Source organism: Triticum urartu, chromosome 1, assembly GCF_003073215.2.
Source record: "Triticum urartu cultivar G1812 chromosome 1, Tu2.1, whole genome shotgun sequence".
Lineage (NCBI taxonomy): Eukaryota > Viridiplantae > Streptophyta > Magnoliopsida > Poales > Poaceae > Triticum > Triticum urartu.
In genome coordinates, this window is record NC_053022.1 from 249,954,314 (window position 1) to 250,026,402 (window position 72,089).

Here is a 72,089-nt window from a genome sequence, read left to right on the forward strand (position 1 = left end):
AGGCACACACGTGCGCCGTCACATGATTGCGAGCGCTTCAACCGTTCGACGAGGTACTGTCGGCGTTGCGCGCTTTGTGACGCACGGCGAGGCGGGCGTGCTCCGGGCGTCGGCCATGCATCTATGCCGTGCCATACTGCCGGGGTCGTCGCCGTACCCGCTGTTGTAACTGCGCCACGGCCCTCCCAGTGTCCACGACCCCGATGTCGGCAGGTGAGCGACGAAGTGGTCGTGGTGGTTGCGTGCCATGGGGCTGTGGTACGACGACTTATGGGCGGCGCCGTAGGCCCATGGCCTACCAGCGTGCTCAGCTTGTCGATGGCCGTGGGGGAGGTGACGCATATTGGTGCCGCATTCACCAGATTGCAGCGAGTATTTGTAACGCCCCGGATACAACTTGCCATATTTGTAACTCCGACTCTTTCCATTTTCGGCTTTAAATTACGATATTCCCTTCGTGGTTGGGTTTTGTCTTTGTTTTTCTTTTTGTTCATGTCATGCATTTCATATCATTTCATCATGTGCATCGCATTTGCATTCGTGTTCGTCTCATGCATCCGAGCATTTTCCCCATTGTCCGTTTCGCAACCCAACACTCCCACGTGCACCGGCGCACCCCTCTTGTCTCTTTTCATGAGCGGGTGTTAAACGTTCTCGTAATGGACCAATATTTGCCAAGTGGCCTTGGTACACCACCGGTAGACCGCCTATCAAATTTCGTTCCATTTGGAGGCCGTTTGATGCTCCAACGGTTAACCGGATAACCGCAAAAGCCTCTTTGTGTTGCAGCCCAACACCCCTCCAAAACGGCCCAATAACCCATCTAAACCTTCTCCATGTCCTCCATCATCGGATCACGATCGTGTGGGCGAAAACTACACCTCATTTGGACATTCCTACCTCCCTCTACCTATATATATGTGATCCCCTCTGAATTTTTCGCGCAGTCCAAACCCTAGCACCGCTCCCCTCGCGCCGCCGGACGTTTCTTCCTCCGCCGCCGGACATGTCCGCCCTCCACATCGCTCCAGCCAATCCCGTCGTGCCACCTCAGCTCCGCCGTCTCCCGCGGCCAACCCAGAGGCACCACGTGTTGCCGCCGTCCCCCCCCCCCACCGCGCGAGCCCGCGAGCCCGGAGCAGGCCCGCCGGGCCCGGTCGTCGCCGCCCGCACCGCCCGGCTCCCCGAAGCCTTCGCGCCGCCCGAGCGCGCCTCGCTCCTCCCGCCGACGAACCTCCCGCTGCGCCCCCGCATCGCCCAGCCAGCCGTCGTCCGCCTCGCCGGCCCCTCCGCCTCGCCATATCCGGTCTCCTCCCCTCGCCGGAGCGGCTCTCCGTCGCCGGAACCGCCATGGCCGCCGGCTGCCCAGCCGTCGGGAGTCCTCCGTCCCTGGACGTCGTCGTTCCCCGATCCAAACGGTGTCGCCCGCGTCCGGGATCCCGCTATCCCGCTCGGCTCCGTCCAGTTTTTCGTCCACGGGGTATGATTTTCCACTGTCTTTTCCAGTCCCTAATATTTTTATGCCTCCTTCATCGCATCATATCTCGGTGTCCGTGGGTCCAAATCATGCATATGATATGTCAAATTGTTTATCACATTGAGCTCTTCATGTTAGAAGCATTTACATGCATGTTACTGTCTGTTATGATGCCATTTTCATTGATGAAAGAGTGCTATAAAATGTTAGCTGCTGGTGATTACCAGACCATGAGGTTTTGTCATTTTTGTTGCATTTGATGTGTGCATCGTATGAGTATGAGGTCTACATGTGCTTTGAACTACATCATGCCATCTTTACAGAGGTGCTTGTCTTGTATTTTTGTGATCAATATGGTGACTAGCACAAGCATGCAAACTAGGCTTCATGATGTTGCTGTTTTCAGGGACTTAGCATTTTGCTAAGTATTTTTCCTGTTGTTATTTTTTATGCCATGTAAACTTGATGCGACATAGTGATCCATGCTTATTTTGGGATACTTAAGTAAGGGTGTTTTGAACATGTGGTTATGCTCTATCCATCAATGCCCCTGTTTACAATTATGGAGTGCTCTAGCATGTCTTGTTCTTGCTCTACTTTTGCTATAAAATGTTCCAGGCAGAATGTTAACGTGTTAATCAATTTTGCCATGGTTGTTGTTAGTGATCCATGCATCCCATTAACTTGATCTTGCCATGGTTAGCTTCATGAACATGTCATCTTGCTATTGGTATGCTTATATTGTCATGCAATACTTTGTGGTGAGTGACATGAGCTCGCAAAGTTGCCTTCACAAATCTGTTTATGCCATGCTCTGTTTTTCTGCCAAGTCTGAAACTGTTAATAAAACTTGCTATGTTTACATGGGTGCCAACATATCTTCTGTGCCTTTTTGGCTCACGATCAGTAAGGGAAGTTTGATCTATGCATTTAGTACAATCATGCCATGCCTTGTTTTGCTATGATATGTTCCTGTAGCATTTTGTTTGCTTGCTCTAAACTTTGCTTCCTGATGTTATTTTGACATGTTAGTATTTTCACTAAGTTTGTGAAGCTGATATCTTTTGCACTTTTGTCATGCTTGTTTGAACCTGTTCTGGTGTGTTTTAGCCATAGCTCAATGTTCATGTTTTGTCAAGCATCTCTTGTGCATCACTGCCATATGCTTTGTTGCTATGTTGGAGTGTAGTAGCTTAGTTTCTTGTTGCATTCTAGGTGGCATCGTGCTGTTAATCACAGTTTTGCGTCATCCTTGTTTTGCTTGCCATTTGCAAACCGTGCATCCGCTTCCGGTGATCTCTATATCGATTTCGACCGAAATCACCTCATCTTTTCAGCGGCATACTTGGTTTTCCAAGTTAATGTATTGATCATTCTTTCCCTTCCGAAGCACGCATATGCATTGCATATCACATCTCGCATATCATGCCATGTATTGCATCATGTTGCTTGTGCATTGCACCGTGATTGATTATTGTTCCATTGATTGTGTTCTTGCCTTGGGTAGATCCGGGAGACGAGTACGTGAACGAGGAACCTGTTGAGTACGCTTTCGAGGATCAAGCTTTCGACAACTCTGAGTACATTGCAGGCAAGATGACCATACCCTCGAAATCACTTCTATCTTTGCTTTGCTAGTTGTTCGCTCTATTGCTATATCGCACTACCTACCACTTGCTATCATGCCTCCCATATTGCCAAGTCAAGCCTCTAACCCACATTTTCTAGCAAACCGTTGTTTGGCTATGTTACCGCTTTTGCTCGGCCCCTTTTATAGCGTTGCTAGTTGCAGGTGAAGCCGAAGTTTGTTCCATGTTGGAACATGGATATTGTTGGGATATCATTATTATCTCTTATTTAATTAATGCATCTATATACTTGGTAAAGGGTGGAAGGCTCGGCCTTATGCCTGGTGGTTTGTTCCACTCTTGCCGCCCTAGTTTCCGTCATACCGGTCTTATGTTTATTGATTTTGCGTTCCTTACGCGGTTGGGTGTTATGGGAACCCCTTGACAGTTCGCTTTGAATAAAACTCCTCCAGCAAGGCCCAACCTTGGTTTTACCATTTGCCTCACCACCACCTACTTTTCCCTTGGGAGTCGCGCTCCCGAGGGTCATCTTTATTTTAACCCCCTAGGCCAGTGCTTCTCTAAGTGTTGGTCCAACCTGGGCGGCGCCCCCTGGGCAACCAGGGTCTATGCCAACCCGACGTCTTGCGCATCCGGTGTGCCCTGAGAACAAGATATGTGCAGCTCCTATCGGGATTTGTCGGCACATTCAGGCGGTTTTGCTGGTCTTGTTTTACCATTTTCGAAATGTCTTGTAACTGGGATTCCGAGACTGATTGGGTCTTCCCGGGAGAAGGAATATCCTTCGTTGACCGTGAGAGCTTGTGATGGGCTAAGTTGGGACACCCCTGCGGGGTTTGAACTTTCAAAAGTTATGCCCGCGGTTATGTGGCAGATGAGAATTTGTTAATGTCCGGTTGTAGAGAACTTGACACTTAACTTAATTAAAATGAATCAACCACATTTGTAGCCGTGATGGTCTCTTCTCGGCGGAGTCCGGGAAGTGAACACGGTTCTTGTGTTATGCTTGAACGTAAGTAGTTTCAGGATCACTTCTAGTTCACGACCGTTGCGTTGCTTCTTTTCTCGCTCTTATTTGCGTAAGTTAGCCACCATATATGCTTAGTGCTTGCTGCAACTCCACCTCACTATCCTTCCCTACCCATAAGCTTAAATAGTCTTGATCTCGCGTGTGTAAGATTGCTGAGTCCTCGTGACTCACAGATACTTCCAAACAGTTGCAGGTGCCGATGATACCAGTGCAGGTGACGCAACCGAGCTCAAGTGGGAGCTCGATGAAGATCTTGGCCGTTGTTATGTGTCTTTTCCGGATGATCAGTAGTGGTGCCTAGTTGGGACGATCGGGGATCTAGCTTTTGGGGTTGTCTTCTTTTATTTTGGTTCCGTAGTCGGACCTTTGATTATACCTTGGCTGATGTATGGATTATTTTATGTATTGTGTGAAGTGGCGATTGTAAGCCAACTCTTTATCCCTTTCTTATTCAGTACATGGGATGTGGGAAGATTACCCCTCTTGCGACAAGCCTACCATGCGGCTATGCCTCTAAGTCGTGCCGCGACACGTGGGAGATATAGCCGCATTGTGGGTGTTACAGTATTGCTGAGCACCACCTCTCTTCTCGGTCTTCTACTGCTAGCCCCAGTGTCTCCCGCTCTAAGTTAGAGCGGAGGGGGGGGGGGGGGGAAGACGAATGTGAGGTGGACAATGATGTGGCGAGGTCAACTGTCAAATCCATGCCACATTAGCTCAAAACCACCAAAGTAATCTAAGGAACGAAAAATATTCGGTTTCAACAATTGAGAGATTAGGTTTTACTGGTTTTGAAGTTGAGGGACTATTTCAAAACTATCGATAAAGTTAAGGGACAAAAAATGTACTTCTCCCTAAGAATAATATGCGTGTATCTAACCAGCTGATTTCAGCAAATATAAGCACTGACAGCAGTAGCAGCATCTAAAGCACTGCACCTGTTTAATACTAAAGCACTGCACATGCCAATTTTCCTACGACTTGCAGAACAAAGGAGGATTGCATTCTCTTATTCATGTACTGCTGTGAAGAGAAGCAGGGAAACTTTTTTACCAAACGAAAACGAAAACGGAAGCATGTGCCAAAAATCCTCTCTAAAACTCTTTAGTCCCACTCGTCGCCGACGATGATGTCTTCCTCGTCTTTGGGTGGCCGGACGACGGTCACCACCTCCGCGGCGGCCTGGCTAATGCCTTCCTCCAACAACTTCTTGCCCCTCTCCACCACCAGCTTCCCTCCCTTCTCCAGCACGTATATCCCCTCGTCCACCACCTCCTTCCGTTTCCGGTCGGCCACCACCAGCACTCTCTCGTTCTCCGCCGACCGCCACGGCAGCACCCGCCCGTCCGCCAACTCGATCACCACCGCCTCGTCGGCCACCGCCATGACTGGGGCCCAGCCCGGCAGCACCGCCCAGCGCGCCCACCCCTTGTCCACCTCCACGATGCCGAGGTCCGCGTCCGTCTGGCTCCTCCTCGGCGCGAGGTCCACGGCCTTGACGCCGTCTGTTTCTTTTACAACCGGCAGCAGCAGCACGATGGACGCCTCGGAGATCTCGCCGTACATGAGCCGCACCACCGGCACCGCGGGCCGTGCGTCGATTTCGGCCTCGAGCTCCTCCACCTCCTCTCCGGCGGCCTTCTTGATGGCCCTCTCAATCTCGAGCTCCACCCGCGCCCTGGCCGACTCGGTCTCGACCACGTCGAGCGAGCGCTCCAGCTCGGGGATGCGGTCCTCGTTGGCGATGGCCTCCCGCGACAGCCGGAAGCGCGCGTACGCGAGGCAGTCGCCGGCGGAGTGCCTGTCGAAGGCGTCCCATCCTTCGTCGCCGCGGCGCTGCGGGAAGTCCTTCATAGAGCGCGCGAGCTCGCGCACGCCCTTGGACTCGAGGCGCCTCTCGATGGTGTGCTTGGTGGCGACGATGCGCTGGCGGGCGTTGAGGAAGCGGAGCTCGTACAGGAGGTCGGGCCCGCCGTAGGAGTCGAAGTAGTGTAGGAGATCGTCGGGGAAGTCGTCGGAGATGAGGGAGTCGCGGACCTGGGAGGCGACGACGAGGCGGTTTTGCTCGACGCCGGACATGCCGGTGGCCTCCTCGATGGAGGCCGGGGTGAAGCCCTCGCGGGAGAGGGAGGAGATGAGGGGCGCGTACTCGTACCAGCGGCCCATGCGGTCGCGGAGCACGGCGAGGCGCTCAGTGAGGTCGAGGTTGCGGTAAGTCTCGGGCAGGGGGTTAGGCGGCGGGTGGAAGGGCTGGTACAGCTGGCCCGGCGGGGCCGTCGGTGGCGGGGTGCGGGGGAGCATTCCACCGCCGCCTCCCCCTCCGCGGCCCCCGCCGCCTCCGCCGCTGCCGGGGAGGATGAGCTTGCCGCCGTTCGGGGGGCTGCCCCGGGGTCCACCGCCTCCGGGGAGGATGAGTGCGGCGATGGTGTAGGTGCATCGACGCCGGCGGTGGTGGGCGGTGGAGAGGGGCTTGCGGTGGCGCGGGCCGGTAGAGGCCGCCGGGTGGGGGTGGGAGACGGAGAGCATGGTGGTGATAAGGTGAAGGGAGGAGCGCAGAGGAAGCAGGGGAGCTTATCTCATCTGCTCTCGTCTCGGGGAGGGAATGGCAGAGGAACGGGGTTCGGTTAAGTGTTGATTCGAGTGAATTGCAAAAAACCATCATATTTGAAGTTGAAACATCCAATTGCCATCATATTTGTTGCGCGTCCCAAAAATCCATCACTTGACTTGTAAATTTTCTCAATAAAAACAAATGACCGGTTTGCCGCAGTTAACACGATTTCTGACTAGGCTGGCCCACCCGTCAGGTGCCACGTGGGCGAGGCCAGACGGCGAGTGGGTTGACGGCCGTTAGGGCACGCGGTACAAAACAGAGCCCCCACTCCCCGCCGCTCACACTCCACTCCACTCGCACACTCTCTCACTCTCACCCCTCTGCTCTGTCCCCTGTTGCCGCCGCCGGAGGCACGGTTCCCTCCCCGCCGTAGAAGATGTCGTCGTGGAAGGATGGAGAGGAGAGCAGCGATGAGGAGGAGCTGCTCGGCATGGATCTGGAGCAGCACTGGGTAAGATATCTGCTTTGCACCTAGGGTTGGGGTTAGGGTTCAAGTGTTCTTCGATTTAAGACCATGTTTGGAGCAGTTCCTATCTTTTCTGTGGTTCACTAGTGTGCTACAATGCAGGCGAACCCTGGCACCACTATAGATGCATCCTTCTGTGGTAGAGTTGCAGATGCAAGCATCACATGTAGACTGCACTTGGCCCCATGCATGAAATATGTTGCATTTGAAGGAAGGGACACTGGGAGGAGGTTCTATGGATGTGTTGTTCCTCAGGTCAGTAAATTCAGTGGTAGTTAGTCTGCAGATTCAGTTAATTGTGTTAATGGTAGTTAGTCTGCAGTAAATTCAGTTAATTTGGACTATCTGCAGTTGCAACAATCAAATGTTAGTTTGTATGCAGTAAATTTGCACTGTTTGCAGTAAATTTGGTAGTTAGTATGTAGTAAATTTGGACTGTCTGTAGTTGCTGTCAGTAAATTCAGTTAATTGTGTTAGTGGTAGTTAGTCTGCAGTAAATTCAGTAAATTCAGTCATTTTGGACTGTCTCTAGTTGATGAAACATGTTTTTAACAGTGATTTTGCAAGCATCAGTTTGTGTCAGTAAATTGAGTAAATGAAACATGTTTAGGACATTGATTTGAACTTGAAGTTTCCTGAATGTCTATTGTATCTGCAAGTATGACTGAATCACTGGATATCTCATCTATTTTATTTTTGAAGTTAGCATCTTTGTTTTCTAATACTTGATGCAGGATGGTATTGACTGTGGAGTTGCTCAGTGGGTTGATGCCCCATGGCCTTCTATTCTGCAAAGATGTTTGGAGAAGATATGGGAGATGTTTCATGAGGAGAATTATGGCAGAGTGATTGACCATGCTAAGTATAAGAAAGAGTTGGACAAGGTGAACAAGCAGTTGGATACACTTGGGGATCAGTACAGTCAGCTGGTTGAGGAAGTCACCAAGATGTTTGATTGGGCAGATCAGAACAACAGGGTCATGAGTGATGAAGAGTTCAAGCAGAAGCAGATGGATGTGGACAAGGACATGGAGAAGCTAGCTATCAGCAAGGAGAAGTATAGTGCTGACTTTGGCAAGATGAAGCAGATGGAGAAGCTGGCTCAGGAGCTGAAGGAGATGAAGTGCATTCTTAGGTCTCAGGGGAAGATCATTAGGAACACAAGGAAGGAGAGGGATGAGATGAAGAAAGAGAGGGACTGGCTGATAGAGGAGAAGAAGAAGCTGGAGTTTCTGGTGGGTGATCTTATGAAAGCTGGTCATGGCAACAAGGACAAGCTTGCCAAGATCAAGTCAATCCTTGATGAGTGAACAATGTTGTTCATCACCTCAGTTATGTTAAGCTAATATGTGGCCTTGGAACAATATAGCTGGCCTTGAGGTTGTATATTTTGGGAATCCCCTAGTTATGTAATGACTGTGATGTTTATCTGCAAAACTACCTCCAGTTAATTTATGTAATGTATGTAATGACTAGCTGCAAAACTACCCCAGTTATGTAATGTTGTTAGCTTTCTATAGTAAGAGCTATGCTATTATGAATCTGCTTCTTTGGACTACATGGTGAATGGTCAAGACCAACTGGGCATGGCCATTGGGCAAATGCTTACATGATGTAAATTGTTGATCACATAAAGCACAAAGATATGCATTTAACCTATAGGGTACAGAATCCTAATAATCCAAAAATATGCATAGTGCACTCACCATCTAGGATTTATTACATTGCACTCATCAACTGATTTGATACATAGATAGATAGCAAGATAGATCTAGGAGCAGTGAAACTTAACATATCATTCATCTAGGTACAGAATCCTACTCCACCTCATCCTAGTAACCTGAAAAGGATGGAAATTGGCCCTCCTCCTTGCCCAGTAGATGATATCATCATCAGTAGGGTTGGAGCCAACTGGGAATGCCTCCACGAACTGCTCCATGTCTTTGCGGTTGCGTGCTGCAAGGATCCGCTGAGCTAGTTGCCTTCTCTCCCTCCTTCTTGCCTCTCTACGCCTGGCCCTGGGCACCTGTTCTTCTTCATCGACAACCTCTCCAAGATCCATCTCTCAAAGGGTTTGCTCTGGCGGCTGGGGGGAGGAGAAGTGATTGTGTTTGGGTTTGAATGTTGTGTGTGGCAATTGGGGGGTGCCTTATATAGTAGAAATGGTGGCTGGTAGGTAGGAAATAGATTAATGGTGTTAGGTAGGCTTTTAATTGGCTAAGAAACCAAGTCCAACTTTCCTTGTCCTCCTTAATTGGCTCTGAATTTTAACTAAACTGAATTTTAACCCAAGCCAACTAAAACAATCATTTAGGCTTTAGGGTGGCTTGGGCTCGACAAAGCCACCCTAAACCTATCATTTAGGTTGTATGGTGGCTTGGGCTCGACAAAACCACCCAAACCACCATTAAATCTTCAAGGTGGCTTGGGCTCGACAAAAACACCCTAAACCTATCATTTAGGCTCATTTAGGCTTTAGGGTGGCTTGGGCTCGACAAAGCCACCCTAAACCTATCATTCAGGCTTTAGGGTGGCTCGGGCTCGACAAAACCACCCTAAACCTATCATTTAGGCTTTAGAGTGCCTTGGGCTCGACAAAACCACCCTAAACCACCGAAACCACCATTTAGTCTTCAAGGTGGCTTTGGCTCGACAAAGACACTCAACCTTGCATTTAGGCTTTAGGGTGGCTCGGACTCGACAAAACCACCACTCCAAACTAACCATCAAATGCCAAAATCTCATAGAATAGCAAAAAGCATAAAATCAAAAAAGTAAATTGTTGATGAAACAAACATGTTCTCAACCATAAGAGTTATCATCCATACAAGTTCTCAAACTTAGCATGGTAACACAAACAAGTTCTCAAGCATAGTTCATACATAGCAGTTCTCAGGCTAAATACTGATTACACATAGCAGTTCACACATAGCAGTTCTCAGGCATAGTTTCTGAAATTTAGAAATACTTAAGGCAGGTGGTTCAAAAGACAACAGCCAAATTATGCACTGACTAGTTGCCACTGGCATAAAAGTAACCCCTCATCCTGGTGCTCTGGAACCTCTTCCTTTTGAGACCCTACTGTTGCTCCCTCTATTGTAGTTGCAGCCCTAGGTGCCATGTAGGGCCTTCCACCTCTCCTGCTGGCTGCATTGCTTGAACCTGAAGCTCTTGTGGCAGCCTGGGAAGGAGTAGTAGAAGCATCACTGGTGATGCTTGCCCTTCTAGAAGCAGCAGTTGTTCTTCTTGGCCTTGTAGAAGCAGCAGGCTGGGCAGGACCAGTAGAAGCAGCAGTTGATTTTCTTCCCCTGGTAGATGTAGCAGGCTGGGAATGACCAGTGGCAGTTGATTTTCTTCCCCTGGTAGATGTAGCAGGCTGGGAATGACCAGTAGCAGTTGTTCTTCTAACCCTAGTAGATGCAGCAGGTGGTGCACTGGTTGCATGCTGTGCAGTAGCAGTAGAACTTCCCCCAGCTCCATGGTAGTGAGTTCTGGTTGTCTAAGAAAGCACACATCATAGCCCAACAATTAGGATGAATCAAATGATTAAAACAATGACAATAGTGTGCATATTCCATACCTTGTGCTTGTCCTTTCTTGCCTGAAGATGAGGCTTCAGGTGCTAAGGGCAGTAGGTGTACCTATGTTTCTGCATATTGCAGTTGCTGCAGGTGATAGTTGCCATCCTTGATGTATCCTTCTTTGTTGGGACCTCAAATTGCCCCTTCCTCCTAGCTGTTTGCTTCCTGCCCTTCTTCTCTTTGAACACTGGTGGATCTATGTCAACAGTTGGTGTCCTAAGCCAACAGTCAGGCCCTGGTACAGGGTAGATGATGTGCTTGTATGTTTCCTTATACAATGGTTTTTTGAAAAACTCATGCACATAGTCTTCTGGCTGTCCCTTCACTCTTGTAATGGCAGAAACTGCATGGTTACATGGCCAACCACATAGGTCCCATTTCTTGCAGTCACAGGTCCACTTATCAAGGTTCACACAGTAGGTAGACTCCCCACTAGTGACTTGCCAAATACCAGGACCTGCCATGTATGCAGTGCATTGCCTTGAGTACTTTTTTGACTCCTCCAACTTCTCCATATAAGTGGGTGTTATCTCCCACTTACTCTTCTCTGTCTTCTCTCTAACTGCTTGGTACTTAACCATCAACTTAGTTCTGAATCCATCTACACAGCTCCTTATTGGCTTGTTCCTCACATCTAGTATCATCTTGTTAAATACTTCACTAAGATTGTTGACTACTAGGTCTGTCTTGCATGTGTGATCCATAGCATGCCTTGCCCAAGTCTCTTTAGGGATATCACAAAGCCACTTCCAAGCATCTTTATCCCCCTTTCTCAGTTCATTCATTGCAACCTCAAAACCATTCTTGGTGTATGAATATGCAGCATTGTCCATATGCTTCTTCAACTCCTCACTTCTGAAGCCAGCTGACTGGAAATTTGCATAGATATGTCTAAGACAATATCTTTGAGGTGAGTGTGGGAACACAGCTTGAATTGCATTCAACAGCCCCTATTTAAGTCATTATATAGATTATTAATCATATAACTTCATAATTGCAGCAAGTATTACAAATTATTAATCATATTACTTCACAATTGCAGCAAGTATAACAAATTATTATTTCTAGAAATTGCTTATTCAATTGTGAAATGAAAAATATACCTTCTGTCTATCAGAGATGATTGTGTATGTGCCCCACTTGTTCCCCTCTCCAATGCAAGCTCTTAATTGGCTAAGAAACCAAGTCCAACTTTCCTTGTCCTCCTTATCAACAATACCAATTGCAATAGGGAATATGTTGTTATTCCCATCCCTACCAGTGGCTGCAAGTATCTGTTGCCCAGTAGAAAGCTTGATAAAGCAACCATCTAAACCTGTATTGAAGCATTGGGTAGTGAAATCATTGCATTATTAAGTACAATATATGGGCAATGAATTGGAGTAATTTGGAATACATATAATACCTATAAAGGGCCTACACCCATTCAAGAAACCTTCTTTTGAAGCATTCAGACAGTAGAACATGTAGTGGAACCTAGGATTTGGGCTAGGATGGAGCTCAAGCTCTCTGGTAGTCACAATGCATCTGCTCCCAGGGTTGGTATCAAGCACAGCTTGAAGATAATCCCTAAACCTTGTGTATTGTCCCTTCATGTCACCTTCCACCACTTCAATGGCCAATGACCTTGCCCTGTAGGCCTTGGTCTTTGGCACTTCCAGCCCATACTTAGTCTTTGTTCTTTTAAAATTGCATCAACACCAGCCCTTGGATTATCTCTCAGTTGCTACTCACATGTTCTAGCCATCCAGTCAACTGTCACTTTGGTTTTTTCTCCATGTGCACCACAAGTGTGCAACAACTGCATCTTCTTGATGCAGAATGTCTTCTCATGAGCAATTGTGAATGCAGTCATGAAAAAAGGACACCCATTGTCCCTTTCTGTGCAATGCACAATGATCCTATCCTTGCAGTTCCTATGGTACTAGAAATTTCTAAGGATTATGATATGAAAATTCCTAAGTGCTCTTCTAAACTGATACACATCAGTGAAGCACATACTCAAGCAAAGTTGGTCATGAGCATCTGGCTTGCTCTCATCATACCAGATCCTAATCCTGGCCCTCTTGGCTTGACTCTTCCTTCCACAAGGGAGTGGTAGACCTGACTCATCATCTGAATCACTAATGCCATAGTCCCCAGGGAAACAAGCAGAAGCATCAGATGGAATGAAATCAGGAATTACCTCAATGTCAGCTTCATGGTGTGATCTTGTAGTGGGGCCTGCTTTGCCTACTTTCTTGAATGTTTGAGGAAGAGGTGTCTCAGGTTCTGTGTCTGAGTCCTCTGCCTCTGGACACATCTCTTCCACTTCTGTGTCTCCTTCAAAGTGATGCATGGGATCCTCTCTTTGTTTCCTTTTCTGCTTCAGCTTCTCAATGATTTCATCTTCCTCCTCATTACCTATGTCATGCTCTTCCTCCTCAATGATTTCATCTTCCTCCTCACAGCAGTTCAAATCAACAAACACTTCATCATCAGAGGGGCCAACATCTTCCTGTACTTTCTCTTTGCCCTTTGCTTTCTTCAAATTCATGCTCTGTTGTGTGTTAATATATGCAGACTCTTGACCTGGCTCTACAACAGCAATAGGCACAGCATACAACTCTTCAATTGTGTCTTCAACAGCAATAGGGAACAATACTCCTGCCTCATCTATAGAAATAATGTTGGAATCCCCCACATTACTTATAGGCACTTGTTCCTCCACAATATTTGACCTATAAAACTCTCCTGGATTAGGCTCATTAGCCTTAATTACAGTTATGTTGAGCACCTTCTCCTCAGCATAATAGTCTAACATCTCTTCCACACTATCTTCACTGTCAATAACCTGCATTCCTGCTGCCCCCTTTCCTTCTTCTTTCATATAGAACATGTAGTCAGCTTCAGTATATCCCTCTTCAGTCTCTAGCAGTGCTAACATGTTCATAAAAGTAATTTCTGACAAAGAAATGGTCCTCTCCAAGTTGTCTCTCCCTTGAAAATGGTACCTTATTTCCCATATCTCATCATCCAAACTACATAAAATTGAGGAGAATTAGTGCTTGATTGATTCTGTTTTAATAATGTAACATGTTATTCAGACAAGATATTAGCACTATCTTCACTGTCAATAAGGAGTAAACAAAACATTCATGCATAAACCTATAAACCCAGAGCTATATTTCCTACTGAAACATGTTATACAGAAAAGATATTAACTATATCAGCTGCAACACTTGAGTAAACAAACAATAATCTTCAGTAAACAAAGCCCTAAAATCAAACTGCTCTAAAATCTCCTAAAATCTAACAACCCTAAAATTTCCTAAAATCTAACAGCCCTACTGTAACATGATAGGTTTATATGCAATCTAACAACCCTAAAATTTCCAGTGAATCCAATGAAAAGAGGGGTGGAGGGGGAAGAAATCTTACCACACGCCACCGAACCCTGAAGCCCACTGATGGCCTTCTCCAACGCCTGAAGCCCTGATCTTGCGTGCTAGGGCCGCCGCCGCACGACGCTCAATGTCCCACTCCGGTGGCGAGGGGGGCGAAGGGGATCGCTCCGGTGAAGGAGCCCGCTGCGTCGGCAAGCTACTGCTTCCGAACCAGTTGTCCATCTCCGAGAACCCATCGCCATCGCCTCCAGTCCCTCCGTCGCCTGCTGACTCGCCGCCGCCGCTAGGTTTAGCCGCCGCCGCCATCGCATGACAGAGAGAGTGACGAGGGAAAGAGGGGAGAATGGGCCAAGCAGTCAGAGCCGCGAGCGCTTTGACCACGCGCGTGCCCTAACGGCCGTCAACCCACTCGCCGTCTGGCCTCGCCCACGTGGCACCTGACGGGTGGGCCAGCCTAGTCAGAAATCGTGTTAACTGCGACAAATCGGTCATTTGTTTTTATTGAGAAAATTTACAAGTCAAATGATGGATTTTTGGGACGCGCAACAAACGTGATGGCAATTGAATGCTTCAACTTTAAATGTGGTGGTTTTTTGCAATTCACTCCGTTGATTCGGGCCTGAACCCGCCAAATTCAACCGCGGACCATCGCACGGCTCTGACCACTAACCACCAGAACGGAGCCGATTACCGCCATAACACCGGGTTTTGGGGGTCACCAACATCCGCCTAGGGAGTAGATCCGTATAAACTAGCGCGACCAAGACTAGTGCTGTGTGCCACTGCTCGCCGTCGCTTTCCCCCCGCCTCCTTTTCCCCACGCGGTAGCGGTACAAGAAGAATAAAGGCCTTGTGGAAAAAAATACTAGACACTGAAAGCCCAACCCTCTCCTCCTCTCATCTCTTCTTCCTCCAGTCCCCCGATCTCCGCCGCAGTCGCGAGGGTTTAGAGCTCGTAGGGTTCAAGCCTTGCGTTGTGCACTGTGCTGTGGTGCCAGGTAAGTTGTGGACTTGGCGGGTCTGGTCGCGTGCAGTGCGCCGTCCCACTCCCATGGCGGCGCCGTGGTGGGCGGCGGCGCTGGTGACGCTGGGCGTCGTGGGGTTGGCGGCGGGTCCCCGGGGTTGCGCCGCGCAGCCGGTGGTGCTGACCAGCTACGGCCAGCCCAAGCTCTCGCTCAGGCCCTACGACTGGACCTACCTCCGCGGTGAGAGATCGAGTCGCTGCTGCTGCCTGCTTGGGTTTAAGTTATTTTTACTATACTACTAGTATATTTACTGTATTAAAATAGTGTGACCGATCTGTGTCGCGGCCTCTCTTCTTCGTTTTATCTTCTCCGGAGATTAAATGCTCGTTTGATACCAGATTCTATGTGGTTTACCATTTCCTCGCGCCCCGATCCTTGGGCTGGGAGAATTTTCATTTGCCACCAGATGTTGTGGATTCTTTCTGAACGTGCCCCGTGTTTGGGTTACTTGAATTTCGAAATCCAATGCCTATGCCTCTGGTTTTACTTTGCCTTCTCCACTGAGTGTTTGCTTGTTAAATATGTATTTCTTTCCCATTGAGGAACAATTGACGCATATAATTTGTATTTGTTTTGACTCATGTATCTAGTAACTATACCTGAATTTGTCCCACGTGGTTTGAGTTTTTTATCTTTGCTTTCCTTACTAGCAGTTGACTTGCCGGCATCATTTTCTTCTATCACCATGAACTTTGCAACCGACAGAGATATTGTAAGTGAAAGACTCTGGTCTTCTTCTGTGAGTTATATTACTGTACTTGCTTTTCTCACAAAAATAGTACTGTAATTTGTTTATGTGGGGGTGAGCTATGCTGGCTTGTCTTCTCAGAGCGGAGTGGCAATGTTGGTGACTTAAAAAGTGCTTCATCACTAGCAGACAGCAATACTAGCTGAACAATCAAGACATTATGTTCTTTTCATGCTCGTCCTAGTTTACGTTATACATACGTATTTCAAGATGTTGAGACCGCTTATGTATAAAGGCCTTTGGAATGCAGAGAAATGAATAACATAGGATTGAGATATAATGGCTTGTTTGTCTAAAAGAAGAAGAAGATATAATGGCTTGTTGAATGCTGCAGAAACGCAAACACATAAATTTACAAATATGCTAGACGTAAAATTCTTTCCATGAGGTCTATGTTCGAGTTAAAATCATGGATTGAGCCATTCTGTAGGTATTTCACTGGATTCCTGCATGCTCATTCCTTTGTTCTAAATTAAAATTTCCTACACCATTCCAACCCTCCAAAATTTCTATAATCAAAAGATGCCTTAAGTGTCCATCTACAATTTGTACATAGTCCAATTTTTTTTATATCATGCTCTCAAGACAATGAGATGATGGAAGGGTGATCGATATGTTTTTTACAGCCCCCCCCCTCCCTGTATGGCATCGTAAATATTTTGTACACCATTAAATATTTATACACCGCCGGAGTCTTCCATACTTGCCTGTCTGGAATGGACGTAATATTTGTGTGGGCATCGGTATTTAGTTCAAATTTGTACGAAATACCAATGGACACACAAATATTACATCAATTTCAGATAGGTCCTACAGTTTTCCATAAAATAATTACTGGTTTGGTTTAGTTTTACATTTGATAGTTAGTAGAACCTGAATGGTAGAAAAACACTGTAGCTGGATGTTTTGTATTTGCGGTGGTGATCGAATGAAACAAAAACACTTATATGCTTCAAATAAAGCTAGGTAGTGATGCATTCATGCATGACATTGTGAGCTGAAAGATTCTGTTTTTTGAACCTTTTAAATTTTAACAGCATTACTTGTTTATTCCCTATTTTTGAGCATAGGTGCAAACCGACTTATGCACAGCTTATGCAATGTTTCTTTAAATAATGCAGCCCAGGGAGCACTTAAAAGATCTTCCGAAAAGTGATCTTGCTATCATCTGTTTGATGATTGCCAACCCTCCTATTCCTGATACATCTGATTATTATTTGGACAATTTATGTGAGTGCCATATACATTTTCTCATGTGATGACATACTTTACTACTTTATCTATTTTAACAATCTTGTATACCTACACAATTGCGGTGAACTAGTTAAAGATGTGCTATATACGGTTCATGACCATAGTCTTCAAACTGAAAGAGATCTAACTTGTACTAAACTATTGTGAAGCCAATCATATTTTGATGCTATTATTTTGCTTGAAAGTCCATCACGAATTTATTGCAATGAGTGAGAAAATTAAAACAATGATGTAACAGATAGATAAAAATTTCAAGATACTGCAGTTATGAAAGGCGAAGGCTGAAGTAGCTAAGATGCTAATAAAGTGGTGTGTATTTTTCTTCCATCTGGATAGCTATATCCTGTGCTGCCATTTTTCTCGGGGAAAAAGAATAAGAGGAGCATATTTGTGCTGCCATCTAGTCTGTAGCTTTTCTGAAACAGTAGCATGCCACTTGTTTCTTCTAGATGAGGAGTATATTTGTCAAAAAGACACTGATTTGTAAGCATTCTTCTAGCAAGTTAGCTTTATATGTTCTTTGATCCTAGCATAATATTTCGTGTTTACTTAACTTTCTGATTAAACTAATTTTGACAGGAAGGTTCTTTATTGCAGTATCAAACTTTCTTGCTGTTGGATCTTTTGGCAATACGAATAACCAATCAAATCTGGCTCAGTGCATACCATTTCAGAAGAACACAACGATAGTGTTAACGAATGGCCAGGTTAATTATCCTGATGCTCTGACAGTCTGACTTGCAAAGCAATATGTTGTAGGCCCTTGTTTGTAGTAGCACAACAACTGCAGCAATGCTACCATTAGCATTGTATGAAAAATTCTCAAAATTGCTTTATTTTCTAGAAATATTTACCTCCTAGACACACTGGTAGTCTGTTGGGGAACTAGAACTGAGTCTAGTATGATTACTCAATGTAGAACATAATCTTAAATAGGAATGTAGATAGTTTCTTGCACGCTTCCATTTGTTGAAGATAGAAACCAAAACAGATTAAAGCTTTTTACCTGCTTGGTGCATCTGGCTCATTATGACATATGACATATTAGAACCATTAGGTCCTCTGACTTTGAGACCTAGTTTGTGCAAATTTAAGATCATAAATTGCAGCCCCCGTCAAGTCCACAGCATAGGCATGTGGAGCCTCCACCTGAGGGGGGATGTCGAAGTATGCTCACCTTTCCCTAATGGCTTAAGCTTTTGACTGAACTGCTTGGTGCATGAAGCTTAATACCATGGACCGGTAATCTGTAATCTCGTGTAACACTGCAGGGTCCAAATACACCTTAACTTTTGGTTTCTATCCTTGCTTTGCCCAAAAGGTTTAACCTTAGCATGGGTTGCTCCTTTGGCGTTACTTGCACATTATTCAGCAACAGGCTTAAGTTGGTGTAGCACCGAGTATCCTAATCTTAAGTGCAAGGGATTTACGTTATCTTCTGATGTATTAGCTATACACCAAGAAATTATGTGGACTTCTAATGTACTGGCCTTCGGTATGTGCAGATATCGCCAGGGATTTGGTACATTGGTTACTTTAATGGCCTTGGACCTGCTCGCACACAATCAAAGATGGTACGCTCAGTCCAGATTAGGGCATGCCCTGTGCTGCATAATTATTAACTTTATAATTCCGCCATGTGGCATAATTACGTAATACACAACTTGAATCTTGATAATTATACCTTTTCAGATTAGCCGAGGGAGAGCACTATCAGTGAGCACTAGCATTACGGTAGAAGGATGTCCTACTTCAGCACTATGGGGACCCTACTGCAACCAAACTATTGAAACTATTGGTTGTTCTCAGTTTTCAAGATATAACAACTCAAGAGATCTTCTAGGTCTGACTATCAACACCCGGAAAATATTGAAAACTAAAGAAAATACTAGACGTACCAGCTTCTTATCAAGGTCGAACCATCCAATAGGACATCAACTCGAGTCCAATGGTACTAGCGTAGTGGGAGTGGAGAATTTGATCACTTGTGCCATTTCAAATGACTCACTATGCCTCAGGCAAGGCGATATAAAGTTTTACTTCTTGGATATAGTCAACCAAGCACTGCAATTTGAAATTACAGCTGCAAATTTTAGATTATCCCAAAGTGCATCCTTAATCTGTTATCTGCGCTGCAACGCCTTACCTCAGAGAGATTTGCACGATTATTCAGGTGATATTAGCAGTGCTCCCTTGGTTATAAAGCTGCCAAATATTGGACGATGGTATATCGCAATTGAGATTCTGAACAAAACACAGATGAGAAATACAACCGCACCTATGCTGGATACAATTTGTTTCTCATTTGATTGGCAAGTAACTGGATGTCTGAATGGAAAAACTGGAACCGACTGCTCATGGGAAGCATATGTGCTACAGGTAGGTTGAGTAATTGACAGAGATGCATTCTGTATGATTTTTAGTGCATACACTTCCATCTTTTAACTGGATGTCTGAAGGGGAGCCTTGGCGCAGCGGTAAAGCTGTTGCCTTGTGACCATGAGGTCATGGGTTTGAGTCCTGGAAACAGCCTCTTGCAGAAATGTAGGGAAAGGCTGCATGACGTGAACCGGGCTGCCCTTTTAGCCTTGTACCTAACTATCAAGAAAGATAAACATAACCGTGGCAAAGACTGGGTTGATCTTTGTGTTGGCCAGTTAACGGTGTAGTGGCAGCTAAATAATGGTGCCTACCTTCTTTAAAAGTGTAGTGGGTTTACCTCTTTCTCTTCTGTTACAGCATCTTTGAAATAAATGAAATTTTTAGTTTGCCTAGGATCTGTTTAATTACTGCCGTGAAGGCTGATGTGTTACTTTCATGGTAATTCCTGTCTTTTGGTCATGAAAATTATGCAATAAATGAATCAAGGCAGAATGATTAGTGCGAGAAGCTAAATAAGAGCAAAGTAGTTACTTATCACCAACATTTGTGGGATTAGCCAATGTTATGAATCTCACTGCTATTGTCAGGGTTCTAATATTTTTCTCTAATGCTGTGCAATCTTGCAAATATCAGATAATGTTGAATTCGAAAATGTCATATATTTTTTAATGCAAGGAGTACTGGATATTCATCCTGGACGTTATCCAATAATCTCATGTGCTTGCATTTATTTTTTGCAAAGTAGATTTTATTTATTATGGTGCTGCAATTCTGAACGTCTCCTGTTGAGATAAAGCCAGCATGTTGCCACCCAAGGTGGGACACTAGATTGATCTCTTAATTTTAGTTATTACTGCAATTTAAGACTTTTGAGAGTGGTATGTGCACTCTTTGTTTCTATGAACTTCACTTCTTAGTAGGTGTCTTTATTAATTACATATTGTTTACGTGCAGAGAGTTCCTAAAAGAAATCCTTCTGTTCCTTTTGAGTCATATTATGTTCCTACTGATGAGGGGGCATTGCTGGAATATAGTCACTTCTCGCTCGAAAAGTTCTTAACCAACTCATCCTTTGAGCAATTTGCATGGACTTATTTCTTTTTGGATGTTCCCCAAGGTTCAGCAGGTGCACTTATTCATGTCCAGCTAAAGTCAGATAAAGAATTGAATTATGAGCTGTACTCAAAATATGGTGGTCTACCATCAAATGATAGTTGGGATTATTACGCAAGCAGGACAAGCAGCAGTAACGGTTCAGTATTCTATTCGCTACAGAATTCCACGGATTCAGACATGGATCTATCTATTTTCTATGCCAAGGAAGGAACTTGGTGCTTCGGAGTCAAGCATCCAAATTATACTTCAAATTCTCAGACATATATGTCTATATCTCTTCAGGGATGCCATAGAAATTGTAATCAGAAAGGTGTTTGTCATGCTTCAGTTGATGAAAGCGGGTTAACATTCTACAGGTAAATAATCCTCAAGGTTTCCCCTGCTATTTGGATGCATTTGCATTTGTATGCCCTGTATATGATGTTTGATACAGTACTCAACAAAAAAAAGTATTTGTTTCTAGCTACTGTGATAATTCTTAAAGATTTGTTTCTTCTCATTCAACAGCTTCTGCACTTGTGATCGTGATCATGGTGGGTTCGATTGCAGTGATGAATTAGTTTCACCTAATGGTAAGTCTCGTGTTTAGTTTTGAAATTTCAGTGTGCCAGTGATTTTACAGTAGAAGATTCTTCTCCATATAAATGATGAGCAATACTTCAATCAGCTACTACTGTTAGTAGTCAATTATTGATGTAGTCTTTTGACTCATTTCCTCGGCAGTGCACTTTATATTTATCAAGAGAAACGTTGCAAATGTTCGTATGAAATTCTTCGATCATTTAAACATTAACATGTGCTATGTTTGGGCACTCTTAAGGTAACTGATTCTTAGGAAGTTTGCATTCAATAAAATAACATGTACAAGTAAGCAAGTAGCCATATAGTAACATTAGTAGTGTAATGTTACTGAAATAACATGTACATGTAAGCAAGTAGGCCAAATGTTTCCTACCATCCAGTGGCAGTTACCTTCATGTGAGTTTTGTATATTGTATGTAGAATCTGTCAAACCAGAGTATGTACGTGTGGTATGTAGTATGTAAGAATGTTTTGGTAGTATATATACCACTTTTTAGGTAGTATTTATATTATTTTATACATCAAATCTGAAGGTATTTTTGAAATATTAGTAAAAACTATGGATTAACATGCAGTATTTTCATATAGCTCGCTATGAAAAATCTTAGATATAGTATATGAACATACCTAGAATGATAAGTATATAGTACCACATGATAGTATATGAGACGTGAGGGTAACTACCACTGGGTGGTAGGATATATAGGGGCTGTTTGGATTGCGCTACAGCCAGCCCTGCCAATCTATGGGCAAGCCAAATAATCAGTGGAGTAATCCTCCGCTCACGACGCGCCAACGATTTGGAAAAAAATGAACTGGAGGGAGTGAGGTGGGCTAGACATACCAAATAATTGGTGCCCAACCAAACGCGCAGCGATGTCTGGTCAACGACCAATATTTTGGAAGGGCAGCTCATGGCTCCCATCCAGACAGCCCCATAATATATCATCCAATGAAGAAACGGTTGATGTAACGAGTAGATTCTTATTATGTGCCTCACTCTAGTTCCGAACGCTGTCCACAGAATACTCATAAGTTGATGGCAACAAAATGAAAATTGCCAGATGTAAAGTTTTTTTTTTCTCGAGCACACAAATGTCTTGAGTTTCATTTTGTAGAAGAAGGCGTCAAAATGACGCAAGGTTTACAAATTGAAACCAAAAGCAAAACGCAAAAAGGCAACCTAGGCGAAGCAAAAGAAAGAAGTAAACCCAAAACCTCTAAACTGTTAAAACCAGACTTGAGGTAGAGAGGGTGAGCTGAACACGGGAGAGTTGGTTTAGCTCCAGCGAGCATCCACAGCTTGGCTTCACACAGGATCGAGTCAACTAAAGCTGAGCAATCAGGTGTGGCGCCATTGACGACGCAGTCATTGCGCAAGGTCCAGTTGTATAGCTGACTGATGTAGGGTGGAAACCCTAGGGCCGATCTTTCACGATTGGAGTGGATCCTATGGAGAACACGAGGGAAAACACGAGGGGAAACACGAGAGAAAACACTCAAACCAGCAAGATTCGATTACACATGTGCTAGATCCTCGAAACACAAAGAGATACACAATCCACGATCAACAAAGGACGATACAAGTAGCAAGTTCTTCTCCGTGAGGAGGTCTTGAGGGGTCTTCCCGTGAGGGGTCTTGAATCCACTTGGGGGATCTTCTCCGTAGAGGTCGTGAACTCCGATGGAGAAGGGATCAAGTGGAGAGCAAAGCTCTATCTCAAATGAGCTACTACTTTGCTAACCCTAATACGGAGCTAGGGGACGAGTATTTATAGTCCAAGGGGTAAGTTGGGGATACATGGGGCGAAACCCCTTTCGCTGCGCACAGGCAGGGCGGTAGTACCGGTCATGGGGGCGGTTGTACCGCTTGGAGCTCTTGTACTGGATCCTGGAGGTATTTCCGGAGGTGCTTAGCGGTTTTACCGGTGTTTGGAGCGGTTGTACCGGTCTGATGGCTGTTACGGGGATAAACCGGTGCTGTACCAGCCTTGCACCGCTCGATCACAGAAGCTGGACTGGTAGTTGGGCGGTAGTCGAGCGGTTGTACCGCCCGGGCGGTAGTTGGGTGGTTGTACCGGGGTTTCTGGACTGGGCAGATTTTCTTCATGCTCTTGATGTCCATCTTGCACCATAACTTCTCCTTGGTTGCTTTCTTGGTACCTAAGCACGCAAAGCATCTCCGTTTGAGGTAGTAGCCATGTCTCAAGTGGGCCAAAGGGGAGTTCAACAAGGAGAGTTAACCTCGTTCTCGGTAGCCCTTGCACGAGCTCGTGTCATCGGTCTGCGTGATGTCTTGGGAGACGAAGGTAGGTCCATGGGGATGGTCGTAGGATGCTCCGCATCACTGACTATTCAGACTGTAATTATCTTGGCCAGTAAGTCTAATCCATTTTCTTTTATCTGATTCTACAATGGACTCGCATGTTGATAAACTGTGTTAAGTAAACTTCATTTGAGGATCAAAATGCAAGAAATAATGAACCAGCATGTGCCTAGTTGCCGGCATAATGAACCAGCAGTTGGAAATTCTTAACATATCAATGCAGGCTGCAGGTTATTTTCAAGGAGAATGTGTTACCTTATGCAATGAATATCACCCTTTTGACAAGTTGTGATGCATCATTTTACATCTATGCAATAAATTATTAAATTATAATATTGGTTATATCTGAATGCAGGGCACATCAGGCAGTCTGTCTTTCTAATCGCATCAAATGCTGCAGCAATTTTACCTGCCTTCTGGGCCCTCCGGCAAAAGGTATACTTGTGCTTCTACTAGCATGATGGACTGAAAAAAAACCCTCAATAAGTATGATATTTTGCCTACTGGTCCACGGTTCTTCCCTTTCTTCAGTGAGGGGGGATTAGCCAACAAAAAATGTGCCTTTTTGGAAAATAGGGAAAAACTTCTGGACATTCGTTAAACCATTTACTTAAATTTGATGACCTAGATATCTACTTTGCAATTTTATGGATCCTCAATGCAATTTGCTATTTTATTTACATCTATCAGCTGGTGTAAGGAAACTGTCTTATCATTTGGGGATTATTTGTAGTTCATTAGTCATTACACAGAAGTGCTATCTCTGGTTGAACATAAAATTGTTGAAAGACCTGTCAGATTTGAATGAAGGCCTTTGTGCGGTCAGTTGTCTTCATCTCATTTTCAAAACAAGCATCTTATATGATCCAATAGGAATATATACACGACTACACGAGTAAAGTATAAAGTTTCATGTTGAACTATGAGGCAAAACATTCTGCAAGTTATGGAGTTAGGGAGAATAACATGATTGTTAACTCAAATAGATCCTATCGGTATGGCAGGTGTTGAGTTCGGAGGGATGAAACATGTAGGTCCCAAATGAGAAATGACTGATAAGCTGCTAGATTGTCTTATTGCAAAACCATGCCTAAACTAGTTCCATATTATTATATCTTGATATTTTTAAAATATTCTCCACATTCAAAAAGCTAAATTTGAGTTTTCTTTTTATATAAACGGAGTAAATTTGCTCAGTAACATGGTAACCTTTTTCCCATTGCCACCTAGGCGTTTGCCGAATGGATTCTTTACACGTCTAGTGGAATTTCTAGTGCTTTGTACCATTCATGTGATGTGGGCACCTGGTGCATACTATCTTTTCGTGTATTACAGGTAAGATGCTCATCACATACTGCTAGTTTACATATCATTGACATTTATTGGACCAAGTATCATGGCCATGTGTATTATTATTCTAATACGAGGTAGACCACCTTGCACCTTCTGGTTGACAGTCAACTTCAGTTTAGGAAAAGGCCCAAGAGGAACACGAGCATAATTTACAAGTTTACATGTAGTTGCATCCAATGAATATATATTTTTAGCATGCAGGCCCTCGGTGCATGAACTCGTGCAATCATGTATACCTAATTAGTTTACATAATAACATTGATGTATCCTAACGTATAGGCTTCTACTGTATCATAATAACATCGATACAACAAAAACAACAAAGCCTTCGGTCCCAAACAAGTTGGGGTAGGCTAGAGGTGAAACCCATAAGATCTCGCAACCAACTCATGGTTCTGGCACATGGATAGCAAGTTCCCACGCACCCCTGTCCATGGCTAGTTCTTTGGTGATACTCCAGTCCTTACGGACTCCTCCCATGTCAAGTTCGGTCTACCCCGACCTCCCTTGGCATTATCAACACGCTTTAGTCGTCCGTTATGCACTGGAGCTTCTGGAGGCCTACGCTGAATATGCCCAAACCATTTAAGACGATGTTGGACAAGCTTCTCTTCAAACGGTGCTATCCCTATCTCGTATTTTTCATTCTGGACCCAGTCCGTCCTTGTGTGGCCACACATCCATCTTGACATGCGCATCTCCGCGACATCTAACTGTTGAACTTGTCTCCTTTTAGTCGGCCAACACTCAACGCCATACAACATTGCGGGTTGAATCTCCATTCTGTAGAACCTGCCTTTTAGCTTTTGTGGCACTCTCATGTCACAGAGAACGCTAGAAGCTTGGCGCCACTTCATCCATCCGGCTTTGATTCGATGGTTCATATCTTCATTGTTATCTCCATCCTTCTGCAGCATTGACCCCAAGTATCGAAAGGTGTCCTTCTGAGGCACCACCTGCCCATCAAGGCTAACCTTCTCCTCTTCGTGCCTAGTAGTACTAAAACCGCACCTCATGTACTCGGTTTTAGCTCTACTAAGTCTAAAACCTTTTGATACGCAATTTTTATATTTAATGCAATCCTAATAAATTGAAAGCTGATGGATGAAGTTGGAAGTAAGGAACATGATGGCAGTTCCGTCGTGACAAATAGAAGTGACGCAGCATTATTTTTCCTGGTTGATGCTAGTAAGCACCCTTTTTCATGGCGATTAATTGGTTTAACATCGAGGACAAGCATTTTATAGTGAGGTACTGTTATGGACCTTGGTCCAAAACAGGGAGATTTGAGAAGAATTAAGGTCCAACTACCAAGCATAGGGCACTTGCCCTAAAGATGTATGTGGACCTGTTTTCTTGCCCGCTTTCGGACGCACACATCGCCGCGGTGTTGGCCATGTTCGGTTGGGAGTCGCCGGCTGTGCCTCTGGAGGGGGCGGAAGTGTGCTAACGGCCACACCGGCGGCATGGTAGGAGTTTGCAATGAATACGCAACCCTTGAGGATGATGGTGTGGAATGTTCGCGGGCTAAATGCGCCTGCCCGTCGGAACGCTGTTTACCAGGTGGTGACTGCGGCCAGTCCGGCCATAGTGTGTCTCCAAGAAACCAAATTACATGATGTATCGCTAAATGTTATACGACAATGCCTCGGTGCTAAGTTTGGGAAGTTCTTCTACTTGCCTGCGCTGGGAACGCGCGGTGGGATCTTGGTGGCTTGGGATGCCACAATAACTCGACTTTCAAACCCGCATTATACCAACCATATGCTAACGGCGCTAGTCAAGTGCCCCGATGATGAACAACCTTGGTGGCTCACGTGTGTGTATGGGCCACAAGAGGAGAGTGAGAAGGTGGAGTTTCTGCAAGACTTGGTGGATATTCGAGATCTCCACGTGGGGCCTTGGCTTGTGGCCGGGGACTTCAATCTCATTGCTTGTGAGGAGGACAAGAACAATGTCATGATTAACCGCAGGATGCTGGGGAGGTTTCGCGCAAAACTAAACTTCCTAGAGCTAAAGGAGATATATTTAAATGGAAGAAGGTACACGTGGTCAAATGAAAGGAGAGTCGACACTTTGGAAAAGATCGACCACGTGTTTGTTTCTAATGAATGGGATGTGGCGTACCCAGCAAGCTTTCTTTCGGCCTTGGGTACGGCGGTCTCGGATCATTGTCCGTTGGTGCTGGATATGAATGTATGCATCAACACGAAGAGTCGATTCAAATTTAAATCCTTTTGGATTAGAGCAGAAGGATTTATGGATGTGGTGAAGCTGGCTTGGAGCTCAACACCTGCTGCCTCAAACGACTATCTTACGCTGCAAAACAAGCTAAGAGCCACTGCGGTGAGTCTCCAAAGGTGGAGTGACCATTGGATCGGGAATGTGAAGCTGCAAATAGCTATTGCTCTTGAAGTTATAAAGCAACTTGACACCGCCATGGAGGGAAGAGCTCTAACTGATGCCGAGAGGGAGCTAAGGAAATGCCTGAAAAAGAAGCTCATTGGTTTGAGTTCCCTGGAGAGGACGATAATGAGGCAAAGGTCAAGGCTGCTGCAATTGCGTGAGGGGGGGCGGTAACACTTGGCTTTTCCACCAGCAGACCAGCCAGATGCAAAGAAAGAATGTTATAAGATCTGTGAAGCACAATGGGAACCTATATGCTGGGCAGGACGAGGTTGCGTCGGCAGTGGATGCCTACTTTGGTGCGGCATTTGGTACCTCGGATGCTAGGAACCATACTCTCAATTTGGATATGCTAGGCCTGCCGCACCTGGACTTAACACATCTCAAGCACCCGTTTACGGCTGACGAAGTGGAGAAGGTAATCAAGAGCATGCCACTAGATAAAGCTCCGGGACCAGACGGGTTTACCGGGAGGTTTTATGCAACATGTTGGAACATCATCAAGGAGGGCTTCATGAAGGCAATGGACTGTTTCTACAAAGGAGATATGAGAGGTTTAGCCGCAATCAATAAGTCTTTAGTCTCGCTTTTGCCCAAGAAGGAGGGAGCACTGAAGGTGGGCGATTTCCGACCAATAAACCTTGTTCACGGGGCCATCAAGATATTTGAGAATGTGCTTGCTTGTCGGTTGGTGGAGGATCTACCTAAGCTAGTTGGCAACCATCAAAGTGCGATTGTAAAGGGCAGATCATTGCATGGTAACTTCATGCTTGTGCAGAGCATGGCACGACGGTTGCACGCCTTGAAGAATTCAACCGTTCTGCTCAAGCTTTACATATCAAAAGCCTTTGACTCAGTACAATGGCCTTTTCTAATTGAGGTTTTGCAACAGATGGGCTTCGGGCCGAGGTGGAGATCTTGGATATGCAGGATCCTTGCAACATCGACCACCAAGATCATGGTTAATGGTGATCTGGGTGACACGATCTACAACTGTAAAGGGTTGCGGCAGGGTGACCCCATCTCCCCCATGCTTTTCATCCTAACTATGGACCCCTTGTAAAGGATGTTCGAGGTTGCTATGAGTAGAGGAGTGCTGTCACCTCTGGCGCGGGTAGGCATGAGGAAGCGCCTATCCATCTTTGCAGACGATATAGTACTGTTTGTCAAGCCTAATCCGATGGATCTTGAGGTCTGCAAGTGCATTTTCGAGCTGTTTGGGGAGGCGGCAGGGCTGAGAATCAACATGCGCAAATCAGCGGCCCTACCTATCAGATGCTCTGAGGAGAAGATAGCTATGGCATGCAACGAGCTTCAGTGTCCCTTGGGATCGTTCCCAATCAAATGCCTTGGGCTACCACTATCGTTAAGGAAGCAATTAGCGACTCAGTTGCGGTACTTGGTTGATCATATGGCAAATAGATTGCCAAAGTGGAAGGCAACACTTATGCCAAAGAGTGGCCGACTAACTCTGGTGCAGTCCGTCCATGCCAATCCATGCTATGATGGCACTTGATCTCCCTATGAAAACTATCGCGGCAATGAACAAGATTTGCCGAGGCTTCTTATGATGTAGAAGAGCTGAAGCGGATGGCGGCAACTGTGCGGTTGCATGGGACATGGCGTGTACGCCGAAGTGGGCAGGTGGTTTGGGGCTGGCAAACCTAAGATGGATGAATGTCGCCATGCAGGCCCGTTGGCCGTGGCTTAAAAGGACCGATGAGTCAAGGCCGTGGAATGAGTTCCGAATCAAAGTCGCGGACGAAGCAAAATGCTGTGCCAGGCAGCTATGAAGAGTACAGCGCGGTCGGGCCGCACAACACTTTTTTGGGAGGACAGATGGTTACATGGCCAAAGAATTCAGGAGATTGCACTGCGTGTGTATGACCTAGTTCCACCCCGAACACGGAGGATGAGATTGGTCAGTACAGCTATGGAGAGCGGATCTTGGGCGATGGACTGCAACCCCAACTTTGGGCCGGGCACCCTACATGAATTTCTCTCACTTTGGCAGGTGGTTAATGCTTGGGATGCATCTGATGATGCGCCGGATGAGATAACATGGTCGTGGGAGGCAAATGGGCGGTTCTATGTGAGCTCAGCGTATGCGGCTAGGTTTTGGGGACGGGAGGTAATCCCAACGGCCGACTTGACATGGAAGTCGGATGCTCCTATGCAATGCAGATTCTTCACCTGGCTGGCCATGAAAGACAGATGCTGGACCTCAGACCGTCTTGTGCGAAGAGGTCTACCTCACCAGGCTGCATGCCCTTTCTGTGATCAAGAGGAGGAAACAATCAACCATATAATGCTCACGTGTGTGTTTGCTAGAACAATTTGGGCGGCAATTTGTGCTGCGTTGGGTTCACCAGATTGGACCCCCTCTCCCCAAGACTCACTGGTGGAGTGGGCAATCGACAAGCGAAGATCGAACAGTGTGAGTATGAAGGATCTGCGCACCATCTTCGCACTTACTTGGTGGGAATTGTGGAAGCATAGGAATGCCATTGTCTTTGAGGGAGCGCAGCCTTCGATCGCGCAGTTGCTACAAAAGGTGAGTTATGAGGGTTTGGTTTGGTCCTCCGCTGGACTACTGAAAGGGAATGTAACTCCCTTCTTTAGTAGGGTAGAGAGGTGGGTGAGTGATGAAGATTAGCATGTACTAAAACCCTGTAAACTATGGTGGAGGCACTCTTTGCCTTTCTTCTTTAATATATGATATGCACACTCGTGCATATTTGAGAACAAAAAAGTTAAGAGGATCAACAAATTGAAGGAGAGAGAAAAAGACAGAAATTGCCGAACCAAACCATCCATTGACACATACACAAACAAAATTAGAGTTCATTGACATATTTAACAACATTTGGCACCATGAAAACAACATTTGCGGGGCTGCATGCATGATGCATCACTCTGATGCAGAGGCCAGGGGTGATCCTCCTTTTCTAAAAAAAATGAAAACAACATTTGCAAGAGAGGCGTCTGCCATTGAATAAACTGAGGCAAATAAGGTATAGTATATATGTGTATTCTTTTCTTTTAGTTTGAAAAAACAATTCAAGAAACATTAGACTAAACCAAATTTAAGGATCCAGATTAGCACTTTCCATTTTATATGTATGTTCCCTGTGAAGACACAAGGCTAAATCCAAAAAGCTCAGAACAAAAACATAAGTAGAAAATATATGCAGCATCTGAGATGAAAAATATATGATCTTTTACAAAAAGAACAAAAAAAACCAAGATTTGCCACAACTGCGACATCTGAGAACACAACTGTTGAAATCTCCTTTCATTAGATAATTAAGTAATTAAGCACACGAAGAACTGCATGCTGTTAATTAACATGGAAATGATATACAGGCTGCAGCACAGCAGTCAACACTCGTCCGAATATCATAACCAGGAGAACAAATTTTAGAAATTCAATCAGATGTACAAATTCTTACTAACAATTTTCACTGTCATTGTGTCTTCCATTTTGCATTTTTTTAGAACTTCCCATTTTGCAGCTAGGACAATAATTTGTTTGGAGTTGTATTTTACGCCCAGTTTGGTCCCAATACCGGACTTCCAAACGGAGCTTAAGAGATACAGATGCTCCGCTCCCACCCCCGCCTAGCTCCCTCCCACCTCTAGCCCCGCTGCCGTCGAATCCCCGCCGGCGGCCCTCCTCCCAACCGCGCGCCCCCTCCAGCCCCTCCCCCGCGGCCCCCGCCATGACTTCCTCCGGCGCTGACCCTGCTGGGCGCCGAGCGACCCTTTCCGACGGCGACCGCGTGTCCTCTGGTGGCTGCGAGTTTGACTCGAAGAGCGAGTCCTCGTTGCGTTCCTACAACGACGTCGTCCGGACTCCGCCGGCTCCTGCCCCGACGCCTCCGGCACTGCCTACCCCGGCGCCCCCCCTGACAGCCCGCCGCAACCCGCCTCGGCCCCCGCTCCGAAGTGCACCGCGTCTTCGGCGGGGTTCAGGTCGACGCCGACGGCTTCCAGCAGCCGCGGCGCAGGCACCGCGGCAACCGCCCGCGCTCTCCGGCCGGGCCAAGTCCCCCGTCGCCGGAGGAGGTCGCGGGGCCCTGCTTCCGCTGCCTCGACCATCGCCATTGTGTCCGAGACTGCACCAATGACATCCGCTACCGTCGATGCCTCGAGTCTTGCCACGACTCGCGCTCCTGCGACAACAGGCGCCGCGAGGCCGCCGGGTGTACCCGCACCACCAACGACCACGTCGGCCCCTCTGTCGTGGATGCTGCCACGCGCCAGGCCACTCCCCCGCCGCCACCCCAGCCGTGCCGGGCCGTGCCTCCGTCGTCGCCCCAGTCGCTGGCGGCCGCCCTGGTCGTGGCGCCTCCCCCTGCACGCCGGAGCCCGAGCCTGTGCGAGTCATCATGGCCCACTCCGTCAAGATGGAGGAGGCGGAGGACGTCCTCAGCCGCGCCATGGTCGCCTCCATCACCGGCAACCGACCACGTGTGTCCGGCGCTGAGGTCTCCGCTGTGCTCATCAACACGTTTGAGTTGGCCGACGGCGACTTCACCGTGCATGAGCACCACCCCGAGGACTTCTTGATCTTCTTCGGCTCCCACACCACCAAGCGCCGCCTCGACGGAGAGCACTTCATCAACTCGCCGCGATTCTCGCTCTCCCTCAGGCCATGGAGCAAACTAGCCCACGCCGGCTCCGGCGAGCTCGAGTACTGCGTCGAACTGGAACTCCGCGGCGTTCCGGCGCAGGCTTGGCACCTGTCCACCGCCGAGCACGTCCTGGGCATGAGCTGCTGGATCGAGCGCCTTCACCCGAGGACGCGTTCCAGGGCCAATCTGGCGACGTTCAAGCTGGCCGCGCGCACTCACCACCCCGACAGCATCCGCTGCGCCGCCGTCCTGGATATTGTTGAGCAGATCCCTGCGCGCCTGAGCCCCGACAAGCCCACCATCAGGACCCTCACTTACCCCATCGCCATTGCTATGGCCCGCGTCGAGCCAACTAGTGCTCCAGTCCTCCGCGCTCAGCATGGCACGGGACAGGGTGGGGATGGTGCGCACGACGGCGCCCACGACAACCGCAACCGCGCACCAGGACCCGGCCAAGGCAGGGCGCGCCGCCGGGGCCGCAAGCGCCGGTGTACGGACGCTCCGCCGCCCGGCCGCGCTGATGGCATGGCCATGGACGACGCGCTGTGGCGGGCACAGAACCGGCCCGGGCGTGTGGACGGACTTGCCATGTCGCATGCTTGGCCTGCTCCCGCCGGCGAGGGCGCGCCGCCGTCCGTACTGGGCCAGGAGCTTTGCATGGCATCGTGGCCTGGTCAGCAGGGGACCCACCCCCCTCGTCGACGTGCCAGAAAAGGAAGAGGCAGAGGATCACAAAGGGGCGCTTTGCAGGCGGGCCCTGTGGATAAGACTGTCGGGGACGCAGCTGTCCCCGCGACCATGACGACCGCGCCAGTTGCCAGCGCCACTTTGGCTGTCGCGGCCCCGATGGTGGGCGTGGTGGCAGGCCAGGCCCCAGATGGCGATCTCTCGTTGGCCGCGAACTCACCAGAACCAGCGCAAGATTTGAACCCGGCTGGGAACGGCGCGCTCGAGGACGATCGCGTGGGGGCCACGTCCGGCTTGTTCGATCCCATGCACTGTCGGGATCTGGACGCCGTCAGCGAGGTTCCTGATACGCCGCCAGCGCTTGCAGGCCATTTTGCGGCTCGGTCGGGGCAAAGCAGCAACCCCCCCCCCCCCCCCCCCCCCCCCCCACACACACACGCTAGCGACTGGGGAGATGGGCCCTAGTGGCGGCGACTACCTGCCCCTCGGACCCCACGCGGAGGCCAGCGCGCTGTCCCCGACAGACTCGCAACCACCCAATCCACTACCCCTGACGCCTGAGTCGCGGCTGGACAGGCCCCAAGCCCAGCCCACTATGCAGGAGGCCGCCGCGGGCCTCGTTGTCGCCCATCCCATGCAGACGGGAGCCTAGCATGGCTCCCCACGCCCGACACCGGGGAGGTTCGCGTCGCCGCCAATCACGCTACGCCGATCTCGCGCACGCCCTTGCAAGCCGAAGACTTGGACCCTGGGAGAGTTCCTCGCGGCCGCAACGAAACACATCACCGTGGCTTTGCCAACTCCAGGGAAGAGACCGCGCCGCCCGCTGAACTTCACGCCTAGATGTGGTCGATTGGCCACCATCGCCGTCTCGTCGGCTGCGCCGCCCACTGCTGAGCGCCGCGCGCAAGTTCAGCTCCTCCGCACGCTCGGAATTGTCGGGACCAACCAGAGGATCACTGCCGCCGAGATGAAGGCGTACGATGACATGTTTGCGGTGCCCATCCCGCTCTCGGTGCTCACGGCCATCGCTGCCCTGGTAGACCGAGAGCTACCCGCGGACTTCTCTACCGCGGCTGCTGCGACGGCCACCGCTCGGATGGCCGGCTCGCCATAGGGCTATCGTGATGTCCGTCCCTGTCGATCATGTCCACCCATGGATCACGATATCAAGATAGCTATATGGAATGTGCGCGGCCTTAACGCGCGTGCCCGGCGCTATGCCGCTAGATCGTTGCTTAACACCACCGGAGCCTCTATTGTATGCCTACAAGAAACTAAAATGGCTTTGATCTGCTCGTCCGTTGTCCTCGATGCCCTCGGTTCGGAGTTTGACGACTACACGTACCTCCCAGCGAATGGTACGAGGGGAGGCATCCTGCTCGCGTGGAAGAGCAGGGTCGTGTCCATCACTGCCCCCCTGTTCACCACAAACGCCGTCACGACAAGAGTGGCCACGGCTAGTGGCACGCCGTGGTGGATGTCCGTCGTTTACGGCCCCCAAGAGGACGAGGAAAAGATCGCCTTCCTGCAGGAGATCCGCGATATACGCGCGGACTGCCCCGGGCCGTGGATGCTCTGCGGTGACTTTAACTTGATCTTACGCGATGAAGACAAGAATAACGGCAAATCGCCGCATGATGGGAAGATTCCGCCGCCTCGTCAACGACCTCGCGCTCAAGGAGGTATACCTCAATGGAAGACGATTCACGTGGTCCAACGAGCAAACTCCGCCCACCCTGGTGCACCTGGACCGCGTGTTTTGCACCATGGACTGGGAGGACGCGCATGGTGACTGCCACTTGAGATGCCTCGCCTCCGTCGTGTCCGACCATTGCCCGCTCCTCCTCGATTGCGCGCCCACACATGTAGCGCCCCGGAGGTTCCACTTCGAGGATTTCTGGTTGCGGCTCGACGGATTTCACGACACGGTTGCCGCGGCTTGGGGATCGGTGCACGACCCGGACCCTTTCCGGCGTCTTATGCCGCGCCTTCAGAGCACTGCCCGCACACTGACGAGTTGGAGCGCCAAGTCCAAGGGTTGCATTCGTGACAAGATGGCCATCTCCCGCGAGCTCATATCGCGTTTTGACAAAGCCCAGGAAGACCGCACGCTCTCCCCCGCGGAAGATTGGCTGCGAAAACAGCTCAAGATCTCATACTTGGGGCTGGCTTCTCTCGAGCGCACGATCGCGAGGCAGCGAGCGCGGATCCCCATGCTCAAGGACGGCGATGCTAATACAGCCTTCTTCCACCGGCAATGTTCATTCCGCCGACAGAAGAATCACATATTCAGCCTTGTGGTCGAAGGACAAGCGATCACTGATCAGGAGGGAATGGCCCAAGCGGCCTTCACGTACTTTGACGATCTACTTGGCTCCTCCGCCGCCCGCAACCACATGCTGGATCTATCGCAGATCATCGAACCCCATGACCTAACTGACCTCGAGGCACCATTCAGCCCGGAGGAGATTTGGGACGCCGTCAAGCGCCTCCCGGCCCGCAAAGCGCCGGGGCCGGACGGATTTACCGCGGAATTCTTGCGGGCCTGTTGGAGCATCATCAAGCAGGACTTCTTCGACGTCTTCCAGCAGCTCTTTGAGGGTCGTGGATTCAGCAAGCTCAACCAGGCCCTCTTGACATTACTCCCAAAGCGAGCAGATGCGTGCCAACTCCGTGACTACCGGCCAATATGCCTCATTCACCTTGTGGCGAAGATATTCGCGAAGGTGCTATCGCTCCGCCTAGCGCCCAGATTAGGAGACATGGTTAGCCGCAACCAGAACGCTTTCATCCCGGGACGGAGCCTGCACGACAATTTTGTCCTCGTCAAGCAATCGATGAAGCTGCTGCACCAACTTGGGGCTCCGAGAGTGATGCTCAAGCTAGACCTAACGCGCGCCTTCGACTCCCTATCCTGGCCCTTCCTTTTCGAGGCCCTTGGCCAATACGGATTCGGACCTCGCTTCAGGGAGTGGCTCGCGATCTTGCTATCATCTTCGAGCACTCGGATCATGATCAATGGTGAGCTGGGACCGCTAGTTTGGCATCGCTGCGGGCTGCGCCAGGGCGACCCCGTATCCCCGCAGCTCTTCGTGCTCGCCGTGGACATCCTTGGGCGCCTGATCAGCCGCGCCCACGATGCCGGCATCTTGCAGCGGCTGCACCCCCGACAAGACATTCCGGCCATATCCCTGTACGCCGATGACGTGATGCTATTCTGCCACGCCACGCACAGCGACGTGGAGGCCGTCCGCGCGATCCTGGCCCTATTCAGTGAAGCAAGCGGCCTCCGCGTGACCCTCAATGGCGACCCCGAGGCGGATGCAACAATTGATCAGATGGGATGTGCGAAAGCGGGGCTGCCCATTACTTATCTTGGCATCCCGCTCACGCTACGCCGCCCCTCAGCTGCCCAACTACAACCCCTCGTCGACTCGGTGGCTGCTCGGCTCCCCGCATGGAAAGCATGGCTCATGAACAAAACCGGGCGGCTGGCTTTGGTCAAATCGGTGCTCACCGCGATTCCGATACATCAACTGCTCGTGTTCGCGCCGCCCAAGAAGACCTTGAGACAGCTCGAAAAGGTCCAGCGCGGCACTTTGTGGGCTGGGCGCGCTGTTGCTAATGGCGGACACTGCCACGTCAACTGGCGACGTGTGTGCCGCCCGCTCGAGTACGGCGGCCTCAGGGTCCAGGACCTGGAGCGTGCTGGCCTCGCACTGCGCCTGCGCTGGATGTGGTTCTCCCACACGGACGACGAGCGCGCATGGCGAGGCCTCGACCTCCAGTTTTCCCGCGAGGAGCGCGCATTGTTCCTCGCATCGACGACAATGGAGCTTGGCGATGGACTGACGGCACTGTTTTGGGATGACCGATGGCTCAACGGTCAGTCCATGCGTGAACTCGCACCGGCACTCTACCAATGCATCCCCAAACGGCGACGCAAGTCAAGAACGGTGGCCGCAGGCCTAGCGGGCAACGCTTGGGCTCGTGACATTCAAGGAGTGATAGGGATCCATGAGATTGGCCAATATCTCAGACTTTGGCAAGCCGTGCAGCACATCAGCCTATCAAACCGGCCTGACCGAATGCTCTGGAGATGGGCGGCTAGTGGCACCTATTCGGCACGGTCTTGCTACGCTGCAACCTTCCACGGGTCCATGAAATGCCCCTCCTGGAAGCTTACTTGGAAGAGCTGGGCACCGCGCCGCGTCCATTTCTTTCACTGGTTGGCTAGCCGGGACCGGTGTTGGATGGCGGATCGACTCGCCCGTCGCGGCCTGCAGCACCATCCACGATGCCTCCTCTGTGATCAGGCCCCAGAGTTGATGTGGCACCTGCTCCTAGAATGCCCGTTTACGCGGCAAACCTGGCACGACGTGCTGGCTTGGGCGAGGATACCTTCACAACCGCCAAGCAATGAGCCCACCCTCACGGACTGGTGGCAATGAACGAAAGGGCAGACCCCACATGCGTTACGGAAAGGCCTGCAATCCATCGCCATGCTCGTCCCTTGGATGATCTGGAAACAGCGCAATGAGTGCGTCTTCGAGAATGCGCGCCCCTCGGTTACCACACTCGTAGATAGGATTAAGGCCGAAGCCAAATGTTGGGCACAAGCTGGCGCATTGGGTCTCAGGGTAGTCCTTCCCACTAACTGGGATGTTCACTGATAGGGTGCTAACCCATGTAACCACCACCTCCTAGGAGGATTGTATCTTCTCATCTTTCCAATGAAATGAAATGCAAAGAGTCCTTTGCGTTATCTCGAAAAAAAAAGATACAGCTGTATCCAAGTAGTTAATAAACCACAGAAATGCTTAAAAACTGACCCCAGATTCTTAAGATTTCCCAGCGAACGCCCAGAATTGCCATGCGAAAACAGATAAAATTGCCATGATGTTGCAAGGGATTTGCCATGCTCTAAAGCAAAAATTACCATGTACTCCCTCTGTAAACTAATATAAGAACGTTTAGATCACTAGTTTAGTATTCTAAACGCTCTTATATTAGTTTACGGAGGGAGTAGTACAAAAAATAGAAAAACTGCCATGCTGCGCAGTGTAATTGACATGCGTTCAATCTGTATCTGCGGGTCCTAAGGGCGGTCGCTGGGATTGCTTAGAAAACTGACGTTCGCTGGTTAGTGGTGTCCATAAACTAACTCATCTCTATCACACGCCATCCTTAATGGGCATAAATGTTCTTCCAACCGGCCACAGGGCCCATGCCCATCTGACCTTAACATGCCGAAAGTCCAGTACAAACCTACTTACGAGTGGTTGAGAAAGTTCTCACCAGAGAACAATTATATGCGACCTCATGTGCTCCATCTATTGAGTTAACCTTTATAGTACCCTTTGGGAATCTTGATGTCATGATTGATATATTCATAAAGCATAACTTACGCAGTTCTCTAACAGGCCGTGTATTCTAGTAAAGATGGGTTAAGTAGATTTAGAGTAGAGGAAAACTGGGAATGCAATGTCTTGGTTGGATGGTATTTGTTTCCAGTCTGGACTTTGGCCTGTGAAATCATGTCCTTTGGCTGTTTTTCTGTTCAGCCCGTACACTGTAAAATCTCCCTGGCCCACCCTCCATGACCTCTTAATAGTGTTTACGGCCATCACAATTGTGGGCCTTATCAGCAAAATCACGTTCTTGCGATGTTTGAGCTAAAGCCGAAAAAATGTGTGTCGCATAACAAGTTTTTCCTGTTTGAAATACTTCTAATACATCGTTGGCCATGACCACTGGACTGTCTTGCTTCAGTTTTTGGACTTCTGGCTTTCATTCATGGCTGTTGTTGGTACATTCATATATATGGCTACAATTAAAGAAGCTTCAAAGCGAGCAATGCATACTGCTGTGTTTATTCTGACAGCTATTTTAGCTGCAACTGGTGCCACCAGGTATGGAAGTCACTGCTTAGTTTTCTTTGATCAAGTATCATGGACACTGGGTGCATCAATGTATGATAGTTACCATCTCAGATCTGCCAATATTGGTATAGTCGTTGCTATTGGTTCATTTGGCCTGCTTATTGGATGGATATTGGAATTCTCTACCGCACGAAGATTTGTATGCTGCTCGTGGCGAATTAACCTCAATGTGCCCCATAGGTGTGCTTGCATGCATAGTTTCATGAATATATGTCAGAAGCTAATTTGTGTATCCTCTGTATCTTAATTTCACATGCACACATCACGCTAACACTGTTGTGTTTAGGTTATAGCAATCACGTCTTCATTATTTCCTTTGGTTGGCTGATGCATTTTTCCTATTGCTGTTCTTTCTTACAGATGGCCAAACCTCGCGGCTTTGTTCTGGAATACTCTGGAGATGCTGAACAAGCGGTTCCGTTGGCTGTATTTACTTTTTGGTTTCATCACATTATCTTTTGCAGCTTTAAGCTGGAAGCTAGAATCAAATAGTAGCTATTGGATTTGGCACAGGTATGGAATCATTTCTTCAGTATTGAAAATGCTACATCATGTATTTTTTGTACAAGTTGTACTAAAGCTGCGACGAGTAATATGGATTGGTGGGAGTACTAAGTTTTGCAAGAGCACATTTTGTAGCATGATGTATATCATCTTGAAGCACAAAAAATACATTTTGAATATAGAGCGAACGCACTCAGTTGAAGAAAGTCTGCTTTTGTACCAGCACATTTGATGTATATTCTTATCCTTACTATGAACGAACTAAGGTGAAAATTGTTTTCTCTGCAGTATGTGGCACATAACTATCTACACATCTTCATTCTTCTTCTTATGTTCAATGCGTGTCAACACTACGAATCATAGTCCGGAGACAACCTATGAGTTGACAAGGCAAGATACCTTGCCAACGACAGAGTCAAGTCAGACCTAAGGAATATCGGGAGAACTGTACTCCATACCTTCTGGTGGTAAACTAGAGATCCATGGACAAAGGTCTTATCTTACTACAGCGAAGAGCTTGATACCAGATTCTTTCTGGCAGGATATATATGGCTCCCTTGCAATTTGGGATGTAACGCACAGTTATTTGAGGGATATTGGGACTACACATGTAAATTGGTTGTCACCTGCATCACATAATAATTGTAGATAGCATGGTGCAGGGAAAACATTGATTAGGAACTAGGCAGATCACTCGATTGGGTGTCACAGCTAGTCGGATGATATAGGTGGAAAACAAGTAGGCAAGGTTACCCAGGTTCATGCACTCTCGGTGGATGTAAAACTCTACTTCATGCTTGATTGTATTGATAGATGGGGTGTACAAAGTACAGGGATGATCTTGGGGTGTGTTTGATTGGCGAACCAAATGCATTGTAATGAAATGGTTCCATTCCAGTGGAACGGGTCAGTTTCATTCTAGTGTTTGGTAGTAGGCAAAAAGTACAATGGGTTGGTTTCGCTCCTGTATTTGGTTAAAGAGTTGTAATGAAAAGTAGAAAGCATAAAATTTGAATTTTTGTTTGTATTTTCAAGACAAGTAATGTAATGTTAGCTCGTCCCAAATTAATTGTCTTGGATTTGTGTAGATATGGATGTATCTAACACTATTTGTATTTAGACAAATCTAAGACAATTAATTCGGGACAAAGGGAATATATACGTTGACAAGCATGACACATTCAACACATTATGGGAATGTTGCATGAAAAACAAACAAAAAATCCTATGGAACACCTAAGATTTGATCTATGAAGATGCTAGTGTCACGTTCAATATGCAATCCTATCCGAGAGGAACTCGAAGGTCCTATCAAGGATAGAGCCACATGCAATCCTATCTGAGAGGAACTCGAAGGTCCTATCAAGGATAGAGCCACATATTGAACCGCTTTTGCAAGGTGGATATCATTACATCGTGCCATTATATAATAGTTGGGGATATATACAAGGCATACATACGTCACATGAATACATCAAAAACTCATACATGAGAATTGAGAAGAACATTCAACTATGGATGAAATACAAACAAAAACTCAAACGACATCCATCTTGCTAGCCTAAGCTAAAGCTGCCGACCAGGAATCTAACCCAAGACCGATGAAGAAGAAGAACTCCAAAACAAGTAAACATTGCTCTCATGTCATGATCATCGCATTACCTGTACCTGCAACTGTTGTTGTAGTAATGTGTGAGTCATGAGGACTCAGCAATCCCATTACCATGGGTGTCAAGACTAGCAAAACTTAATGGGTATGGAATGGATAAGTGGCGAGGTTGCAGGAGCGCTACGCATTGTTTGGTGGCTAACTTACGAATACAAGAGTAAGATGAGAAAGTACGCAAACGGTCGCAAACTAGTAATGATCAAGAAGTGATCTTGAACTACTTACGTTCAAATATAACCCCATCGTGTTCTCTTCTCGAACTCACTTGAAAAGAAACGATCGCGGTTACGCACGTGGTTGGTGTACTTTAATTGAGTTTAGTTCAAGTCCACTACAACCAGATATTAAAAATTCCCATTTGCCACATAATCGTGGGCACGACCCTCGAAAGTTTAAACCCTGCAGGGGTGTCCCAACTTAGCCCATGACAAGCTCACGATCCGCGGAGACAACCCTCCATCTCGGGACCCTCCGATCAGACTCGGAATCCCGGTGCACAAGACATTTTGACAATGGTAAAACAAATCCAGCAAGACCTCCCGGTGTGCCGACACCCTGATAGTAGCCGCACGTATCTCGTCTCAAGCCATGACCGGATGAACACTACGTACGGCAGCCGAAAACCCCAGGTGAAGGGGTGGCACCGCAAGTGGCTCTGTTTTGGGACCAACACCATCAGCACCGCCCCCTTGTATTATGTGGAATTAAGAATCCTCATGTTGATGATGCCCTATGCCAGTTAATTATTTAATTCAATATTATTATGTTGGCAAATGTTAAAACCGATGTTGGGCCTTGCCGGAAGAGTTTTATTCAAAGCAAACTGTCAAGAGGGGCTCATAAACCCTCGCCGTGTTAGGGACGCAAAATCAAGGAACATAACACCGGTATAACGGAAACTAGGGCGGCAAGAGTGGAACAAAACACCAGGCAAAAGGACGAGTCTTCCATCCTTTATCAAGTATATAGATGCATTAATTAAATAAGAGATATTGTGATATCCCATGATATCCATGTCTCAACATGGAACAACCTGCAACTAGCAACGCTATAAGAGGGGTTGAGAAAAGTGGTAACATAGCCAAACAACGGTTTACTGGGGCGGTGGAAAAGGTTAGAGGTTGTTTCATGGCATATAGGGAGGCTTGTTAACAAGTGGTAGGTAGCGTGACATAGCGGTAGCATCAAGACAACTAGCATAGGAAAGATAGTAGTGAGATCCAGGGTAACGATCATCTTACCTGAAATCCCGCTAGGAAGAAGATCGCGTCCATGAAGAAGACGAACCCACGTAGTCGAACGAATCCTCACGATCGCAACAAAACAGGAACTATCGAGAAGAATCACAACCGGAAAGAAGCAAACAACATGGTAAACACACAACACAAAACATGACAAGATGCTCAACCAAGTATGATGCATGACAAGGCTATATGATGCTACTCATGGCAAGAAATGATGCATACAAGAACAACACATCAAAGTAAGTTTAAATGAGGCCGGAATCAACATGTAACACTTTCGGAAACTCCCCATATGCAAATTTTGAGATTGGTCCAGGTCTGAATAACACATAATGTTGAAGTTGTTAAACAACAAGTTAAAGTGCACCATGATGATCTACGCGTCTTTCTAGTCAAGTTACATGCAAAGTTCATTTAATTTGGAGCTACGGCCTAGAAGATATGAGCAAAACAAGTTAAACATGGCATTGATGCAAATGCAAGCAAAACACAATCACAAACACTCTAAAACATGGATGCAACATGGCATGATGAGACTACATGCAAAACCAAGAAAGTTACGTATAGAGCATGCTCCAAACGGAGCCACAGTTCAACACAAACACACGAAACAAGCTTAAAGGACAAGCTGTCCAAAACAGCAACTAGGCATCTTACAAGCATCATAACAACATGCTACAAGAACAAGATAGGCACAAACATGATATGCACTTAAAGTACAGATTACATGCTTCAATTATCATCAAGGTTCAGGTTCATAGGCATCAAGATTAATCCAACATGATCAATGCAACAAGCCACTTTATAACACAAATTATGACTTGGTGAAAAACTGGACTTACGTGTGAGCAGGAATAACATGTTGACATGTTGGAGGCATGAAACGATGAGGCTACAGTGCAAGAACATAACAAGAAAAAGCATGGCATTAAATTAAAGGTTAAACCTGGCAAAAAATGATTACTAAGCATCTCCGTATAACCTCTAGATCAATGACATTCATCAAGACAAGATTGCAAGTTATAACAGATTCTCAAACTTGGTGAAAAACAGAGTAAGGCTAAAAACAGATTCACGATGCACACTTTGAGACAACAAAAGTATATGCTACAGGAACATTTTATGGCATCAAAGAGCATGAAAAGCATGTACATGTCAAGCACTACAAAACATGAACAATGAGATATTGCTAGAAAACACTAGAACATGATCAAAACATCATGGCAAGATTGCAAATGATAACAGTTTCATAGACTTGGTGGAATTTACTGGACATGGCAGAAACAGCGATAAGTAGGAACTCGTTTACAAGATTGTGCAACTCACCACAAAGCATATCATGGCATATGAATGTAACCAATAGCAAGAATACATAATTATGCAGCTACTCATGGCAAGAGCATGGTCATAGGATGCACATATCACTAGCCATTCACATGAAAAAAATGAACTTACTGTTAACAGACTGACAACAACATTATTTAGCAAATTGAGAGCATAGTAATGACAAGCTACAATACCCCATAATTGCAAACAAGGGCATTTATGGATAAAGCATAACAAAATCTACAAAACATCCTTACTGAGCATCTCCAGATTATGCATGGATTCACTAGTAGCATCAAGTTAACATGGCAACATAATATAGCAGGTTCAGACTTGGCAGAAATCATCGTCGCTGAAATCAGTAACAACAAGTGCCCTACTTTGCAAGCTTGTGCTAGTCACCACAGGGCACATCAAAATACATGGATTGCACCACTGTAAATATGGCATGAATGTGCTCTTAAAACATGTTGACATGGTGCTCAAAAGAAAATCACACAAAATGATATGGAAAAGACAAATAGGCAAGTTACAACAATCTTTAGGAGGTTATATCATTTAGCACTTTTGCAACAAGGATTAAGGCATGAATATAAATAGTAAAATGCATGCAGACAACACCATCATCTAGAGCGTTCAAAGATGAACATTTGTACATATTATGCACGCAAAAACGGAGCAACATGCACAAAGTTACAAGCAATCAAAGATGCACACATAATGTTGAGAATCAGGGGCTTGGAAGAATTTCGACCTCGCGGAAAAGTGGACGAGGAGGTGTGGGACGAGGAGATCCGGGACGGAGACGACCATTTGGATCGGGAACCGGTGGATCTGGTCCACCTGACTAGATCTCGCCGGAGATGACGACGTGGCGGCGGCCGACGACGAGGGCACGGCGGGCGGCGGCGGTGAGCCGAGGCGGCGGCTGCGAGCGGCGGCGGGGCGGCTGGCGCGGGCGCAGGCGGCGGAGGGCGCGCGGACCAGGAGGGCCGCGGATGGGCTTGCGGGCCCACACGGTGCAGCGCGGTGGAGACGGCGGCGGGGGTGACGTGGCGGCGGTTGTACGTGTCCGGTTGCCCGACAGACGTGTCTGGTGGCGCGAGGAGGAGGGAGGCTTGGGTTTGCCCGTGATTTGAGGAGGGGGAGGCTAATTTATAGGTAGAGGGAGCTAGGAGAGGGCTATTGAGGTGCGGTTTTCGCCCACATGATCGTGGTCCAACGACGAAGAGCATGGATGGGGTTTAGATGGGATAGTGGGCTATTGTGGAGGGGTGCTAGGCTGCAAAGAGAAAGGGATCCGGCGGTTAACGCGGTTAACCGTTGGGGCATAAACGACCTCCAAATGGGACGAAATTTGACATGCGGTCTACCGGTGATATACCAAGACCACACGTCAACTCTCGGCCCATTCCAAGAACGTTTTTATCCCGCTCATGAAACAAGACCTGGGAGGTGCAGCGGGTGCGTGTGAGAGTGTGGTTGGGCTTAGAACGGACAACGGAGGGAACTGGGAGACCCGAACAGATGCAAGTTTTGGAAAACATGCAGATGAAATGCAGATGATGACATGGAAAAGTGCAACACGCAAACAAATGACATGGCAATGATGACGAATAACTGGAAGACATCTGGCGCATCGGTCTCGGGGCTTTACAGCTAGCAATGAGAGGGAAAGTGAAAGTGCAACTAATCCCGAGATGGTTTTGGTAATTAATAATAACATATATGTCATTGATCTAATGAACATTGATGGTAGATTTCCTTAAAAATAAATGATTGGCATGACATGGACTAATTGTGGACCCCTCAAAATGTGAAGAACAAGATGTGGATACCCAAGACTCTATATTTTTGGTTTAGTGATCCAAGATCACATTGAGTCCCTTAGGAAAGTCAATACTATTAAAAGGGGATGAGGTATTGTTGATGAGGTTGTTGCTCAAAGTGTTCAGTGATATTGCCCCGAAAATACTCAATCACTTTCCCACAATCACATCTGTCCAGATCCTAAGTCATCATTTCGGTCCCACCGATACTATCTACCCGGACTCATCGAGATGATCATTCTACTGCCACAGCCAAAACCCTAACGTTTCGGTCTGACCGAATTGGTTCTCGGTCTCATCGAGAAGGCCTTGCCAAGTTTCTGTGATGAAGTCGCTTAATTTCGGAATCATCGAGGCAAAACGATCAGAATTACCGAAGCGCGGCTCTATCCTAGCCATTGCACTTCGGTCTCACCGAGATGGTTTAATCGGTCTCACCGAAAACGCTAACGGTCAAGTCTTTTGCACTAGTCGGTCTCACTGATATTTTCATATCGGTGTCACCTAGTTAAAGGTCAAAGACTTGTAACCGTTGGATTTTTGGTGTTGCCTATTTATACCCCTCCACCACCACTCACTCTCAAGAGAGAGCCACCAGAGCGAAAACACAACTTCCACCATTCATTTTCTGAGAGAGAACCACCTGCTCATCTGTTGAAATCAAGAGATTCCATTCCTACCATTTGAACCTTGATTTCTAGCCTCTCCAAGTTGCTTTCCACTCCAATCCTTCTCCTACCCAAGCCAAGTCTATGTGAGAGAGATTGAGTGTTGAGGAGACTATCATTTGAAGCGCAAGAGCAAGGAGTTCATCACCAACACAACATCTATTACCTTTTGGACAATGGTGTCTCCTAGATTTGTTAAGTGTCGCTTGGGAGCCTCCGACATGATGTGGAGTTGAACCAAGAAGTTTGTAAGGGCAAGGAGATCGCCTACTTCATGAAGATCTACCCGAGTGAGGCTAGTCCTTCGTGGACGGAAGCCATGGTGGAATATGCAAGGTTGCTCCTCCGTCGACCCTTCGTGGATGGAGCCCTTCGTGGACTTGCGCAACCGTTACCCTTCGCGGGTTGAAGTCTCCATCAACGTGGACGTATGATAGCACCACCTATCGAAACCACGCCAAAAATCATTGTGTCTTCATTGCGTTTGAAATCTCCAAACCCCTCCTTTACTTACATGTGCAATGTTTTACTTTCCATTGCTACACTCTTAGAATTGCATGTTTAGGGTGATACTTGACTTGCTAGAATTGCTAAAATCTGCCTACAACTAAAATTGGGAAAATGTTAGGTTTTATTTGGTCAAGTAGTCTAATCACCCCCTCTAGACATACTTTCGATCCTACAAGTGGTATTAGAGCTTGGTCTCCATTGCATTGGTTTCACAACCTAGGAGAGTATGGCGTCTAGTGAGGGAAACTACCACCATAGAGGTCCATATTTTGATGGTACAAACTTTGCTAGTTGGAAGCATAAGATGAAAATACATATTATTGGTCATAACCTCGCCATTTGGGATGTTGTTCATATTGGCTTGCAAGGTGAATTCTTTGAGGATGGTAAAGAACCAGATCATGAAGCAACCGCGAAAGAATTGAAGATGTTGCAATACAATGCTCAAGCTTGTGACATTCTCTTCAATGGTTTGTACTCCGATGAGTTCAACAAGATTAGCCGCCTCGAGAATGCAAAGGAAATTTGGGATACTTTGGTTGATATGCACGAAGGTACCGAGACCATCAAAGAATCCAAGTTGGATGTGCTTCAAAGCCAACTTGACAAGTTCAATATGAAGGATGGTGAAGGAGTCGCCGAAATGTACTCTAGGCTTGGTCTCATCACAAATGAGATTGCAGGCTTAGGAAGTGAAGAGATGACCAACAAATTCATCATCAAGAAGATCCTTAGAGCCTTGGAGGGAAAATATGATACCGTGCGCACATTGATCCAAGTGATGCCCAATTACAAAGATCTCAAGCCTATGAAAGTCATTGGAAGAATTGTTGCTCATGAGATGTCACTCAAGGACAAGGAGGAGATCCACAACAAGTCAAGTAGTGCATACAAAGCTTCAAGTGAAGCTCCTGCAACTTTAAGTAAGAGAGAGAAGGAGTAGAGATGATCATTATGAACGAAGAACTTCTCGAAGAAACAAGGAATCGAAAGGGAAATACAAGTCAATCAAGAGCTACTCTAGAAGAAGACATCAAGCTCATGTTGGTGAATGGGTTTCTGGCTCCGACTCCGACAACCACTCCGAGAGAAGTTATCACTCAGACTCCGACTATAGTCAAGATGAAGGTGTTGCTGGACTTGCTCTAGTATCATCCAACTCCCATGACTTATTTGATTCACCATATGAAGGAATTGGAAGATGCTTAATGGCTAAAGGCCCCAAGGTATCACATCCTGAGTATCTTGATTTCAATAGTGATGAGGATGATTTGCTTGGTGATGATGATTTGCTTGTTGATAAAACTAGTGATGTGAGCTATAATGTACGTACTTGGTAGTATTCATGATAGTCAAGATGAAATGAATGACAATGCTAAGAAGGAGATTGAGCGTCTAACTAAAGAACTAAACAGTCTTAAGTAATCTCATAAAACAACTCAAGAAGATCACATAGAGCTTCTAAGAACTCATAAGACGCTTCGAGAAGCTAAATTTAGAGCAAGAACATGAGCTTCTTAAAGCAATCAATGATGATCTTCGAAAGAAGAGTTCTTCTTACATTGCCAAACGTCTCCTCTTGTCTACTTTTATCCCACAAGTTAAAACTACTCAAGCTAGTAACAAGAGTATGAAAGGTTCTTCATATAGTAGTAACAATAACGATGCTAAATCCAATATTGTTACTTCTAGTATTTCTCTTGATTCCACTAATGATTCTCTTAGCCAAGTTACACTTGAGAAAGAAAATAGTTTATTGAAGGGAATTATAGAGAAATGTGTTTACAAGAGTCTTGCCGGGAGTAAGCAATTTGAGGAAATTGTACGCAAGCAAGGAAGACATCGGAAGAACCAAGGTATTGGTTTTGAACGAAAGTTCAATGCCAATGGAGTTGAATGGGAAGAAGATCAATATCCTAGGACGACGTTTGTTCGTCAACAAGAGAAGTATGATCACACTTCTTTTGAGGGAACACAAGCTCAAAATGATCTTCCATCACAAGACCACAAGCCAAAAGGCAAGGACAAGCTTCAAGAAGAGATTGGCTCATTTGAAGAAGAACCTCAAGCCATGGTCAAGTGGGTTCCCAAGACTTCATCAAGTTCAACCACAACTCCAAGGATTCTCATCAAATTGATGCGGGTCCCAAAGAAGAAGAACTAGAGAGTTCTTGAGGGTGACTCCGCCAACAAACTTCACTCACATTCTTTTTGTCAAGAACTTGTGCAAACAACTTCAACATCTTGCACTAGTTCATGGAGTCACAAACCCTCTTGTTGGTAAGACAAGGGACATGGTATTCAATGTATTCATGGACATCATTATATGTGCACTCCACTCTATGTCTATGGATATCCTTGTATGTTCCTTGTGGGACTAACCCATGTAGGTATTGAAAGTGCCCAAATCCAAAGGATCGCTCCCAACTCTTGATGATCCTCATCAACATTATGGATCCACATCTTCAACATCTACATGAAGTCATCGTCGACAAAACAAAAGGTTAGTTCATCCCTCCTTGGGGGGATATCACATCTAGGGGGGATTTGCTCTAAGATTTGAGCTAAAGCAACTCTAATGGTGTGAACACATTAATGATTTATGTAAAAGTGGTAACCCCAGTTGTGCTTAAACGATGAGTATGACCTATGATCAAATGTTCTAATTTGGCTCCTAAGTCAATATACTCATATATAGATGACTATGTCATCGCCCATTGCTTGATAGTTGCTAGAATTGGTTGTGCATGTTTGACACATATTTCATTTGCTATATTATTGTGTGAGCATGTTGGTATGCATGTTTTCTTCATTCAAGGACATCCATTTGTTGTTTTGTTTGTCTTGGTTTTTTTGGCCAAGTGGATGTACAAGAATGCCTAAGCACCTTCTCTAGATATCTATCACAACTCATCTAAATTCATTCATGCGATATCACAAAAACTTGAACAAGTCTCTTTTGGACCCTCTGACTAAGGAGCACTCGGAGCCACCGATCTAACTAGGGCTGACCTTCAAAACCTTCTAAGTGCTTTTCGGTTAGACCAAATCACAACCATTTGGTCCCACCGAAATCACTTGGATAGATTTATTCTTTTCATCTCGGAGAGACCGATTTGAAATGCTCGGTGTCAAAGAGTTGCAGGGCTCATAGCAGTTACTCATCTCGGTGGCACCGATCTGTTTCGCTCGATCTCACCAACAGCTCATGGCTATATATACTCGGGCAGACCATACATTGAAATTTCTCAACAGTTACGTCTCCCGCACCCAGTTACTGCCGTCGCCCATGGTCTCCGGATCGTATTCACATCTCCAGCGCCCTCACCGCCAGACTCCATCGCTGTCAACGGCATTCTCCTCTACCATTGCCACCGTAGAGGATCTGCACCGAGTTAGGGTGAGATTCAATCCCCTAGTGCTTCAACTTTTGATTCAATGCACTAGAGTGTTTTGCGCCCACAAATTTCCCATAGATTGAAAGTTCTATTCCAACAAAATCCGTAGAATTAGATTCGAGTCGAAAATTTTAGGGTTAGGTTTGCGCAGAAATTATCTTGCAATGACCGAACGGAAAGAATCAGAATCACCGATTTGGCCTCTGGCCATTGCACACTGTATGTCTCGGTGCCACCGAGTGGTATAGATCTGTGAGTCCAAGTCTAAAGTTTTTGTAGAACCCTAGCTTGCCAGAGAGACCGAAACACATTTTGGCCTCGCCGAGACTGTGTGGCCTAGTCTCTGTAACAGCTTCGGTGTTACCTAAATTATCTGCTCGGTGACTCCGAAATCATTTATGTGAAAACCTAAAACTGGAGTTTTTACTCAATTTTTTTGGAAAAATGATGTGTTTTTGTGATGCCTATCCATTCCAATCTACCCCATCTACTTCACAGGTGCAGTGTCAGCAATTTCAGATGCAAGTGACAACCAGAACATGTCAGAGGAGCAGAGTGTTGACTTGAGTGCAGGTTCAAGTCCCAAGGACAGTTTCTATGAGGGAGAGAAGCTCTCCAGACTTGCCAAAGGCAGCCACCAGATCCAAGAAGAAGAAAACTTCCGATGATGAAGATGAGGATTTTGTTGGAGGAGAGGCAACATCAAAGAAGAAGAAAGTGGTTCTTGCAAAAGAGTATGGGACAGCTGCAAACACCAAGCCATCTGCTAGCTCCAAGGATAGAACAACAGTGATGAAGGTTCCTGTGTCCAAGAAGGATCCAGCCAAGGAAAAGAGGGTGAGGAAGGAGTCAATTCAGGTGACCTTCAAACCCACCTCCATGAGGAGAGATGACATGGCCGAGGAAGATGAAGAGCCTGCTGCAAACCTGATAACCCACAAGTATAGGGGATCGCAACAGTTTTCGATAAGTAAGAGTGTCGAACCCAACGAGGAGCTAAAGGTAGAACAAATATTTCCTCAAGTTCTATCGACCACCGATACAACTCTACGCACGCTTGACGTTTGCTTTACCTAGAACAAGTATGAAACTATAAGTACTTTGTAGGTGTTGTTGGGTAGGTTTGCAAGATAATAAAGAGTACGTAAATAAAAAGTAGGGGCTGTTTAGATAAAGAAACAAAGTGGTGGTAGGAGTTGCAAAATTGTCCCTTAAGCAATTGACTACTTTACTAGACCGATAGCAAGTATTAAGTGGGAGAGGCCACTGCTAGCATGTCATCCCTGACTTGGAATTCTATGCACTTATGATTGGAAGTATTAGCAAGCATCCACAACTACTAATGTTCATTAAGGTAAAACCCAACCATAGCATTAAGATATATCGGTCCCCCTTCAATCCCGTATGCATCAATTTCTATGCTAGGTTGAAGCTTCTGTCACTCTTGCCCTCCAATACATAGTCCTATCAACATACAACTAACCCTAGGGTGTGATCCACGCGCGCAATCATATGATGGGAACTAAAGGATAGCAACATAACCACAAGCAAATTAAATCAATCATAACAATTCATCAACCACCGATAGGACAACGAAAATCTACTCAGACATCATAGGATGGCAACACATCATTGGATAATAATATGAAGCATAAAGCACCATGTTCAAGTAGAGGGTACAGCGGGTTGCGGCAGAGTGGACCGTGGTAGATAGAGGGGGGAAGGTGATGGAGATTTTGGTGAAGATTGAGGAGGTGTTGGTGTAGATCGCGGTGATGATGATGGCCCCCGGTGGCACTCTGGTGCCACCGGAAGCGAGGGGGAGAGAGCCCCCTCCTTCTTCTTCTTCCTTGACCTCCTCCCTAGATGGGAGAAGGGTTTCCCCTATGGTCCATGGCCTCCATGGCACGGGAGGGGTGAGAGCCCCTCCCAGATTGGATCTGTCTCTTTGTCTCTCTCTGTGTTTCTGCGTTCCCAGATTCTTCCCTTTCACCGTTTCTTATATTTCCGGAGATCCGTAACTCCGATTGGGCTGAAATTTTGACACGATCTCTATCCGGATATCAGCTTTCTTGCAGCGAAAGAAGGGCACCAACCGCCTTACGGGTGGCCCACGAGGGTCAGGGGCGCGCCCCCCTGCCTCGTGGCCACCTCGGGGACCGTCTCGCGTGGATTTTTCTTCCCAAAAATCATATATATTCCAAAAAAATCTCCTTCAGTTTTTATCCCGTTTGGACTCCGTTTGATATGGATATTCTACAAAACAAAAAACATGCAACAAACAGGAACTCGCACTGGGCACTAGATCAATATGTTAGTCCCAAAAAATAGTATAAAAAGTTGCCAAAAGTATATGAAAGTTGAATAATATTGGCATGGAACAATCAAAAATTATGGATACAACGGAGACGTATCAGCATCCCCAAGCTTAATTCCTGCTCGTCCTCGAGTAGGTAAATGATAAAAAGATAATTTTTGATGTGGAATGCTACCTAGCATAATCTTGATCACATATCTAATCATGGCATGAATATTAAGATACGAGTGATTCAAAGCAATAGTCTATCATTTGACATAAAACAATAATACTTCAAGCCTACTAATAAAGCAATCATGTCTTTTCAAAATAACATGGCCAAAGAAAGTTATCCCTACAAAATCATATAGTTTGGCTATGCTTCATCTTCACCACACAAAATATTCACATCATGCACAACCCCGATGATAAGCCAAGCAATTGTTTCATACTTTTGACGTTCTCAAACCTCAACTTTCACGCAATACATGAGCGTGAGCCATGGACATAGCACTATAGGTGGAATAGAATATGATGGTGGAGAAGACAAAAAGGAGAAGATAGTCTCACATCAACTAGGCATATCAACGGGCTATGGAGATGCCCATCAATAGATATCAATGTGAGTGAGTAGGGATTGCCATGCAACAGATGCACTAGAGCTACAAGTGTATGAAAGCTCTAACTGAAACTAAGTGGGTGTGCATCCAACTTGCTTGCTCATGAAGACCTCGGGCATTTGAGGAAGCCCATCATCGGAATATACAAGCCAAGTTCTATAATGTAAATTCCCACTAGTATATGAAAGTGATAACTCAAGAGACTCTCTATATGAAGAACATGGTCTTACTTTGAAGCACAAGTGTGGAAAAAGGATAGTAGCACTGCCCCTTCTCTCTTTTTCTCTCATTTTTTTTTATTTTTTTTATTTTTTTGGTGGGATTCTTTGGCCTCTTTTTGTTTATTTGGGCTTCTTTGGCCTCTTTTATTTTTTTGTAAAGTCCGGAGTCTCATCCCGACTTATGGGGGAATCATAGTCTCCATCATCCTTTCCACACTGGGGCAATGCTCTAATAATGATGATCATCACACTTTTATTTACTTACAACTCAATATTACAACTCAATGTCTAGAACAAAGTATGACTCTGTATGGATGCCTCCGGCGGTGTACCGGGATGTGCAATGATCTAGTGTAGCGATGACATCAAAAAACAGAAAAGCCATGAAAACATCATGCTAGCTATCTTACGATCTTGCAAAGCAATATGACAATGAATGCTCAAGTCATGTATATGATGATGATGGAAGTTGCATGGCAATATATCTTGGAATGTCTATGGAAATGCCATAATAGGTAGGTATGGTGGCTGTTTTGAGGAAGGTATATGGTGGGTTTATGGTACCGACGAAAGTTGCGCGGTACTAGAAAGGCTAGCAATGATGGAAGGGTGAGAGTGCGTATAATCCATGGACTCAACATTAGTCATAAAGAACTCACATACTTATTGCGAAAATCTATTAGTCATCGAAACAAAGAACTACGCGCATGCTCCTAGGGGGATAAATTGGTAGGAAAATACCATCGCTCGTCCCCGACCGCCACTCATAAGGAAGACAATCAATAAATACCTCATGCTCCAACTTTGTTACATAACAGTTCACCATACGTGCATGCTACGGGAATCACAAACCTCAACACAAGTATTTCTACAATCCACAACTACCCACTAGCATGACTCTAATATTACCATCTTTATATCGCAAAACTATTGCAAGGAATCAAACATATCATATTCATCGATCTACAAGTTTTATGTAGGATTTTATGACTAACCATGTGAATGACCAGTTCCTATCATCTCTCCAAATAGATATAAGTGAAGCAAGAGAGTTTAATTATTTCTACAAAAGATATGCCCGTGCTCTAACAAATCTAAGTGAAGCAAAAGAGCATTCTACAAATGGCGGTAGTCTATGTAAAGAGAAACAGGCAATCCAAACTTCAAATGATATAAGTGAAGCACATGAAGCATTCTATAAGTCCATACTCAAAAGATATAAGTGAAGTGCAATGAGAATTCTATAAATCAACCAAGGACTATCTCATACCAGCATGGTGCATAAAAGGAAAATGAAAACTAAATGCAAAAGACGCTCCAAGATTGCACATATCACATGAACGAAACGAATCCGAAAACATACCGATACTTGTTGAAGAAAGAGGGGATGCCTTCCGGGGCATCCCCAAGCTTAGACGCTTGAGTCTCCTTGAATATTTACTTGGGGTGCCTCGGGCATCCCCAAGCTTGAGCTCTTTCCTCTCTTCCTTCTTCTCACATCAAGACCTTCTCGATCATCGAACACTTCCTCAACACAAAACTTCAACAGAAAACTCGGTAAGATCCGTTAGTATAATAAAGCAAATCACTACTCTAAGTACTATTGCAAACCAATTCATATTTTGTTTTTGCATTGTGTCTACTGTAATATAACTTTTTCATGGCTTAATCCACTAATATAAATTGATAGTTTCATCAAAACGAGCAAACTATGCATCAAAAAATAGAATCTGTCTAAAACAGAACAGTCTGTAACAATGTAACGCCCCAAGACCGGAGCTTCAGTTGCCTTCCAGGGTTTCCGGGTTTCGTGTGTGTTTTGTTTGGTCCGCTGCATTTCATCTTTGCATCATGTGCATTGCATCATGTCATTTCTTTTCTTAACTCAACTAAATAAACCGTATGGATCATCGATCCATTTAAACCGAGGGAATTCACATGGTGATTCTCTTTACAACTTATCCTCTCGATATTTAGAGAGCTATAGTAATTATTCCAATTATGTGGAATTACCTTAACACACTTGCAAAAATCCCAATGCATTTTATTATTTCAACTCTTGGCCTCTAACTTTGCCACATGTCCTTTCATCATTTTCCGGAGCTCCACCTAATTTCTCAACATTTTTGGGCACTTCGAAAAACCTATCCTAGTTCAAACCTTTTGAATTAAATTCAAAGGAATTTGAATTTAATCTTTCAAACTTGACCTTTTTCTATTTTCCCGGACCGTGCTCATTTTTCTGAGTCCGTGAAAATTATCCCCGTGCCCAAATTCTTCCTCTAACCTTCTCTTCTCTCTTTTACTTTCTCCTATTTTATTGTCTCTGTTTTTGTTAAGAGTAGAATCAAGAGAGGGAGAGAAGGGAGCCCAGCAGGCCATTTGGGCCCAGCTGCATCTAACCTAGCCCAGGCCGGCTCATCCTTCCCCACAGCCCACCTAAACCTACTTCCTAACCCTAGGCCCAACGAACCTCCCTCCCTCTCCTCATGATCTCCTCTTCCCTCGCGCCGCCAGAGAGACCCGCAGCCCGATCCCCATCTCCCTCGCGCGTGCTCCTCTTCTCGCTCGCTGGCCGCAGCCACTCCTCCCTCGATCCCTCTCCTCCTCTCGCTAGTCTTTTGCCGCCGCCACACCCTCTCGCTCGCGCCCGATCCCCCCGCGGCAGCCACGTCCAGCGCCGACCCTGCCGCCGAGCGACGCCCGCTCTTCGGTCCGGCGTCCCGCACTGTCCCCATCGCCATCGTCCATCCTGTCACCGAAGCCCGACGCCTCTACCTCGCCTCTGCTCCCGCATGCTTCGCCTCCCCATGCTCCAGTTGCACCGACGTCCGGGGCTCCAAGTCCTCCACCTCCGTTGTTCGACCCAAGGTCCGGCGAGGTCACGGCCGGACCCAACTCCGGTGCCCCGTCCCCATTGGTGCTGACCTCCACCGCAGGGGCAGCGTGGTCGCTGCCCTGCTTCTGTGTTGTTTGCCAGGTCCCGCAGGAGGCCGCGCGAGCCCGCGTTGACCACGTCAGTGTGGGTCCTTTTCGCCTGCAGCTGCCGCCATGGAACCGAGCTTAGAGCTCTGCTGCTGCCTTGGTGCTGCTATGCCCAACTCCTCCTTGACAGTTGCCTCGTCTCCGGCCCTGCCCGATGGAGCCATGCCTCCCGGTGCCCGCAGCCGCGTCGCCGGTCTTCTGTCTCGACCCGACATCTTTCCCTTGTGGCATCTATTTAGGTGCAGCGCCACAAGTTTTGCCTCTATGCACCCGGGTGATGTTGGCAGTGGAGTACCTCGACGCCCGACGCCTAAAATGATCACCGAACCGGAAATAACACCAAGTACTAGGTCAACGAGGACCGCCAAGTTCGTCTTCCGCCGTCTCCGAAATCGCCAATTACCACGACGATACGTGAACGACCACCGTCGACCTCAAGTTACTCGGATTCGTCAAGTACCTCTACGAAAACATTGTACGACTACTTCCGTGGCTGAAAACCCGTGTACAACTACCGTCGCCGTGTACGACTACCTCCACGACGAACGTCCCGAGAACGTCTACTTCCTTTACTTTGCACCGAACGAGAACCGTCCCTTTTGCACGCTTCGAAGGTATAACCCCGAGTCGACGCCCGTGAACACATGAATGCATGTTGGATGAGATGCACCCTTTGTCTGCACCGTGTCCGTATTGTCACTCGTTTTCCATGCCACTAACCCGTGGGACACCCGGAATCCGGGATCATCCCACCATCTCTTGCACGCTCCCGCCACTTTTCCTTTTGCACCGGTATCCCCGTGGACTACCTGATAACCGATATGTTGCCGTGGCATCATTTTCGTATTCGTCGCCGTGGCACCCCTTTTCCTTGGCACCACGATGACAAATGCTTCATAATGCTCTTGTCAACTTTTATTAAAAATTGCTTAAACTTGCACATGTCATCCGCATCATGATAACAACTTCAAGATTGGTTAAAATTGTTGTTGCACCAAATTGATAATTGCATTTGGGGTTTACCGGTTTTGTTGTTTATTATATCTGGCCCCATTTAAATTGTTTAGATGATATAGTTTTGTTATGCTTCACCTCTTGCCATGTTAACCAACATTTAATATTGTGGAGTACCTAACCGAGAGTGAACTAAATAAGTGATGTGGTGTTCCATCAATATGCAACTCGTTGCATATTGAGCTCCACTTAACTTGTAGTTTTGTTTGTGCCCTTTGCCATGCCATGCATATTTAAACCGGACATGCATCATATTTGTTTTGCGCATCATGCCATGTTATGTGATGGTTGTTTACCATGATTGTTTGCTTCTTTCCGGTGTTGCTTCTTCGGGTTGGTTCCGATAGCGTTGCGTTTGTGAGGACCCGTTCGACTACGTCCGTTTGTTTTCTTCGTGGACTCGTTCTTCTTCCTTGCGGGATTTCAGGCAAGATGACCATACCCTCGAAATCACTTCTATCTTTGCTTGCTAGTTGCTCGCTCTTTTGCTATGCCTATGCTGCGATACCTACCACTTGCTTATCATGCCTCCCATATTGTTGCACCAAGCCTCTAACCCACCTTGTCCTAGCAAACCGTTGATTGGCTATGTTACCGCTTTGCTCAGCCCCTCTTATAGCGTTGTTAGTTGCAGGTGAAGATTGAAGTTTTGTTCCTTGTTGGAACATGGAGATGTTGTTCCTAGTTGGAACATGTTTACTTGTTGGGATATCACAATATATCTTATTTAATTAATGCATCTATATACTTGGTAAAGGGTGGAAGGCTCGGCCTTATGCCTGGTGTTTTGTTCCACTCTTGCCGCCCTAGTTTCCGTCATATCGGTGTTATGTTCCCGGATTTTGCGTTCCTTATGCGGTTGGGTTATAATGGGAACCCCTTGACAATTCGCCTTGAATAAAACTCCTCCAGCAAGGCCCAACATTGGTTTTACCATTTGCCACCTAGCCTTTTCTTTCCCTTGAGTCAGCCGGCTCAAGGGTCATCTTATTTTAACCCCCCGGGCCAGTGCTTCTCTAAGTGTTGGTCCAACTGAGCGATGTCCGAGGCTACCAGGGGCAACACTGGGCTGGCTTACCCGACGTCTTGCTCATCCGGTGTGCCCTGAGAACGAGATATGTGCAGCTCCTATCAGGATTTGTCGGCACATCTGGGTGGCTTTGCTGGTCTTGTTTTACCATTGTCGAAATGTCTTGTAACCGGGATTCCGAGTCTGATCGGGTCTTCCCGCTAGAAGGTCTATTCCTTCGTTGACCGTGAGAGCTTGTCATGGGCTAAGTTGGGACACCCCTGCAGGGATTTGAACTTTCGAAAGCCGTGCCCGCGGTTATGGGCAGATGGGAATTTGTTAATGTCCGGTTGTAGAAAACCTGAAGTTGACCTTAATTAAAATACATCAACCGCGTGTGTTACCGTGATGGTCTCTTTCCGGCGGTGTCCGGGAAGTGAACACGGTGTTGGAGTTATGCTTGACGTAGGTTGTTCTAGGATCACTTCTTGATCATAGTTTCTCGACCGTGCTTTGCCTTCTCTTCTCGCTCTCATTTGCGTATGTTAGCCACCATATATGCTAGTTGCTTGCTGCAGCTCCACCTCATACCTTTTACCTTACCCATAAGCTTAAATAGTCTTGATCGCGAGGGTGCGAGATTGCTGAGTCCCCGTGGCTCACAGATACTTCCAAAACCAGCTTGCAGGTGCCGATGAGACCGTGTAGTTGACGCAACCAAGCTCAGGAGGAGCTCGATGAAGATCTTGTCCTTTGTGGTGTTTCGTTCTAGTTGATCAGTAGTGGAGCCCAGTTGGGGTCGATCGGGGACCTTGTCGCATTTGGGGTTCTTCCTTTATTTTGGTTCCGTAGTCGGACCTTGATTGTATTTGGATGATGTAATGCTTTATTCATGTAATTGTGTGAAGTGGCGATTGTAAGCCAACTATGTATCTTCTTCCCCTATTTTGTTACATGGGTTGTGTGAAGATTACCTCACTTGCGACATTGCTTTCAATGCGGTCATGCCTCTAAGTCGTGCTTCGACATGTGGGAGATATAGCCGCATCCAGGGCGTTACAAACAATCTGAACATTCACCATACTTTTGATACTTGAAAAATTCTACCAAAATTAGGAAAAATAAACAATTTGTATAGGAAGATAGTGCAAAAAGAATTTGAACCATTTGACGTTCCAGCAAAAAAATGTAAAATCGCGCACTACAGCCAAAGTTTCTGTCCTGCACCGTACAAACCATCAAGCAAATGTAAACATCCTAAAGGCAAACCTTGGCACATTATTTTTATAATACAATGGAATTTTACAAGGGGATAATTATTTTTATTGAAAAGTTTCTGTAATCAAGATTCACAAAGTTTCCATGAGCATGAACAAAGTTCAAGGCTAGCTCCCACTTCAACAATGCTTGTCTTTCTCACTTTCGCTTTCCTTTTTGAAAAAGTTTTGGGTTCCCCTCTTTATTTTTGTTGTTTTTAAACTATAAAATATCACTCAACAGAAATAAATGACTCTCTAAAACTTCCGGGTTGTCTCCCTGGCAGCGCTTTCTTTAAAGCCATTAAGCTAGGCATATAGTGCTCAAGTAATGGATCCACCCGGATCCCAAGGTATATCAAAGCCAATTTTAATTAACAATGATTTGTAATTTAGTGGTGAGCACATGGTAACATATATCATGTAATGACGAAGTCTAACTCTCTTCCTATGCATCAGCATGTCATAAAAGAACAATTCATGCACACAAAGTAAAGACCAATGCATAGTATAAACAATTTCTTGCAATTTTATCATATTGGAAATATAGAGAGGTGGAGATATAGTTCCTCTCTCATAATAATTGCAAGTAGGAGCATCAAGCACATGCATATTATATTCATCAAAATCATCATGTCCAACGGTAAAAGGCAACCCATCAATATATTCCTTAATAAGAGCAAACTTCTCCGATATAGTGTAGTTTGGAGAATTCAAAAAGATAATAGGACTATCATGTGTGGGTGCAATAGCAACAATTTCATGTTTAACATAAGGAACTATAGCAAGTTCATATCCATAAGCATAATTCATATTGGCATCTTGGCCACAAGCATAGCAAGCATCATCAAAAAGGGATATTTCAAAAGAATCAACGGGATCATAGCAATCATCCTTCGGTAAGCACGAAGGGAAATTAAACAATGTATGAGTTGAAGAGTTACTCTCATTAGAAGGTGGGCACGGGTAGCTAATCCGCTCTTCCTCCTTTTGTTCTTCGCTCTCCTCCTCGTCTTTTTCATCCAATGAGCTCATAGTTTCATCAACTTCTTCTTCCATAGATTCCTGCAAAAATATTAGTCTCTTCTTGGACAGCGGAGACTTTCTCAATAAGCGCATTAATTTCGTAATTGTATTCATAATTCTCATAACAATATTTTAGGATAGGTAAATTTTCAGGTCTATAAACAACATCATCAAAATCTTCAAACTCTTTAAACATAGATTCAATTTCATAAGCACCCATAAAAGCAACAAATTCTTCTATTTGTTACACATCATAGTAATCATATATACCATTAGCATAAGAAGCTAAGGTTTTATTATCATTAAATTCACATGAAAAGGGAAGGTGTGGATCCTTCACCTTAGAGCAACAAGTATAATCATATTCAAGCATAGTTGCCTAGCATACCAATTCAATATATGAATTTGATCCCATAATAGTTTCCCTTTTTTGTCAAGCGGTAATCCCCAAAGTATTCACGTTGATCCAACGTTACTCCCATTACATAATTGAATGGGGTTTTCTCAGGATTATTAAAGTAGTACATAATATTTTTCACATAACCAGCATCGAGGGTTTTAGGAGGTTCCCCATCTCCATGAGTAGCAAGTACACCTAATGTTTTTGGTATTTCGTGTTCCATATCCATAACTAAAGACAGAGAACAACTAAGAACAGCAAATAAAAATTACTAAGTGATAAAGCAAACAAGCACACACGAGAATATTCACCCCACGCTATTGCTCCCCGGCAACGGCGCCAGAAAAAGGTCTTGATAACCCACAAGTATAGGGGATCGCAACAGTTTTTGATAAATAAGAGTGTCGAACCCAACGAGGAGCTAAAGGTAGAACAAATATTTCCTCAAGTTCTATCGACCACCGATACACCTCTACGCACGCTTGACGTTCGCTTTACCTAGAACAAGTATGAAACTAGAAGTACTTTGTAGGTGTTGTTGGATAGGTTTACAAGATAATAAAGAGTACGTAAATAAAAAGTAGGGGCTGTTTAGATAAAGAAACAATAAAGTAAATATAGCGAGTGTGGAAAAGTGGTGGTAGGAGTTGCGAAATTGTCCCTTAAGCAATTGACTACTTTACTAGACCTATAGCAAGTATTATGTGGGAGAGGCCACTGCTAGCATGTCATCCCTGACTTGGAATTCTATGCACTTACGATTGGAACTATTAGCAAGCATCCGCAACTACTAACATTCATTAAGGTAAAACCCAACCATAGAATTAAGATATATCGGTCCCCCTTTAATCCCGTATGCATCAATTTCTATGCTAGGTTGAAGCTTCTGTCACTCTTGCCCTCCAATACATAGTCCTATCAACATACAACTAACCCTAGGGTGTGATCCACGCGCGCAATCATATGATGGGCACCAAAGGACAAAAACATAACCACAAGCAAATTAAATCAATCATAGCAATTCATCAACCACTGATAGGACAACGAAAATTTACTCAGACATCATAGGATGGCAACACATCATTGGATAATAATATGAAGCATAAAGCACCATGTTCAAGTAGAGGGTACAACGGGTTGCGGGAGAGTGGACCGCTGTAGATAGAGGGGGGAAGGTGATGGAGATGTTGGTGAAGATGGCAGAGGTGTTGGTGTAGATCGCGGTGATGATGATGGCCCCCAGTGGCACTCTGGTGCCACCGGAAGCGAGGGGGAGAGAGCCCCCCTCCTTCTTCTTCTTCCTTGACCTCCTCCCTAGATGGGAGAAGGGTTTCCCCTCTGGTCCATGGCCTCCATGGCACGGGAGGGGTGAGAGCCCCTCCGAGATTGGATCTGTCTCTCTGTCTCTCTCTGTTTCAGCGTTCCCATATTCTTCCCTTTCAGCGTTTCTTATATTCCCGGAGATCCGTAACTCCGATTGGGCTGAAATTTTGACATGATCTCTATCCGGATATTAGCTTTCTTGCAGTGAAAGAAGGGCACCAACTGCCTTACGGGTGGACCACGAGGGTCAGGGGCGCGCCCAGGGGGGCAGGCACGCCCCCTGCCTCGTGGCCACCTCGGGCACCGTCTCGCGTGAATTTTTCTTCCCAAAAATCATATATATTCCAAAAAAAATCTCCGTCAGTTTTTATCCCGTTTGGACTCCGTTTGATATGGATATTCTGCGAAACAAAAAACATGCAACAAACAGGAACTGGCACTGGGCACTGGATCAATATGTTAGTCCCAAAAAATAGTATAAAAAGTTGCCAAAAGTATAGGAAAGTTGAATAATATTGGCATGGAACAATCAAAAATTATAGATACGACGGAGACGTATCAAAACCCACCTCCTGCCAAGCAACATAAGCTCATGGCAGATGCCATGAAGAGTGCAGCCCCCTCCAAGTCCAAGCCTAAGGCACCTACTTCCAAGACAAGAGAGAAAATAATCAAGAACATCTCTGTTGCTGAAAAGAACAAGGCCCCAATGCCTGAAGGAGAAGAGGAAGAAGAGGATGCCCGACTGCTCATGAAGCTAAGGCCCAGATTGCTAGAGCATAATGATGTTCATCCAGTTGTTGAGAACATGAAGGAGAGAAAGGACAAAGGTTTGAGGAAATGGAGAGAGGCAGACCGCTACTCCATCAAAAGGAGGACTGCAATTGATTATCACTTCCACACCAAAGGGTAACAAGATTTTTATGAGACAATCTTGCTTGACAAGAAGCCCATTGTTAGTGACATGAAGTGGGTGGACTAGAAGTACATTGATCACCATGAGGACAACTTCCCCCACATTCATGAGGTCTTCAAGACCATTGGTATTGATGCATTCATATGGAACAAGCTGACTTCATAGAATGATGAAATGATCATGCAATTCTAATCTACAGCTCACTTCTGTCCAAATGGAAGTATAGCCTGGATGACTGAAGGAGTGAGGTACCAATCTAGTGTGCTTGAGTGGGCCACATTGCTTAGTGTGCCCGAGGCTAATGAGAATGACATAGATGTTTATGCTAAGCCAAATATGGATCACAACTCCATGGCCAACATGTACACTGAGGTACCAGAGAAGTACAAGGAATCTCATAAACTTGGCTCAGTCTATTTCTTGTTGGCAGGACTTGCTACCTCCAACACTATCATGAGGCATACATTGATGCCCAAGTTAGGTGATGAGAGGATGATTTGTGGTCACTCCATCAATATGCTGCATCATATTGATCAACATGAGAAGTTCAAAGCCATGGATCTTATTGTAGAAACTATCAAGAAGACAACTGCTGGTCAGAAGAGGTCTTGTGGATTTTCCCCTCATATTCAGGTTCTTATCAACTCCAAGGATGCAAACAAGAACTTTCTGCTAGATCGTGAGCATTTTCCACTTCGGCCAGAGCTTGAGGACAACACCGTCACTATGGATCCTGAAGGAAATATGCCCTAGAGGCAATAATAAAGTTGTTATTTATATTTCCTTATATCATGATAAATGTTTATTATTCATGCTAGAATTGTATTAACCGGAAACTTAGTACATGTGTGAATACATAGACAAAATGAGTGTCACTAGTATGCCTCTACTTGACTAGCTCGTTAATCAAAGATGGTTAAGTTTCCTAGCCATGGACAAGAGTTGTCATTTGATGAACGGGATCACATCATTAGAGAATGATGTGATTGACTTGACCCATCCGTTAGCTTAGCTCTATGATCGTTTAGTTTATTGCTATTACTTTCTCCATAACTTATACATGTTCCTATGACTATGAGATTATGCAACTCCCGAATACCGGAGGAACACTTAGTGTGCTATCAAATGTCACAACATAACTGGGTCACTATAAAGATGCTCTAAAGGTGTCCCGATGGTGTTTTTTGAGTTGGCATAGATCGAGAATAGGATTTGTCACTCCGTGTATCGGAGAGGTATCTCTGGGCCCTCTCGGTAATGCACATCACTATAAGCCTTGCAAGCAATGTGACAATGAGTTAGTTGCGGGATGATGCATTACAGAACGAAACGAGTAAAGAGACTTGCCGGTAACGAGATTGAACTAGGTATTGAGATACCGACGATCGAATCTCGGGCAAGTAACATACCGATGACAAAGGGAACAATGTATGTTGTTATGCGGTTTGATCGATAAAGATCTTCATAGAATATGTAGGAACCAATATGAGCATCCAGGTTCCGCTATTGGTTATTGACTGGAAGTGAGTCTCGGTCATGTCTACATAGTTCTCGAACCCGTAGGGCCCGCACGCTTAACGCTCGGTGACGATCGATATTATGAGTTTATGTGTTTTGATGTACCGAAGGTAGTTCGGAGTCCCGGATATGATCATGGACATGATGAGGAGTCTCAAAATGGTTGAGACATAAAGATCGATATATTGGAAGGCTATGTTTGGACATCGGAATGGTTCCGGGTGAGTTCGGGCATTTACCGGAGTACTGGGGGGGTTACCAGAACCCCCCTGGGAGTGTATGGGCCTTATTGGGCCTAAGTGGGAGAGAGGAGGAGGCGGACAAGGTGGAGGGCGCGCCCCAAGCCCAATCCGAACTGGGTGGGGGGCCGCCCCCCTTTCCTTCCCTCTCTCTCCCCCTTCCTTCCTCTCCTACTCCAACTAGGGAAGGGGGAATCCTACTCCCACCGGTAGTAGGTAGGGATGGCAATGGGTCGGGTTTGGGGCAGGTGGAGCTGGTCCAAATCCAACCCATGACTCATCTTCCTACCCTCTACCCATCCACCAAATTATCCATGGGCACAACTTGTGCCCATGCCCAAACCCGCTGGATACCCACATACCTATGGAGCTCCATGGGCATAGAAAAGTTAGCATGAAGCCTTCCCAAAGATCAAATTAGTTCATTGTCATTCACTCACAAATGAAAACATAAGCTACATGCATAAGTAGGCAACAAGTAATACAATGAGTCCTTAAGTATGACATACAAGAGGTTGATTCTGCAGCATATAGCTTATGGCACCAGTTGCATATTGCCTGCCATTTCCAATTGATTCGCTCTTTCTACTATCACTGGCATATGGCCTCACATGTCATACGGGTATCCATTGGATATCCATGGAGCACAAACTATAACTGTGCCCAACCCGGCTGTTCGTGGGTATCCATATCCACGGACCCATGGGCAGAAATGTGCTCCATACCCTTGCCCAACCGGGTGATCCATGGATAAAATTGCCATCCCTAGTAGTAGGAATCCCCCCTTGGGCGTGCCATGAGAGGGCCGGCCCTCCCCCTCCTCCACTCCTTTATATACGGGGGAGGGGGGCACCCCATAGACACATAAGTTGATTGTTTAGCCGTGTGCGGTGCCCCCCTCCATAGATTTCCACCTCGGTCATACCGTTGTAGTGCTTAGGCGAAGCTCTGCGTCGGTAACTTCATCATCACCGTCATCATGCCGTCGTGCTGACGAAACTCTCCCTCGACCTCAGCTGGATCTAGAGTTCGTGGGACGTCACCGAGCTGAACGTGTGTAGATCGTGGAGGTGCCGTACCTTCGGTTCTAGGATCGGTCGGATCGTGAAGATGTACAACTACATCAACCGCGTTGTCATAACGCTTCCGCTTTCGGTCTACGAGGGTACGTGGAGAACACTCTCCCCTCTCGTTGCTATGCATCACCTAGTTGGATCTTGCGTGTGCGTAGGATTTTTTTTTTGAAATTACTACGTTCCCCAACAGTGGCATCCGAGTGAGGACTATGCGTAGATGTTATATGCACGAGTAGAACACAACGGAGTTGTGGGCGTGAGTATATACATATTGCTTGCCATCACTAGTTGATTCTTGATTTAGCGGTATTGTTGGATGAAGCGGCTCAGACCGACATTACACGTACTCTTACGCAAGACTAGTTCTACCGACGTGCTTCACACACAGGTGGCTAGTGGGTGTCTGTTTCTCCAATTTTAGTTGAATCAGTTTCAATGAACATGGTTCTTTCTGAAGATCAAAAAGCAATCACTATACTACGTTGTGGTTTTTGATGGGTAGGTAAGAACGGTTCTTGCTAGAAGCCCGTAGCAGCCATGTAAAACTTGCAACAACAAAGTAGAGGACGTCTAACTTGTTTTTGCAGGGCATGTTGTGATGTGATATGGTCAAGACGTGATTATATAAATTGTTGTATGAGATGATCATGTTTTGTAACACAATTATTGGCAACTCGCAGGAGCCATATGGTTGTCGCTTTATTGTATGAAATGCAATCGCCATGTAATTGCTTTACTTTATCACTAAGCGGTAGCGATAGTCGTAGAAGAAATAGTTGGCGAGATGACAACGATGCTATGATGGAGATCAAGGTGTTAAGCCAGTGACGATGGTGATCATGACGGTGCTTTGGAGATGGAGATCAAAGGCACAAGATGATGATGGCCATATCATATCACTTATATTTGATTGCATGTGATGTTTATCCTTTATGCATCTTATTTTGCTTAGTTTGGCGGTAGCATTATAAGATGATCTCTCACTAAATTTCAAGGTACAAGTGTTCTCCCTGAGTATGCACCGTTGCTACAGTTCGTCGTGCCGAGACACCATGTGATGATCGGGTGTGATAAGCTCTACGTTCACACACAACGGGTGCAAGCCAGTTTTGCACATGCAGAATACTCGGGTTGAACTTGACGAGCCTAGCATATGCAGATATGGCCTCGGAACAATGAGTCTGAAAGGTCGAGTGTGAATCATATAGTAGATATGATCAACATAGTGATGTTCACCATTGAAAACTACTCCATCTCACGTGATGATCGGACATGGTTTAGTTGATATGGATCACGTGATCACTTAGATGATTAGAGGGATGTCTATCTAAGTGGGAGTTCTTAAGTAATATGATTAATTGAACTTTAATTTATCATGAACTTAGTACCTGATAGTATTTTGGATGTCTATGTTGTTGTACATAGATGGCCCGTGCTGTTGTTCTGTTGAATTTTAATGCGTTCCTAGAGAAAGCTAAGTTGAAAGATGATGGTAGCAATTACACGAACTGGGTCCGTAACTTGAGGATTATCCTCATTGCTGCACAGAAGAATTACGTCCTGGAAGCACCGCTAGACGACAAACCCGCTGCAGGAGCAACACCAGATGTTATGAACATCTGGCAGAGCAAAGCTGATGACTACTCAATAGTTCAGTGTGCCATGCTTTATGGCTTAGAACTGGGACTTCAACGGCGTTTTGAACATCATCGAGCATATGAGATGTTCCAGGAGTTGAAGTTAATATTTCAAGCAAATGCCCGGATTGAGAGATATGAAGTCTCCAATAAGTTCTACTGCTGCAAAATGGAGGAGAATAGTTCTGTCAGTGAACATATACTCAGAATGTCTGGGTACCACAACCACTTGACTCGGCTGGGAGTTAATATTCCTGATGATAGTGTCATTGACAGACTTCTTCAATCACTACCACCAAGCTACAAGAGCTTCATGATGAACTATAATATGCAAGGGATGGATAAGACAATTCCCGAGCTCTTTGCAATACTAAAGGCCGTGGAGGTAGAAATCAAGAAGGAGCACCAAGTGTTGATGGTCAGCAAGACCACTAGTTTCAAGAAGAAGGGCAAAGGGAAGAAGGGGAACTTCAAGAAGAACAGCAAGCAAGTTGCTGCTCAAGTGAATAAGCCCAAGTCCGGACCTAAGCCTGAGACTAAATGCTTCTACTGCAAAGGGACTGGTCACTGGAAGCGGAACTGCCCCAAGTATTTGGCGGATTAGAAGGATGGCAAAGTGAAAGGTATATTTGATATACATGTTATTGATGTGTACCTTACTAATGCTCGCAGTAGCACTTCGGTATTTGATACTGGTTCTGTTGCTAATATTTGCAACTCGAAACAGGGGCTACAGATTGAGCGAATATTGGCTAAGGACGAGGCGACGATGCGCGTGGGAAACGGATCCAAAGTCGATGTGATCGTCGTCGACACGCTACCTCTACATCTACCTTCGGGATTAGTATTAGACCTGAATAATTGTTATTTGGTGCCAGCGTTAAGCATGAACATTATATCTGGATCTTGTTTGATGCGAGACGATTATTCATTTAAACTAGAGAATAATGGTTGTTCTATTTATATGAGTAATATCTTTTATGGTCGTGCACCCTTGATGAGTGGTCTATTTTTACTAAATCTCGATATTAGTGATACACATATTCATAGTATTGAAGCCAAAAGATATAAGTTTAATAATGATAGTGCAACTTATTTGTGGCACTGCCGTTTAGGTCATATTGGTGTAAACGCATGAAGAAACTCCATGCTGATGGACTTTTGGAATCACTTGATGCTTGCGAACCATGGCTCATGGGCAAGATGACTTAAACTCCGTTCTCCGGAACAATGGAACGAGCAACAGACTTATTGGAAATAATACATACTGATGTATGCGGTCCAATGAGTGTTGATGCTCGTGGCGGGTATTGTTATTTTATGATGTTCACTGATGATTTGAGCATATATGGGTATATATACTTGATGAAGCATAAGTCTGAAACATTTGAAAAGTTCAAAGAATTTCAGAGTGAAGTGGAAAATCATCGTAACAAGAAAATTAAGTTTCTACGATCTGATCGTGGAGGTGAATATTTGAGTTATGAGTTTGGTCTTCATTTGAAACAATGCGGAATAGTTTCGCAACTCATGCCACCTGGAACACCACAACATAATGGTGTGTCCGAATGTCGTAACCGCACTTTATTAGATATGGTGCGGTCTATGATGTCTCTTACTGATTTACCACTATCGTTTTGGGGTTATGCTTTAGAGACGGCTGCATTCACGTTAAATAGGGCACCATCGAAATCCGTTGAGACGACACCTTATGAACTATGGTTTGGCAAGAAACCCAAGTTATCGTTTCTTAAAGTTTGGGACTGCGAAGCTTATGTGAAAAAGCTTCAACCTGATAAGCTCGAACCCAAATCAGAGAAATGTGTCTTCATAGGATACCCAAAGGAGACTATTGGGTACACCTTCTATCACAGATCCAAAGGCAAGATATTAGTTGCTAAGAATGGATCCTTTCTAGAGAAGGAGTTTCTCTCGAAAGAATGTAACATCCCAAATTTTCAATTTGGAATTGTATACATTAGATTATCAATGCATATCATATTTTATTTGCTTTTGGTTTCGATCCTAGAAATCCTAAGCAACTCAAGGACCCACAGAGAGAGTTGGGGATTTCGTTATTATCATATTTGAGTTTTGTCAAAAATTGAGAATAGGATCATTTGATTTTTATTTATTTTATCATCAATAATTTCTATTACAAAATTATGAGAGAGGGAATAAAATGACTTTCCCAAAATAAAGAAATATTGAGGATTTAATAAAGAAATCAAATAAGATTTTATTTTGGAGTTTTTCGTTATTTTATTTGAATTTAGGAAAAATATGCGTTTTTCAAAATTGCATTTAGGCCCCAAATAAATGTTCACTTTGTCCGGCTTGATTCTAGAAGTCGGCGAAAATTTATTTTGGGATTTTTGGAGTCCGTTTAGTATTTCTTTTTATTTTTCTTCTACGCGAAATTATTTTAAAAAAACGTGCACCGACCTAACCGGGCCGTGTCCGCCTGGGACTCTGGCCCGGCAGGCTTTATAAGCCGGGGCAGCCCACCCGAGCCAAACCCTAGCCCTGCGCCCCGAACCCTAGCGTCGCCGCCCGCCCGCGCCCGGCCCCGCCGCCAGCGCCGCCACCGGAGCCGCCGCGCCGCCGCCTAGCCGACCCGCCGCCCGAGGTTCGCCTCGTAACCCGCGCCGCCGGTTTAAAAAAAACGATCGGTTTTCCGTTGGTTTTCGTCGGTTTTTTTAGTTTCGTTTTTATTTTATTTTTAGATCGGGTTTTTTTCGGTTTAGGTTAATTAGCGAGCGTTCGCTCGTTCGTTCGTTTTAATGAACGTTATCATCGTTTAGATCCGGTTAACGAACGTTTGTTCGTTAATCCGTTCGTCGTTTTTCTTTTTCTCGGATTTTCTGCGATTATTTTCTGATCGCGATTTCTGATCCGATTTTCGTTTTAGTATAACTTTTCGCTCGTTTACCGGAATCAGGCGATTCAAGCGCCTGGAGTTTCGTCTCGAAACCCTCTATCCGTTTAACCAACTTAAACAAGTTTTTGCCACTGTAAAAATTGCCTTAGATCCAGATTAGTAGAACGAAGTTGTTTTCTTTTGCCGTTTGACTTTCGTTGCGTCGTTCGATTTGATTCTTTTTGCAAACCGGAGTTCTTAAGTTGAACTTTCTGGTTAGTTCTCTTATTTGAATTTTACCTGTGCATTAGATGAGTACTTATTGTATGTTTGTTTGTTTGCCTACGATAGAATACCCGGAGTGCGCCGCCTGTTACTTCGAATCTCTAGGTTTCGCGGATCATCAGCAAGGCAAGTAACACTTTGATCATACCTTTTCTACTACCCAGTTTTATTGCATTAGATCAAATCCTCAGACATTGCATGATTAGGATCTAATTAAATTGTGGGATGGGAAGTAGTTGAGGTAGTACCTATTACCTGTTTATTATCAAAACCTTTGGGAGTTACTTCTACGTTCGCTTACCATTGCTATGCTATGCTAGTAGACGTGGATTGGGTGAGTGATATCCATGACAGATGTGAGTATTGTTAATTAATGGTTTATCTAAGGTGGCAACTTAAACACACATCTCGGTGGATTGAGGTACCTGGGTATTCCAGCATTGCCTGTTTTCTTTTGGACCGCCACCCAGGCTCAAAGGGATCATGAGATTATTCATGCTAGAAACTTCCGTGTGCAGCCACAAGCTATTATGGGCTCTAGCATAGTTGACTAAGTTGTGCGAACTCTTACAGTGGTAGACTAGCAGATGTAGGGGATGTAGGTGGTACGGTCTACCCGATCGTAAGGTGCTAGCACTTCTGAAAGACCATGTCTCGGTCATCCATTTCTCAAACACCGTGCAGTGCGAGATATCCAATGGAGGAGATCGAGTCTTGTGGGGAAAAGTGCTCAAACCTCTGCAGAGTGTATAAACTAATCATGGTTAGCCGTGTCCCCGGTTATGGACATCTTGAGTATCTAGTACTTGGATTATCATGTGAATCTCAGCATGTTACTATAAAATTAAGTTTGATGGGTTTGTTTAATGATGTTTAATTGGGATTGAGAATGCTGTCAACCATTTTCAATGTTTAACAACCACCATGATAGTTAGATAAATTAATTCTTTGTAGTAGGGAAAAATTGGCTTTTCGCAAAACTGTAACCATAGAGCTTTCCACCAGCCAAATATGCATATAGAATAGCTGTTTCATTCCATTACTCTCTATGTGTTACATTGCCAGCATATTCCATGTGCTGACCCGTTTTCGGGCTGCAACGTTAATGTTGCAGACTTTTCAGACGACGATTAAGGAGTTTTAGGTCGTGGTTCTATACTCAGTGATGCCGTTGGAGTTGATGGACTCACCTATCTTCCAAGCCTTCCGCTGTTATAGTTATTAGATGGCCTTAAGCCATATTTATTGTAATAAGTTCTCTTTTGAGACACTCAATGTAATAAGTGTGTGATTGCTACTCTGTTATAAATCCTTCAAGTACTGTGTGGTGTCAGCATTACTGATCCAGGGATGACACCGGAGCACAGAGATTGGACCGTTTGAGGTCTGGTCGCTACAGAGATGGTATCAGAGCACATGCTGACTATAGGACACGACCACTAAGCTAAAGACCTAGATCACTGTCTACTCTCTTCTCTTCTGACTCCTCATCTTTTCTACTCTTTTAGGATGGCGGATGCAAGGAACAAGTTCACGCAACCGGATGAAGATACACCCTTTGGACGTCACTTGAAGGAAGTCACTAGATACCTGAACATAGGAGTACCAAGCTTCACCGGAACCTACAATGCCACTTTACCTGAAGAAGAGCGCTGG

At 45.8% G+C, this 72,089-nt stretch overlaps 3 protein-coding genes across 7 annotated transcripts; 2 read left to right on the top strand and 1 right to left on the bottom strand.

The window, feature by feature from the left end:
* Positions 1–5,077: 5,077 nt before the first annotated feature.
* Positions 5,078–6,727, bottom strand: LOC125556300 (rubisco accumulation factor 1, chloroplastic-like). Its single transcript, XM_048719063.1, has one exon. The coding sequence runs from the start codon at positions 6,620–6,622 to the stop codon at positions 5,201–5,203; it is 1,422 nt and encodes a 473-aa protein (XP_048575020.1). The 5' UTR covers positions 6,623–6,727; the 3' UTR covers positions 5,078–5,200.
* A 258-nt stretch (positions 6,728–6,985) lies between these two features.
* LOC125556314 lies at positions 6,986–8,661 on the top strand. The gene is made up of 3 exons (XM_048719069.1): positions 6,986–7,161; positions 7,279–7,431; positions 7,911–8,661. Exons 1-3 carry the CDS (start codon positions 7,087–7,089, stop codon positions 8,484–8,486), a joined length of 804 nt encoding a protein of 267 aa, XP_048575026.1. The 5' UTR covers positions 6,986–7,086; the 3' UTR covers positions 8,487–8,661.
* Positions 8,662–14,966: 6,305 nt separating this feature from the next.
* LOC125556325 lies at positions 14,967–40,142 on the top strand. 5 transcript variants are annotated; one of them, XM_048719079.1, is made up of 14 exons: positions 14,969–15,348; positions 15,822–15,880; positions 17,038–17,146; positions 17,768–17,877; positions 18,676–18,744; positions 18,863–19,549; positions 20,507–21,024; positions 21,176–21,240; positions 23,932–24,011; positions 24,807–24,911; positions 38,435–38,574; positions 38,656–38,784; positions 38,965–39,117; positions 39,397–40,142. In XM_048719079.1, exons 1-14 carry the CDS (start codon positions 15,195–15,197, stop codon positions 39,536–39,538), a joined length of 2,520 nt encoding a protein of 839 aa, XP_048575036.1. In that variant the 5' UTR covers positions 14,969–15,194; the 3' UTR covers positions 39,539–40,142. The 5 variants fall into 5 exon arrangements, with proteins under 5 accessions (XP_048575049.1, XP_048575043.1, XP_048575036.1 ...); XM_048719092.1 differs by lacking the exon at positions 38,656–38,784 and having other exon boundaries at positions 14,967–15,348; XM_048719086.1 differs by lacking the exon at positions 24,807–24,911 and having other exon boundaries at positions 14,968–15,348.
* Positions 40,143–72,089: the final 31,947 nt, after the last annotated feature.

Coding starts and splice junctions, on each gene's coding strand:
- LOC125556325 (XM_048719079.1), top strand. CDS start 15,195: ATGGCGGCGCCGTGGTGGGCGGCGGCGCTGGTGACGCTGGGCGTCGTG. Junction 21,025..21,175: donor AGCGGGTTAACATTCTACAG/GTAAATAATCCT, acceptor CTCATTCAACAG/CTTCTGCACTTGTGATCGTG. Junction 24,912..38,434: donor TATCTTTTCGTGTATTACAG/GTAAGATGCTCA, acceptor GTCTTGCTTCAG/TTTTTGGACTTCTGGCTTTC.
- LOC125556314 (XM_048719069.1), top strand. CDS start 7,087: ATGTCGTCGTGGAAGGATGGAGAGGAGAGCAGCGATGAGGAGGAGCTG. Junction 7,162..7,278: donor TGGATCTGGAGCAGCACTGG/GTAAGATATCTG, acceptor GCTACAATGCAG/GCGAACCCTGGCACCACTAT. Junction 7,432..7,910: donor ATGGATGTGTTGTTCCTCAG/GTCAGTAAATTC, acceptor TACTTGATGCAG/GATGGTATTGACTGTGGAGT.
- LOC125556300 (XM_048719063.1), bottom strand. CDS start 6,622: ATGCTCTCCGTCTCCCACCCCCACCCGGCGGCCTCTACCGGCCCGCGC.